This window comes from Camelus ferus, chromosome 7 (genome assembly GCF_009834535.1).
Source record: "Camelus ferus isolate YT-003-E chromosome 7, BCGSAC_Cfer_1.0, whole genome shotgun sequence".
Classification (NCBI taxonomy): domain Eukaryota; kingdom Metazoa; phylum Chordata; class Mammalia; order Artiodactyla; family Camelidae; genus Camelus; species Camelus ferus.
In genome coordinates this window covers 77,322,284-77,394,372 of record NC_045702.1, presented here as the reverse complement: position 1 = coordinate 77,394,372, position 72,089 = coordinate 77,322,284, and the positions used below count along the sequence as shown (strand labels likewise).

Here is a 72,089-nt window from a genome sequence, read left to right as displayed (position 1 = left end):
GTGACACAAGTGGCTGGTTTGGTGAATGTGTAGTGAGGTCAGAGGTGGGAATGACAGTGAGGGAATAAAGACGGTATTCATGATTTGGAAATGGTAGAATTCTGCACACAAGCAGAGCTTGAAAATACAGAACAGTTTATCCCAGGTAACTGTAGAAAAGTGGTAGCCTCTGTGAGAGTGGAGTTTCCTTCTACACAAGGACAGTAGAGGACACCAAAGCAGAGGACCTCTTTGGCTTGGTTAAGAATAATAAAAGGGTTTGTTTACCATCAAATGGGGAGTGACAACTGACAGTCAGTCTTAAGGAGGAGAATACTGGGAAATTGGGTTTGAGCAGCAGAATGGGGCAGGGATAGATGATTAGAGAGGTCTGCAATGTTGGTAATGTCCAAGGCTGGTAGTAGGATTGCTGGGCCTAGGATAAAAGTTGAGTTAACATTGGTGCCGCAGGCCTTGTCGTCCCCCCACCCCTACAGTGCCCTTAGCTGTTTGTCCTTCCGTGGGGCAGGAGTGAAGTCAATGGGGATGAGGATCTCTGGGAATTTTGTTTCTTCCCAAGGGAGTAATTTTCCACTCTAATCTAAAGAAGCAACTCTCTTTCTAATAGGAATATCCACCAAGAGGTATTAAGTGTTAATCTGAAATTTTAATACCATAATTATTTTAAACATTAAACATTTCTCAACTGTTTGTGTTTGCCACCCTCCGTAAACTGAGGTCAGATACAAATGTGCATCTGTGAAAATGGTTTTCTGAAGAGTGTTTATCAATTATAATTTAAATATATGTAGTATAACTTTTTTTTTTCTAAAATGATACATATTGTGGTTTTGTGACAAGGAGGAAGAATTCCATCAGTGTGAATATAGGGGCTATTTGTTCTAACTTGGCAAATCAGAAAAGAACATTCTTCCTTGCTAAAAGATTAGGAAAGACTTAAAATAGTTCTCAAAATTGTCAAATCAGGAACATTTTGGAGCACTATATGAAAGGTTCATTAGCCTACTGACCATGGTTTTGACATTGTCTTCTCCCTTTTTCATTCAGACCTACTCCTATATCACAAGGTGAAGAGGAGTCAAAAATTCTTTGGGGAAAACCCCAATTTCTCACAACACATAAGTAGTTACTCTCCAGGGAACCAGAGCTGAGGGTTCTTGAGCTAATAACTAAACCTGATTCCACTTCCAGTTTGTTAATTCTGACCCCTGGGGGTTGGTTTCTGCAAATGCATCTACAGGCTGGGACAGGATGCACATGACTATGCACTTTGACTGGTACTGCTTTTGTAAAGAACCTTCATTGAACAAGAGCGAGAATGTGGAGCCATTTATTGCCAAACTAAAGAGAAAGGGTATATTAAAAGGCACTTAAATGCAAAGTGAGCTCATTAAAAAAATAAAACAAAGCATTTTGGAATTTACTGGCAATTCTGACTACTCAGAAAAGGATGCATTATTTATTAGAGTGGTTAGGGAGGGGTCTATGATGAGGTGACTATTTCTCAGCTTTTCAAAATAGAAAGAAATGATAATCCAGTGGCCTGTAAGATGTTAGTTAATTGGCCTAAGATGTCGCCTGTCACTGTTTTCTTCAATACTTGACACCAAGTGCATTGAAATCATCTATTTGCTCTCTCGATGTGGTTGGAAGGCAGGCTGAGGGGGGTGAATATGTGTGAGACTTAGAGGAAGATTCCTGGAGAAGATAGGCTTTGAGCTGAGCTTTAGAGGATGAGTAAGTTTTTGATTGAAAGACAAGGAAAAGAATGGCATTCCAGGCTGAGGGAACTCCTTGAACAAAAGCCCAGCGGTACTGTAGTACTCGTGTGCTTATTTGCAGTAAAGTAGGATAGACTGTTCATTTTTTACTACTGTGGAAAGAAGAAAGAGTGCATCATATTCAGTCCAGAAAACACACAGCACTTTAGGTATTTCAAAAGGAGGAAATTTAATGCAGAGAATTGGTTACATGGCCAATGGAAGAGCTAAAAAGTCAAACAGAGGTGGTGAGGCAGCTCCAAATTGAGCAATAGCAGGAAGCTGCTACCTCTCCTCTAGCTGGAGGGACAAAGAGTGATGTTACCAGAGCCGGATTTGGGACTATATTGCAGGGGCAGCAATCCCAATAGACCTGCCTACAGGCACTAGGGCCATGAAAGAAGATGTCCCATGGGAGCCGGGGACACCACCAGAGGGTGATCGGAAACCGAGAGAGAGGGAGAAATACTTGGTCTTCTTCCCAGTTCTTACCTTCCAGTATTCTCCCCAGACTCCTACTGGCCAACTCAATCCAGAAGGGCAAGGGAGCTTGGGAAACGTAGTTTCCTGTGATACAGCGCAAAGGGAGAGAGGCAGGTGGTGGCTGTGAGAGCAGACAGGCAGACTATCACCAAGAGGGTAAAGAGAGCAAAGAGGAAGGGCAAGGCAGTTCTGTTTATAGCAGACGAGGCTGAAAGGGAGAGGTAGGTTAGAAACACATCATGGCAGCCTTTGATGGGCTAAGGAGTTTGGGCTTTATTTTTTGGCCATAAGAAGCCATAGCAGGATTTTAAAAATTAACTTTGAGTTTTTAAAATTATAAAAATAATATGGATTCACTATAAAAATATTCTAAAGCACTGAAATGTGTAATATAAGAGTAAAAAGTAAAGGTTCTTCTTGATTTCCTTCCTGACTGCCTTCCTTTCCATCCCACCTTCCCACTCCGCAGAGGCTAGCAGTTGGGAGTATACCCCACAGACCCTCTCGAAGTGTATACGAACACCACCATCACACACACTGCTGCAGCTGCTACTGCTTCTACTAGCATTACTACTAAATATGCAGAATACATCTCATTTATTATCTGTATATGCATAGTATGTCTCACTCGTGTATTTGAAAGTGTATGTATATTACGCAAATATGAGTATAGAAATGGAGTATATCATGCATATTTATATTCATATCAAAATGCATAAATGGGTTCACATTAATATTTTGTTTTTTTCCACTAAAAATACATCTTGGACATTTTCCATGTCAGTACACTGTAGTATATACATCTACCCTTGATTTTGTTAACGACTGTAAAATTTTCTAGTGTATGGACTGTGTTTAATCGGTGCTTATTAATGGTCATTTAGATAGTTTCCAGTATTTTGTTCTTAGGAACGATGTTGCAGTGAACATCTTTGCATTTTTGCATCTCTTGCCTTTTTGTGCAAGTATGTAGAAATAGAATTGCTGGATGATGGGGAATTTCTGATTGAAGTTATGTGATAAAATTACCCTAATAGCAGTGAATCAAGTAGTTTTTCCCACTTCCTGTATAGCACTGATTGTTATAAATGAAGTCTTAGCTAATCTGACAGTTTTACATTGATATTTAAGTTTTTTTTTTAAATTTGTACTTACTGAATTACAAAGAAATTAAATATTTTCTCTGTATTCATCATTTTTATGCCCTTTGTCCATTTTTCAATTGAAAGTTCAACTTCTTTCTTACTGATTTTTAAAAGCTCTTTGTGTTTGATGGAAATTAGTCCTTAGACTTTCTTTTGCATTGCAAGTATTTCTCTCTATTTGTTCTTTGTCTTTTGACTTCAGGATTTTCTCCCCCTGAAACATTTGCTTCTAACTTTTCCCCCAAACATTTGCTTTTAATTATAGGAATTTTTAATGCCTTCAGAATCTTGTTTCATCTTAGAACAATATCCCCCAATATTATAAAGATATTCATCCATATTTTCTTCCATTACTTCTATTTTTTTGCATTTAAATCTTTGACCCATCTAGAATTTATTTTGCTATAAGAATGAGTTAGAGATTATACCTTATGTTTTTCAAGTAGATGGTGAGTTGTTGTAAAAACACTTACTAATAATTTAATTTTTTCCACTACTTTGAAATATCACCTTTATCATACACTGAATTTCCACATATATTCGGGTCAGTTTTAGGAACAATTTATATCTGCTTTTTTCTACATGAATCCTGTATCATTTTATTTAAAGTGGCTTTATTTTTTATTTTCATATCTGGTAGGGCTAGTCATCCCTTATTCCTTTTATTTTTCAGCTTATTATACATATTATTACATATGCATTCTTATGGAAGGTTTTTGAGTAGAAGATAACTCCTCAAAATAATGATAATTATGCTGATGATGACAATGCATTTATTACATGGTTATTAAGTGCCAGATCTTGTTCTGAGTGCTTTACTATTATTGATTAATTTAATCTCTGCTGTGTTGTAAATACTTTTACTACCATTCCCATTATGAACATGAGAAACCGAGAGAGTGAAGTCCTTATGCCCTTATCTTCTCAGTATTTCTTAGTTAAAATTTTAAGACTAAGGATTCATCAACTTTCCATGCCAGGATACATCAGATGTCACTATACAAGCGGTTTGGCTCATGTTTGGCTGTATTCAGGCGAGGTCATGGTCTCTTGGAACAAAGAACAGCTCCCTAGCTTGGACTGTGGTGGGACAGGCGTCATGGCTGATATATTTGGTGAATCCTCTGAATTACATCATGTGGGCAGTGCTTTCTTTCTTTGTTTGCTTGCTTGTTTTATGTTCTGTTGTCTGCTCTTGGAGAAGCAACCTATGTCTATGTAGGGATTTTGAATATGAGCAGATAAACTTGAGTAAAACTTCTTGGGGGCAGAATCAACCTGCCATAAGAGACAGAGGTGAATTCATGCAGGATCAGGGGTTTTTGCCATATCAGTGCAACTAAGAAATATTTAACAGGTTCATAGACCTGCTGGGCAGTCAGAGTTATCAGTGAGCTTTAGCTGGTTGGTCTATCAAAGCCTAAACTTTCAGGCTTAACAGTGGATATGATATTAAGTTGCGGTATTAGTAGTTGAAGCATTAGAAGAAAATGAGAAAATATAACAGATATGACATATGCTGCAAATAGATGGCATTCACACCCAGAGGATTAAGAATCTTTATAACCATCTTCTAAAATAAAATGTTTTTCTGTAACGCTCCCAGAGAGAAACCTCACTGTTTGCTTTGAGAGAACACGCCATTAATTCCATGGTGTGGAAAGGGAGTTGGGAGTTTTACATTTGTGAGAGTGTCAAATATTTACACATAACATTAGCAGATTTTTAAGATGTTAGTATTACCTGTGTTTTGGTGAGAGCTAGCTAAAGAAAGATCCAACTGTTGAGGGAATCTAACAACACCTGGATCTTTTAAGATGATAGAGAATTAAATAGTTTTCTGCAGGAGTCTCTGGCTTATTTTTGAAAGCTTCCTCTGCTTTTCTGGCTTATCATGGTTCTTTCTTTTAGAGGATGCAAATCTCTCACTGAAAAGAGATCTAAGTGCTAGAACATACATTAGAGGGCTTGAGTGTTTTTTTTTAACAAGGACAGCAAACTGGAGAAAATGATACGTAACAGTGAGTAGAAGACCTCATACTGGGATGATTGTTTAATAGTTGAGTCTTATTCAAATTCTTAGGAGCTACTGGGAATTAAACGTGGAAGGGGAGCTTTAGGAAATCATCAACTAAATACCAAAGCTGGTGGCTGACACTTGTCTTGCTCTGCTGCATCTCAAAGCTATTTGTGCCCTTCATCCCCTCGTTAGACTTGAAGATCCTTGAGAGTTGTATCTGAGATACCTTCTTAATCCCCAGAGCGACATGGAGTATTCAGTAATCATTGGGCTGAAATGGAACTTAAAGACAAAAATGTCACAATTTTAAGGAAACTAGGATCCCATCAGCATACAAATCTGAAAATAAACACAAATTAAGCACAACATAATCTGGGGAAAAGGCTAGTTTAGTGTGGCAAGCTCTTATTGCATTAAAATAAGTTACAATTATTCTATGATCCTTAAAAGTCCATGAATGATGAATGCTGGAGAGGTTATGGAGAAAAGGGAACCCTCCCACACTGCTGGTGGGAATGTAGTTTAGTGCAGCTGTTATGGAAAACAGTATGGAGATTCCTCAAAAAACTAAAAATAGACTTACCCTATGATCCAGCAATCCCACTCCTGGGCATATATCTGGAGGGAACTCTAATTCAAAAAGATACATGCACCCCAGTGTTCATAGCAGCACTATATACAACAGCCAAGACATGGAAGCAACCTAAATGTCCATCAAGAGATGACTGGATAAAGAAGTTGTGATATATTTATACAAAGGAATACTGCTCAGCCATAAAAAATAATAAAATAATGTCATTTGCAACAACATGGATGGACCTAGAGATCATCATTCTAAGTATGGTGAGCCAGAAAGAGAAAGAAAAATACTATATGATATCACTTATATGTGGAATCTAAAAAAAAAAGAGACAAAAAAGGACACTATATGAACTCATCTGCAAAACAGAAAGACTTGCAGACATAGCAAAAACAATCTTATGGTTATGGGGGAATAGGGAGTGGGAAGGGATAAATTTGGGAGTTTGAGATTTACAAATGTTAGCCACTTTATATAAAAATAGATTAAAAAATAATTTCTGCTGTATAGCACAGGGAACTATGTTCAATATTTTATAATAACCTTTAATGAAAAAAAAAAGAAAACAAATATATGTATGTATATGCATGACTGGGACATTGTGCTGTACACCAGAATTGACATATTGTACCTGATGGTACTACAACAAAAAAGAAAAATTATTCCATGATCCTTTATAGAATGGTTCCAGGTGAGGAATACCTTAGCCAAATGCTGTAGGACAGGTTTGGAGATGATTAATGTAAAGGATAACCTTAGGGCAGGCTACCATCTAAATAAGCTGGGTAGAAGACAACTGATAGAACCCGAAATTAAAAGCCTCATGTTAATGTTTACCCACCATTCTTCTCATCCTCCTTTCTACCTTCTTAGAGAGCTCTCCTCCCCCAAGAGCTATCTTTTCAGCCCTTTTCGTCACAGTCTCCAGTCACTGGTTTCAGATTTTCTGAAGGCTGTGGTATCTTAAAATCTGCTGATACTAAAGCGCCCAAGGAAGGTATCAGGCCAAGAGTAGGCACTTCAATTAAGGCACTTAGAAGCACCCGTGGAAAGAAGAAAAGGATCTTTTGGGTTTGGCAAAGCTGTAAAATAGTCATTAATATCAAATCATTTTTAAAAACTATGCTATTGCTATTAGGTAATACTTTTACTTTTGTATGTGATTCATTTATCACACAGGATTGAGAGAGGTGAGGAGGCAGCTTACTGACCCTGGCTGATTAACAAGGGAAAGAAAATGCCAGGCTGTTGAAAAACAGGTTGTTCCCCTCATCCCAGAGCCAGCACTTTGATTCCAAGGATGTAGCCATACATCATGCCACAACTGCTGCGTTGATCCCAAGGACATACCCTGGTATCTCTTTCTTTCTTCTTTCTCCCACCAGAGTTTGTTTCACCACCTGAGTGAAGGTCATGATGGCAGAGCCGTCCAATAAAAGACCTTGTGGCCCGATTTGGGGCTGGAGCTGTCTTGACTGGCCACTGGGCTGATGGCTCCCCACTCTAGTGTCTTTATTTATTTATTTATTTTTTTGCTTTTTTCCTTCTCTCTGGGCAATAAAGCAACTCTTATTCCCCCCCCCCCACTTTGTCCTTCTGCCTCTACTGAGAATTCTTTACCAACAGGCAAGGACCCACCGTTTGGTGGGGCTTGACCACCTGTTTGGTACGCTTTCCAACTTGGGGTCTCTGTATCTGCTAACAGTATCCCATGAAATGGAAAGGATCAGATAATCTCATCTTAGGAATAACAACAGGGAGAAATGAAAGCAGGTTACTCATCTGTACGACATTACTCTTGTCTTCAATTTAGAGGTAAGACTTTTACTCAGTGTCTGCAATAAAGAACCAAGCCTGAGATAAGACCAACAGAGCAGAGGCATAATATATTGGTACCGGAGTCATAGTTCTAGAGTAGGAAGACAAACACCAGAAAAATAGGAAACATAGTAATTACTATATTAATCTTTCTCCCCAGGGGAGATTAATCTTAGTCTAAAATCTCTCATGAAGTTGGTCTTAGGGAAGACTGTTGATTCACAGAGTTGTTGTCAGAGCTGGGATAGTTTATTGAAGAACCTGATGAATGCTCCTTTTCTTAAGGGCCAGTGAACAGAACAGATTTTCATCTATTGTTATTACACAGAGGTCACACCTAAAAACAAGATAGGTAAGTTGACTTAATAAATTGTTGTTGACTCTTCTGATGTTAAAGTTCAAAGACAAGAACACTGATGTTTCCTGGTATTGTCTCTGATTTATTTATTTTTAATATAATAGTTTTACTGAGATTTTCACATACCATGCAATTTACCCATTTAAAGTGTATAACTTTAGTATATTAACAGAGTTGTGTAACCATCATCAGAGGCAATTTCAGTACATTTTCATCACCTTAGAAAGAAACCTCATGAAAATATACATATGTATGTATATGTATAACTGAGTCACTTTGCTGTACACCTGAAACTAACGTTGTAAATCAACTGTACGTCAATAAAAAGTAAGAGTTAAATTTTAAAAAATCACTTTAAAAAAAAAGAAACCCCATACCATGATTAATCACTCTCTGTTTCCTGCGTACCACTCCCCACCCCAGGCCTGGGTAACCACTAATCAACTTCCTGTCTCTATAGATTTGCCAAATCTGGACATTTAATACTAATGAAATCATTACACATGTGCCTTTTGTGACTAGTTTCTTTCACATAAACTTAGTATAATGTTTGCAAGGTTCCTCCATGCTGTATATAACAGTTCTTCATTCTTTTTATTGCTGAATAATATTCCTTTGTATACCACATTTAAATCCATTCATCAATTGGTGAATCTTGTATTGTTTCTAATTCTTGCTTATTATGAATAATGCTGCTATGAACATTTAGTACTAGTGTTTAATATAGGCAGGGTTTCTCTTGATTTATACCTAAGAGTGAAATTGCCAGGGCATATGGTAACTCTATGACTAATCTTTTGAGGAAGTGTCAGCCTGTTTTCCAAAGCAGCTGTGCCATTTTACATTCCCACCAGTAGTGTATGAGGGTTTCAATTTCCCTATATCCTTACCAACACTCATTATTCTCTTTTTGATTATAACCATCCTTGTGGGAAGGAAGTGGTATTTCATTGTGTGTTTGATTTACATTTCCTTGATGGCTAATGATGTTGAGCATTTTTTTCACATGCTTATTGACTATTTTATATTTTCTTTATTGAAAAGTCTATTCAGATCTTTTGCCCATTTTTAAATTGGACTCTTAATTCTAGTCCATTGATGTATATGTCTATTCTTATGCCAGCATCACATGGTCTTGATTACTGTACCTTTGTACTAAGTTTTGAAATTGAAAAATGCAAGTCCTCCAACCTGGTTTTTCTTTCTTGAAATTGTTTTAGTTATTCCGGATCCCTTGTATTTCCATGTTAGAATCAAGTTGTCAATTTCTACAACCAGAGTCAGCTGGGATTTTCATGAGGGTTGTGTTGATTTTGTAGATTAATTTGGGAAGTGTTGCCACCTTCACAGTGCTAATTTCTGTTCCATGGACGTGGATGCATCTCTGTTTATTTAGATGATCTTTAACAATGTTTTATAGTTTTCAGACTATAAGTTTTGCAGTTTTTTGTTAAATATATTCCTAAGTGTTTTATTCTTTTGGATGTCAAATTTTTTTCTTTATTTCATTTTCTGATTGTTTATTGCAAGTGTATAGAAATACAATTGAATTTTGTACATTTGATTTACTTTTGCTCTAAAGTAAACTTAACACTGGTAGCAGAAAACAGCTATAAGAAATACTGTTTGTTCTAAGTAGATTGTGCTAATGAAATATTATAACCCAAGCAGTGTCTTTGTTTTGTCCCAAGGACTGAAATTTCTCGTCAAAAAGCAGATGCATAATGCAAAGTCATTTAAACATACATAGTCATCCCATAGATGGCTTTTGATGCTTAAGTACCCCTGGGAAAGGTGAATAGCATTGTCTATTTCTATATGTACTTAATTTTCTCCACCAACAGCTAATAATTAACTAAGAGCTGGTACCCTAATTTTCTTCTTCAAGGCTTGACTCAGATGTTAATTCCCCAGAAGGCCTTTCCTGACCCATCTTTGCATGGTTGTCCTCCTGCATTTACTTGGTAATGTATTACCTAGTTTATCTCCTTAATCACATTGCAATCTGTAATTATCTCATTTGTTTACTGTCTGTCTGCACCATACAATGTAAGTCCATGAGAAAAGGGACTTTCCCTGTATTTGTTCACTACAGAATCTCCAGTGACTAACACATAGTAACTTTGGGGTGCACAAGTGAATAAATGGACTTTCCAACCATAAAAGCATAACATAGACAACTACTAAACATGCAAAGCAACAAAAAAGTGATACTGACATCACACCTGTGTATACTTTTGATCGACACCCAAAAGGATTGTGGAGATATGGGTATGATGGGTCAGAAAGACTCATTCATTAGCTAAATGCCTCAACTCTTTACTTGAGCCTCAAAGCTTGGGTTCAGGGTTGGTTTCCTTAAAAAAAAGGATCAGCTAATACACACCATGAACCTTGAGAGTTGCCCTTCAGTAGTTGAACTCCCAGGTCTGCAGGTATCCACTGTATATTTTGTGGTTGTCTCAGGAAAGTTCATGAGATTATTTTTTAAAATCTGAATGCATTTAGATCCTAGAAATTCTAGTTATTGCAAGATCAGTCATTTGATTATTTAGCCCAATTAATTAGACATTCTGGAATCTTTGATTCTGTTCTGCAGCTTAAAATATTCTCAAGTCAACTGACATACTTGGTGAAGACAAAATATTCCAAGAATTCAAAATATGCCCTACATATTTCACCAAGATAAATATAAAATTTTAAGAGCATTCCAGGAAATTTGAGGAAAGGGAATGTAGCTTTTAGTTATGAATCAATGGCATATTTTACTTGTGATTTGCAGAAACAGAGGATTTGAATTTAGAGGGTATAGCCACTAACAAAACGATGAGCCTTTGTTGGACTTTGCAGGTGAGCTGATGGTAGTTCTTGCTTACACAAATCCTATGTTAATTTGGTTTGCTGGCCCCATTTTCTTTCTAAGAAGAGCAAAGGCCAGGAAAGAACAATCATTCACCCACTAGTGATAAACATTAAAAGAATTTGAGCTCTGTGTTTTAGAAAATGTAAAAAGCCAAGTTTATTCAAGAAAGTTTTTCCTGAATACTAGTTTATCCAGATTAATTAGGCGAGATGATTTTTTTTCCTAAAAGTGAGCCAGGAAAAGATAGAGATAGGGGATTTAATTATTCTGTCTCTGAAGAAATTGTCTGTTGTTAATTCTGAATTCCAAACATTTCCCATGGTTCCTGGCACATAAATAATTAATAATCACATTGAAAGAGAAAGGACATTATCTTGAAAGCAAATCAGGTACTTTCAGCCTTGAACCTCATAGCATCCTAAGCATTGGGGATGACTTCAAGTGGAAATGGGATATGATTTTAGAGACCTTGTTTAGTAAGGGAGTCTGGAATAAGTGCTTTTCTGGCTAATACTTCTTTCTCCTGTCAATCCGAGACTAATCAGTGTTACAGTTATACTGCCTGTGCTGATCTATCAAATAGTTGTGCAGTCTCTTTCATGTCTTAGAATGACCCTCTTTTCCTTTGTGATTTGCTTGATTTTCATTTGTTCTTTTGATGTTGGACATGGGGGATGACCTTGAAACCAAGATATTGAGCTGATGCCTTAAAGTGTCAAGAATTCCCAAGGGAGAAATAACATGGACTTCCCAAGATAAGCATCCTTAAATTAGAGGCAAAGGTTAAAGAGGCAGGCTAATTTCCTCCTGATAACAACCCTTGTTGCAGAGATGGGAAGAGGAGGAAACAAGAAGAGGATTGTGAGATGTTGCAGTGGAAGGAGGAGTTACTTGTATAAGCCTCACGGTTCATAATATCCCTTTAAACCAAGTGGAAATCATTCTCGGCCTCACTCCCATGACACTCTGCGAATCAAGATGTCAATAATTTCCTAAAATTCTGCAAACCAGATAGGTTGATTTTGTGTGTGTGTAACCTTATCCAAGAAATCTCTTAAGATCACAGCTATTGAAAAATTCCTGATAATAAATATGCATAGCTCTTTTCTATTTTTTATTCTAATCTGAACATGAGTGCATTGAGAATTCAGGTTCAAATTACTGATAATAATCAGTGAGCCATCTCCACTTGTTCCCTGTGGAGGAATCTCCACCACCCATTCTGATATACACTGCAGGACTTCCTCCGCTTCCCTTTGGTAAGCCAGAACTTGCAAATGCTTCAAAAGATGCCAAAAGCTACCTGGGCAAATTTTTGTCTTAGAACCAGCTGATAAAGAAAGACATGACACTAAATAACCTTCAGCAAAATAAGCCCGTCACTGCTCCTAGAGCTACAACAGAGAAGCCCTGGACTTGACCCTTTACTAGATGGAAGAATTCCCAAGCTGCAGTAGCTGCTTCTTGAGAAGATGCCTGTGCAAGTTTCTTTAGAAAAGGTTTCCAGGGAAACAGTGTAACTTCTATTCTTTTTTCTTAAATGTATTAAGCACAAAACGTGCCTGCTAGTGCTTGGAGTTCTCATTTGAAGTCAGAAGCTGCCAAGAAGGGTGTTTGCATGAAACACACCCACATAGCCGAGATCATTTTTTATGTTCCCTGCAGTGAACGTCACCTACATACATGGCAGGAGAAAAGTAGATGACCTGGGTTCATTTGTGAAGTGAAAGATAGGGAAGATTAACTCTATTTGGTTGAATTGCTTTTCTTCTCTGTTACTGGGATGGGTACTAATGAATGATAGTGTTACTGACTGGAAAACCGTTCTGCTTACTAACCCAGTAAAATCTGGAGATGAAGTGTTGGGGCAGGGAATAGCGACTTTATTCAGAAAGCCAACAGACTGAGAAGATGGCAGACTTGTGTCCTGTAGAACCATCTTCCCCAAGTCAGAATTCAGGCTCCTTTTATACAAAAGGGCAGAGAGTACACTTAGTTGTTGCAAACTTCTTGGTATAGGAATTCTCTGTTCTTGGAATCCTTTGTTCTTGCAGCTGTTTACGTGTTTCAGATCATGGTGTCCCTATAAACCTCCAACAAAACAAACGTTCTCTTCTCTTCTGCAACTTGTCATCTTTATATGAATGGGAAAGTGTTAATTTCTTAAGGTTAGAGCCTTGAGAATAGGCTATCCTGTATACTTCAGGCTATAGGCAACATTCTTTTAGGAAACAGAGCACAGGGTTAAAGTCAAAGGAACAGAACTAATATGGAGTCAGATTTGTTCTTTTCTATTACAATAGTGATGTTTGGATTGGGCAGTTGTGTCCTACTGAAAAATTAGTCTATGTAGACAATGTGAATACAGTCGAATGTCTTTGGGTATATTTTGTAAGATACAAAAAATATTCAAGCAAGAGAACTTAGCCAAAATGTTTTTAAGATGCAAAAAAAAAAAAAAAAAATACTGAAGCAGAGAATTTGGCCAAAATGTTTCTATACCTACATTTCTCCATTCATGGGCGAAGACTTTCAGAATGTTAGCCTGTTATCTGGCCCTTGTTTCCAGTGTAGTAGGGGTAAATCCTGGCAGCCATGTTTTCACCATGTAACCCCACCTCCCTGATCATAATTGTGGCCTTGAAGTAGACACCTGACCAAAGCTGAGCCAATCATAGCCTTCAATCCAATTTAATTGGACCTCAAAGATGCCAGAGGTTTCAACTAGGCCATCAAACCAGAGGAGAGGTGAGAGGCAGCCCTCCTTCGTTACCTGCTCAACCAATAGGAGGAAAGCTGGTTTGCAGGGAGAGAGCGAGAGAGAAAGGTTTTTTGTTTTGTTTTGTTTTGTTTTTTATTGGCTCTAGAACGAACTACAGCAAATCTGTCCAGAAAGTGAGCCTTCCTAAATTATATATTATTAGGTAACATAGATAAATCTCACAAGCATTATGCTATGTGATAGAAGCCAGGTACAAAAGACCACAGATTGTATGTGTCCATTTATATAAAATTCTAGGAAAGACAGAACTATAGTTAGAGAAAGAATTTCAGTGGAGAGATGGGAGGGAATTGATTACAAAGAGGCTCAAGAGAACTTTTGAAGGATGGAGCTGTTCTTTGTTTTGATTATAGTGGTAGATACATGGGTACAGACATTTGTCAAAACTCATCAAATTGCACATTCAAATTGGTGAATCTTATTTTATGTGAATTAATCTTCAATAAAGCTGATGGAAAAAAAGTAAATAGGAGTTAGTAGCCTTGCCAGTTGATTCTAGTTTGTCTAACTTGCCTTAGGCCCAGAAGAACCCAAGGACTGATTTGCATTGATTAGAATAACTCATCAGAGAAAGATGCTATATAGATTTCCTTGGTATCTGATGTTGACATAGAATATAAATTATTTCTCCTCCTTTGAAGTCCTACTTGGAAGACACCATACTTAGAAAGTTGTTAAGATTTCCATCATTGAAAGTACTCCTAAGAGTCACACTTCAAGAATGATGCCATTAAACTTTTCATTTTGATTTCTCAAGATTCATCAGCCTTCCTTGAAAAGTAGCATAGAAATGACAGCTTTCGTTTATTGATAACAGTAATGTAGAGCCAGACATTTACTTACTGCTTCACTTTCATTATTTCATTTCATCTGCACAGTAATTCTGCAAATGAGGTACTGCTGTCCTCCCAAGTTATAGAGGAAAGGGCTGAAATTTAGAGACTAGACAATTTTTTCAGTTGATAGCCAGTGCTTGAATTTGGGATGGTTTAGTGCCAAAGCCAAAGCCACTTAACTACTCTCTTGACTGCGTCATCTGCTCCAAACTGCTCCTGTAGCATCTTGCTCAGACTCTCAAATAGATTATACCCAAGTTGCTGGCTTTCAGTCCACAGCACATCTACAGCTACACATGTGTACTCCGCATTTCCACTAGGATCTCTCAAGTCTCAGATTCCTTTAAATCTCTATAAATTAGAGGTGTCAAAACCATCTACCCAATGAAAACTGCAGACTGCTCTGCCATTATGAGCAATTATTGTCTAAGCAAGGAGGTGCTCCCAAAAGGAATAATTGTCTTTTCTGATTTCCAGAACCATAAGATAGAGAGAACAGAGCCTTGGAGAGGTCAGGGGTTTGGCAGTGGTTTGTGGCCTCGGGATTTCCCCAGCAGAAGCCCTCAGTAGTCACAGGGCCAGTTGTTTTGTAGCACAGGTGCTTGGTAATGATACAAAGGACAGCTGCTGGGTGGGAGGCCATCCTGGTCCCTAAGAGCTGGTGTTCTACATCTAGTGGTGGGAGATGCTGCTCAGCCAACAAACCTTGTATGTGGCTGGAAATGGTGGGGGTAATGGTAGGTACCTCTCTGCAGATAGTAGGGGCCCATTTTAACTCTTAAGTGTAATCAAAAGAATTCAGAGCTCAATGCTCTGAGTATAAAAGTTCTCAGATGACTGTCCATCTGCTGTGAGATACAGAGAAGTGCTGCAAGTGGATTTTATGTTCCTTGGTAGGTCCCTGTCCCCATTACATCTTCCAAGTTAGATTGATATGTGCATTATGAACCCAGACTCAGAGCCCAGCTCCCAGAAGAGAAAATTCTTACCAAAGCAGCAGGCAATGAGAACTAAGCTGTACTAATGAGTGAATGCTTAGGGGGAAAATCTGACATTCATGAGAAGTGAAAATGAAGCAGTTTGCACCTCCAAGGGGAGCCTTAACTGTGTGCTAGAGAGCTCAGCATGGCCACACGGGCTGCACAGGTTTGCAGAGCCGAGAACTGGGCCAGGCAAGGCATCCCATAGTGATTGAAGAGATAGCATCCCTGGAGGCCCTCCTGCTCCAAAAGCATTGTCATTTTAGGGGATGGATCCAGGCGCCTTAGTGTATCACAGTCACAATCAGGCAGTGTCATTAGATAAAACAGGAAGCTTTGACATTGTCATCTTTATGCCAAGAAGTTTCAACAACTACTTTCTTTGATGCCTGTGCTTGATAATTATTGACTTCACGTGATTATTTTCCCTTTGAGAAAATTTCTGAGCTTTTAGTGAGGCTTGATATAAGCTAAAGGATACGATTATCATGCAGATAGCACTTTTTCCCCCAAAATGAAAGACTTAATTTTTTCCTCTTGTCAAGAAATTCGGATAATAGAAGGTCAAATCCCCCAAAATCCAAGAGGGAAAATGAATGCAAAGGTTAAAAAAAAATCACTATTAATAGTTTGGTATGAGTATATCTCTCAGCCTTTAATGCATACACAAAGCTATATTTTAGCTGGAATATAACTGTAAAGTAATACTGTCCTGTAACCACCTTGTGTCTCCTCTTAGCAGTTATAAGTCTACTTGGTTGTCAACAGATTTTGATCTACCTTTTCAAGGGCTTCTCTGCAGTCCCTTGTATGGATGTGATTTAATTAATCAGGCTGCTACTGAGAGGGGCTTTTAGGTTGTTTCCAATTTTTGGTTGTTACAAAGAATGCTGGCAACTGTTTTTGCCCGTAAGTCTTTCTGCACTTGTGCAATAATTTCCGAAGGATGAATTCTTGGATTGGACTTGCTGGGCCAGAGAACAGATGCTGTCTTCAGTTTCTTAATTTTGACAAAATACCGTGCACGAATTTACCAACTTAATCTGTTTTCAACATTGTGATAGAGCGTTCTTTCCCTCAATTATCACCAACTCTGGGCAGTACCAGTATTTACTTATCTGATGGTGAAAAGGAGCTCACGTTTTACTTTGCATTTGTTTAATCAGTAGTGATTTGGAGTCTGCTGTCATATGCTTATTGACCACATGTATTTTGTGTCTGTGAATTCAACAGTTTCTAATGAAATATTTATATTTTTCTTACTGAATTGTTAGAGCTTTTTAATATATTAAGCATATTAGCGCTTTGTCATATATTTTGCTCACAATTCACTCTTTTTGGTAACAGCAGAAAATATCAAACAGGTTTACTTACCTAAATTCTGTAATCCCCTTAACCCACAAAAAAACCCCCGTAGTATTTTTGGTTATTGAGATTGTATAAGTTTTGTAGGGATACCATAAAAAAGTATCGCAAACTTGGTGGCTTAAAACAAGAGAGATGTGTTCTCTCCCGATTCTGGAGACTAGAAGTCTGAAACCAAGGTGTTGGTAGGGCCATGCTCCCTTGGAAGCTTCTAGGGAGGATCCTTCCTTTCCTATTCAAGCTTCTGGCAGCCCCAGGAGTTCCTTGGCTTATAGACACATCATTATAATCTCTTCCTCCACCACAGGGCATTCTTCCTTCTCTTAAGTATTCCATTCATAATGTATTAGAGTCCACTTCATCTAAACTTGATTACACATGCAGAACCTATTTTCACTCACAGATGCCAGGGGTTAAAGACTTCAGCATATCTTTTTGGGGACACAGTTCAACCCACAACAGCCCCCATGATGATGCATCTGCTATCACCAGCAAATTACAAACTCTTTAAGGACTGGGACTGGGTCAGTCTTGTTTCATATTCTAATCCCCACTACGTAGCACAGTTTCTAGTAGGTAGTGGGCACTCCATAAAGATTTCTTTAAAGAAAGAATTTGAGTTTTAGGAATATCTGGCCTTTTGGACATTAGAAAATGTGTGTGGAGAACACAAGATATCAGATTCTTTCTCTTCTTTAAATTTCATTTAACAATTTGCGACAAAAATACAAATACAAGTTGGGGGAGGACTGGACTGCCCACAAGAGGGAGGCGCCCAGTTCTCTGGGTGGTACTTAAGCAGAGGTGTGTGCTTTTATTCCCTAGTATCTATCCTGAAATGAGTCTTTGAGAAAATGCAGACAAGCACCAGACTAGAACCAGATTTCGTGACCAGAACTGTTAGATTGGATTAACCAGAAAATAACACTGCAGGAGCTTTAAAAATCAAAATTTCTTTAATTTTTTCTTTACATAGTAAAATATAATTTACAATTTATTTCATAGGGCAGAGAGAGCCTCACTTACCAAATGCCAGAATTTACTCCAGAAACTATTTTTCAGACTCATTTCAAAAAAATAATTAATTTCCATTTGTACAGCCTCCAAATTCTACTACAGAATTGCTACATCTAACCTTTGAAAAAAATTTGTCTCCTATAAATGATATATTTAATAAAGTTATTTTTTTTTTATCAAGAATTTGCTCAAGGAGCTGATATATTTTATGATACTATCTCCACTTACCCCTACTCTCACTGAAGCCAGTCAATGCAGTCATGTGGGACTGGGTCTAGAGAATCTGCTTTGCCTCACTTTAATGGCCATAGTTCCAGTCCCAAAGCAATAGGTCAGCGTTTTAGGACCTAACGTACAGCCATAGAGATGAGGTATTTCAATTTGAACAGAAGCAACATTTTGATCTGGCATGTTACCTGCACTCACACAGTTGTGGTCTAAATGTAAGCTGAGTACCAAAGCCATTGTTCAGATACACCCAGTGCCAGCTCCCTGGGCTTGTGAACTGTGCAGTGACTCATGTTCAGAAGGTTTTGTACTCCACTGTTGCCAGCTTGAATCTCTTAATCACTTGTGAACCACAGCCCTGGCATTTTCATTCTGTGCTGGGCTCTGCAAATGTAGCCAGTCCTAGATTCACATAAAAGCTGCTTTGACTTGAATAACCTGACTTGTGATCTCTGTTTTCATTTGGCATTGATGATGGGGTGTGGGTAGTTCCCAACTTCTCCTTCCAATAGGAAGATGTCCTGAGTTCTAGGACAGTTTCAAAGGTATACAAGTTGTGGGTCATGTGATTCATTGGAGACCATGAAGGAAGCACACAAAGGTGGTTTTTGTTTATGTATAAGTCTATAGAATTAAAATTATACCTTCATTGCAATATGGAAGAATCAAGCCCAGTGTAATATGTGTGTGTGTGTGTATATATATATATATATATATATATATATATATATAGTCAGCATAATGAAAGAACTTGTTCATTTGAAGAGCAAATTTGTACACACGTGCACTGATAAGCTAAATATGATACATTCTTCTGCAATTCTTCTATTATTAAGACAATTATTTCAGCAATTCAGACAAAAAGTGAAATCTGTACAAGGTCTGAGCTCGACCGTGCTTTATAAGAATAATGAAACATCCTCTTCTGAATTAGAAAGTACCATTCTTCCTGTTCTTCAAAAGAATGGTGGGGAATTGGTCCAAAAAAATGCTATAAAATGTCTCCTCTCCATTCACATAGAGGAATAAATATTTCATTACAGGCATGGTCCTCTGTATAGGGGTCAGAGCATGATTTTAAAAGGACAAGTTGTCAAGGAAGAGGAACTCTTTCTCAATACATTAGGAGCCGGGGAAAGGCTCAGTGGGCAAGGAAGCAGTGTTCCCTACAGTTTCAAAGGCCATCGGGGCTTCCAAACTCTTGCTGCATATTAGAATCACCTGGAAGACTTGGACAAACAGTGCGATCTAGGTCTCATCCCAGACTAATTCATTATAACCTGAGTGAGGTTGGGCACTCAGGCAGGGTACTTTTTAAAGTATCCTGGTGATTCTGATTTGCAGCCAGACATAAGAACCACTGGGCTTTTGTGTACTCAAAAATAAAGGTCTGGGCTACACCAAACAGGTGTCTCTTTAGAAAATTAAAAAATTAAATATATATTTATATCTGATTATACTTAAACAGACACCATGCACACAGTTATTTCTATGTAAATTATTAACCATTGGTAATTTAAAAATATTTTATAAATAATTTAATGATCTTTCTCTGTTAAGCAACACTTCCAATAAATAATAAAATACTTAAGAGATGAAAAGAGTTTTTAAAGAAGACATTTCAGTTATTTTTAGGAAATCTGAAGAATGCATTGAAGTGTAAAGTCTTTTCAACTGCAAGATGGAAGAGGACAGTGTTCTTCCTAACCGGGAGGACGTTTTAGATGTCAGATAGCTACTTCCATTAAAAAGAAAGGAAAAACCGCTCAGACCAACATCGAAAATTAAGGCATTTGGAAACGCATCCATATTTTCTAGAGTGTCTCCTTTAAAAATAAACTTAAAAAAAAAAGCCAAAAACCTCACCAAATGTCTTTACAAATAAGTACCTAAAATTACAGTAACTCTGGAGGAGAAATCCTTTTTCAACTAATTTTTGAGTTCTAGGGTAAAAGGTGTTCTTGAATATTTTAGAACTGTGTGTCAGGAGTTGTGGGAAGGTGGCAACTGAGGAAGAAGAGAAGCAGGGAAAAGGCGGGGGGATGTGTGTGTGGGGTGACTATAAAGGCCTCAAATGACTCCCTTTAGTCACTTCCTGTTTCTGTGCTAGAGACTTGATGGTTCACTCTGTGGGCAGAGTTGAGACAAATGTTACTGTTCATAACTTGGAACCAAGCCAGCAGAGAAGGGCCAGGGCACAAAGGTTACGACTTTCCATTTGTGTTTGTGAGTCTCAGTGGTAACAGAATCTAATGACACAAAAGACACTGAAAAGACCAGCTCGATTTCCTCACTTTTAGCACATCACTAACATCTGCAGACCTGGAGGGGATGTCTGGAAGCAGCATTTAAGGAGTGAGACAGAAGTTACAACGATCACATTTTTTCTGTGAAGAGTTTGAGAAACACGAGGGTAACCAAAATTGGGAGGAAACCCAGATGAAAATAGATGTTATTTTTCATTCAGTTATTCTCAAGAATTTCCAGAAGCACTCAATAATCTGATAGTCAAAACATCAGTCACGATGAGGACGTAATTAGGCTGCTGAAACTCAGAATGTTCTCCATACTCACCAAGACAAATGAGAAAAAACAAACCAGCAAATAAGCCTGAAAGTGAACATTACTTCAGATGTGCCAAGATTTTTCTTCATGAAGAGTTCAGCTAGGAAATAGCTATACTTCTCATGTACCAGCTTTCATAATGTCCTATGACTTTTTTTTTCTATGACATTTTAAATCACTTTCGATGACTGTCATGCTGATTTAAAGCCTTAGAACACTAACTCGTTTCTAATTCCAGCCCGAAGTATTAGGCGGAATGTTTCTCTCCTTGTTTGATGCCAAGAACAAGATGCAGGAACCAGTTAAACTGCACAGTCCATCCTTTGTCTCTGCAAACTTCAATCTGATCCAGAAAATACTTCTTAGCGTCCTCCTCACTTTTCCCCACTGTGAGGGCATCCCGAATGTAGTCAATGTCTTCTTTGCTGGTTAGCTGGGGCATCCCAGTCATCAGCATCATGGAGAACAGGATGATCAGCAGGTTTGTGTGATGACGAAGGGCTAGGTAAGCCTTAACGCAGACGTCCTGGGTAAAGGAAAAGGAGCCGGTATTAACTGTTGTTGTGGTGACTAAAGAGGCTAAAGACCAGTGAGCTTTTGAAATTTACATGGCATTATCCTGTCCCACAGAGGAAGTCATCACAAGCAAGGCAGGTCCCCTGCCTCAAATAAAAAACTTGAGAACATAAACGGCTTTTATCATCTCTTAAGCACTTCAGTGTGGTTGCATACATCCAGCGTGTGCACAAGGAAAACTAACTGATACAGTAAACTTCATCTTATTCTTTACTCTACCTTTTTACTTCGATTTCTTGCCTGGGAAATTGAGAGTGGAAATTTCTGTAGTCTCTGAAGAGGAAGGAGTCTGTTTTAAAACACCTTACTGGAATCAGTACACTTTTTGTCAGCGTAAATAATGTTTGCCAAGAGCTAATGGAATCCAAAAAAGAGAAAGAAAGGCAGCATTTGAGATTTAGCTAGTTTTCATCTTTAGCATTTGTCCTGTTCTAAGAAAACGGATGAATCAGTTTTTTCATTGTCTGACGCTCAGAACTGTTGAATGAGCTTTGAAATTTTTTTAGAAGAATAATATAATTAATTTTATTTCAGTTTATATTTAGACCACAGGTCTTGACATTTGTTGCGGGAACACATGGCAGCAGTGACATGCGGATTGGGAGAATTACCAGAGACGGAGAAAAGTTTAGGAAAGTTTAACAGGTACGCTGCTATAGGGAACAGTGGGCCACATAGATAAGAGGTGCCTTCCTGAGTTGACCTATGAAATTTTAATATAAATTCTGAATACTGAGTGAGAGAGAGCTTGAAACCGAGTAGCACTCTGTGGGGCCTTTAAGGGTCAGACGCCTCCCCCATATCCTCTGCTGTAGCTCCCTCTGGAACACCCAGATAATAGTATCTCATGTATATTTCCTGAGTTTCTCAGATGCTTAAAACCACCGCCAAAGGGGAGAAACTAACTACTTGATGATGGAGATCGTGTAGCCCCCAGACCTTCTGGTGCCTAGGGGTTGATAGTGTTGATTGCCCTGTTCCCTTGGCATCAACCGGAGAATTGTGTACGAGCTGATCATGTACCCTGCTACCCCCTTCCCTCATCTGGCCTTTATATAGGCTTTGCTGAAACCGTTTGAGGAGTTTGGGGTTTTCTTGGGCATGAGCCTCCTCATCCTCTTTGCTCGGCCCTACAATAAACCTTTCTCCACTCCAAACTCCGACCTTTTGGTTTGTTTGGCCTCATGGTGTGGCGGGCACACGAACATGCCATCGGTAACAGGCTTTATGCTATGCCATGGCCGGTGCCTCCTCTAAAAGCCCTGGCGTAGGTGATACAGGTGAGTTAAATCCACTTCATAAGCAAAAGGCATGCTCATGTCAATTAAATTGTTCCTGCATGGAGAAAAAGCTGCAAGGTTCCCAGTTTTACGACATGAGAATAGTCCAACTTTAATATTACAATTTCGCAAAGGTGGCGTGTTAAAGAAAACTGAAATTAATGATTACAGGTTTAAATATTTCAAATAAAATACTGAATGAAATGTTAAAAGAATAACACCCTTGCCAATGAGGGTTTATTACAAAATTGCAAGAGTAGTTCCTCCTAAGGTACTGGATTAAAATCTACTTTTGATTTTTCTAAAAGTAACATATAACTTAACATGTGACTAAAATGTAATGGTGTGAGGGATCACCTGAAATTACCACTCAGAATCATTCTGAATAGTGAGTACTGGAAAAAGAAATTGGATAAAGTCAGAAAAGTGAAGGTAAAATCATTAGTATTTACAAATAACTGTCTTCTTGGAACACTGAAGAGGGGAAAAAGCTAAAATGCTATTGTAACTAGTTTTTACTAAACTAGCTTTTTATAAGTTAATAAATATAATGCTATACATAGGGGCCACTAGTTAGAAAGTAAAATGAAAACACAGATGCTGTGAATAATGGTAACAAAAAACCCCATGATTCCTGAATGGCCATCATTCAAAAGTCCACAAATGACAAATGCTGGAGAGGCTGTGGAGAAAAGGGAACCCTCCTACACTGCTGGTGGGAATGCAGTTTGGTGCAGCCACTGTGGAAAACAGTATGGAGATTCCTCAAAAGACTAGAAATAGACTTACCATATGACCCAGGAATCCCACTCCTGGGCATATATCCGGAAGGAACCCTACTTCAGGATGACACCTGCACCCCAATGTTCATAGCAGCACTATTTACAATAGCCAAGACATGGAAACAGCCTAAATGTCCATCAACAGGTGACTGGATAAAGAAGTGGTATATTTATACAATGGAATACTGTTCAGCCATAAAAAAGACAACATAACGCCATTTGCAGCAACATGGATATCCCTAGAGAATGTCATTCTATGTGAAGTAAGCCAGAAAGAGAAAGAAAAACACCATATGAGATCACTCATATGTAGAATCTAAAAAAAAAAAGAACATAAATAGAAAACAGAAACAGACTCATAGACATAGAATACAAACTTGTGGTTGCCAAGGGGGAAGAGGGTGGGAAGGGATAGACTGGGAGTTCAAAATTTGTGATATTGACAGGCATATGTAGAATAGATAAACAAGATTATATTGTATAGCACAGGGAAATATATACAAGATCTTGTGGTAGCTCACAGTGAAAAATGTGACAATGAAAATGTGTATGTTTATTTATAACTGAAAAATTGTGCTCTACACTGGAATTTGACACATTGTAAAATGACTAACTCAATAAAAAAATGTTAAAACAAACAAAAAACCCCCCTATGATCCTTAGATAAACACCTACACAAAACAGGTAGAACCTGTTTTTTTAAAACCATAAAAATCTACTGAATTATGTAAAGAAAGCTTGAACACATAGGGTGACATAGCATGTTCCTCACTGATAAGACTGCTTATTATGAAGAAAATTTTTTCTCAGGTTAATCTATAAATATAATGAAATTTGAATAAAAATTCCGACTGGATGTTTAAACTCATGGTTTTAAGTTCATCTGGGATAATTAGGGCCTGGGAGAATGTTTTGAAAAAGTATAGTAGCAAAAAACAGCAATGCCTGCCATCCTAAATATCAAAATACATTATAAAACTACAATATTTAAAACTGTGAAATAGCATCTATTCTTTTCCAAAAAATATAAGAAATTTGGTGAAACAGAATAGAAAGTTCAGAAACATATTTAAGTATATATTAAATACATAATAAAGGTGACTCCTCAGATCTGTTGGGAAAAGACCTATTATTATTTGATATATGGGACTAGTACAGTTGGCTCATAATTTGGGGAGAAAATAAAGCTTACTCCATGTGATATCCCAAAATAGATTCCAGATGAATTAAACATTTAAATGTAAAAAGAGAAACTAAAGAATCGTGGCATGAGAAAGGAAGGACTTTATGAAGCAGACCTCCAAGGTGGACTCTATAAGGAAAAGATGAAGAGATTACAAAAACTTCAAATTTTGGAGGAAGAAAGCTATAAACAATGTTAAAAGAGGCAAATGCCAAGAGAAAACATATTTGCAACATGACAGATCACTTCTTCACCCCTAGACCCCTGTTAGCTCTTACAAATCAACAAGAAAGAGATGAATAGTTGGCTATAAAAACAGGCCAAGGATAGAGTATATCACACTATAAGACATAAAACCATAAAAAATACGCATATGAAAAAATATGCAACCTCATTAGCAATCAGATAAAGGTAACTTAAAATGAGATGGAAAAAATGCTCAATATCACTAATTGTCAGAGAAATGTGAATCAAAACTACAATGAGGTATCACTTCACACCAGTTGGAATGGCCTTCATTCAAAAGACCATGAATGATAAATGCTAGAGAGAGTGTGGAGAAAAGAGAACCCTCCTACATTGCTGGTAGGAATGCAGTTTGGTTCAGGCATTATGGAAAACAGTATGGAGATTCCTCAAAAAAACCAAAAATAGACCTATCATATGATCCAGCAATCCCACTTCTGGTATATCTGGAGGGAACTCTCATTGGAAAAGATACATGCACCCCAATGTTCATAGCAACACTATTTACAATAGCCAAGACATGGAACCAACCTACGTGTCCATTGACAGATGACTGGATAAAGAAGTTGTGGTATATTTATACAATGGAATACTACTCAACCATAAAAACAACAAAATAATGCCATTTGCAGCAACATGGATGGGACCTAGAGATCGTCATTCTAAGTGAAGCCAGAAAGAGAAGTAAAAATACCGTATGATATCACTCATACGTGGTATCTAAAAAAAAAAAGGACACTGAATTCATCTACAAAACAGAAACAGACTCAGACATAGTAAACAATCTTATGGTTACTGGGGGTAGAGGGCAGAAGGGGATAAATTTGGGAGTTTGATATTTATAAATGTTAGTCACTATATATAAAAATAGATTTAAAAAATTTCTTTTGTATAGCACAGGGAACTATGCTCAATATCTTGTAATAACCTTTAATGGAAAAAATATGAAAACTAATATATGTATGTATATGCAAGAATGGGACATTGTGCCGTACACCAGAGATTGACACATTGTAATTGACTGTACTTCAATTTAAAAAAATGAAAAAAAAATAAAATGAGATGGAAACATTTATCTACCAAATTGGAGACTCTTAAAAAAATCTTTTTAAGGATAATATCCAATTAACCTTTCGTAATATCCGAATAACCGTCCATAGGCTGATGGCAGACGGGGATAGGTATAATTTTACTAGCAGACAACTTGATAACATGTATCAAAAGCTTTAAAATACTTATAACTGTTATATAACTTAATTGTGGCAGTGGTTACATAAGTGATGCATTTGTCAAAATTCAAAGAATGGTACACCTAGAAAAGCCAAATCCTCCTTTATGTGAATTATGTCTCAATAAAGTTGACTTTTAAAATGTCTGTATGTCCTTTCACCCAGCAATTTCCATACTAGAAGTTTACCCTTAAAAATTCTGGATGATTTTGCAGTGATTTATCTCCAAGAGTGTTCATTAGAACATTGTTTAAAATTGTGGAAACTTGAAAGCAACCTAAAGCCCATACAGCTGGAGATTGTAGATACTTCTGCAAACCCTTTTTAGCAATTGCGTGCTCTGTAACTACCAGAATGACACTGTAGAAGAAAAGTTAAGAAGCATGTAAAAGTGTTTGCATTAAAAAGCAGGTATTAAACAACACATGTAGCGTGATCCCATTTTGGTAAATGATCACAGAATATTTATACAGAAAAAAGAACATAAGTCACAGGCCAAAATGTTAATAGTGATTTTCATTTTGCTTTTAGGTGATCTCGTCTGTGTCACCTGCATGTGGCAGGGTGACTGCAGTGATGATGGTGGTCGGGCCTGTGTCAGTCTGTGGCTCGAGGCTGGACTGTGCGCATCACCCTGTCCAGGTACAAAAACCCACAGACTCTTCTGGCATTTTTTAAGTGAGACAGTGAATATAGACTGCCTGGCACAGAGGCTGACATGTAAGAAGGATTCAATAAATGTTAGTGCTCTCCCTTCCCTACCCAGAGGGCAGATCAACGCTGCCTCTTCTTTCTGCTTGCTCACCACGAAGCAGGAGACTCAACAGACCCCAGGGACCATTTGGGCTGTTTCTGCCGCAGCCTGGGCACCACTTGTCCCCTGGAAGCGGGCTCAGTGCTTTAGCACTCTTACATTCTTCTTCTTTTTTCAATTTCTTTTTTTGAGGGGTAGGTAACTAGGTGTATATATATGGAGAGAGAGAGAGAGAGGGGGGGGGGTACTGGGGATTGAACCCAGGACCTCATGCATGCTAAGCACACACTCTAGCACTGAGCTATATCCTCCCCTCCTTGCTCTTGCATTCTTAATGAGTCCACTGAAGTACGGAAATCACTTTCTTTTCTTCATCCATAGGACCCACTAAGGTCTCTGATTTCTTGGTGATTAACTGGCCAGGGGCAGACGTCTCCACAAGCAACAGTCTCATTAATTTGCCAACTCGCACCGTTTTCACAAGGGCCTAGATGGGGATGCCTTTTGATTTTGAATTAGAGTACATTCTGATTTTTAATTATTTTCTATCCTTCTGTTCACTGGGGGCTCCGGGCAAACCCCCTACTGTCTGAGCTCAATGTGTGGCTAAACTTTTTAATAGGAAGTTTTTGAGGAGGAAAATGAATCTAGGGCCAAGGTATTGTAACACCAATCCACAGGTACTCTTTAAATATTTAAGTGGCAGTGCACCGATTCACCAATCGCTGTAACCACAGAGAGACACATTAGAGGGAGGAACTGACCTATTGCTCTCCCAGGATATCTCACCTATGTAAGGAATTTCTCCCGGCTTGAGTTTAATTAATTCTAATTTTTACACTCAAGGGTCACTGCTATGAGAAAGAAATTTCATCCCCAAATTTAACCACTTGCCCCATACTGGTCAGACACAATGTCTAAATTCTGACTGGCTGTGCAGACTTAGAGACTTGGTACAGATTTAATTATCTTCTGCTTAGAGATGTGTAGAGCAGTGGTTCTAAGCACAGAGTCACACCTCACTACCTGGATTCAAATCTTGGCTCTATTACCAACAAGCTGTTATCAGAGAAGTTACCTAACCTCTCTGGACCTGTTTCCTCATCTTAGAACAAGAGCAGTAATGACAATACCCCTGTCATGTGGTTGTGGTGAGACTCAAGTGCTGTGTAAGCAGTGGCTATTGTTACTGACAGCATGAGAAGTTGCATTTTGAGCACACACTCCTCAATGCTGAGGAGGTCACCTTGTCTTCTAGACCACCTGTCCAAGAAGTCTTCTCAGACAGCAGAGACCGAGGGGTGGGGGTGGGGGGCTGGGTGGGGAGATGAGCCCCACTCCAACTGGTATTGATGGAGGGGTGTCCTGGCGAAGGCCCCGGGCTGGGCTGGAAGATGAACGCATCTGGCAGACTGGCTACTCCGCAGGTGGTGCTCTTGCTACGAGGGGCCCAGCTGAGCACTTATTTGCCCACTAAAGCCCCATAAGTTTCATTTCTGCCCTGACACTCAGCGCCCTGACCACGCTGCCCCAGCGCAGAGGCCTGTGGTTTGAGGGACTGTGAGGATGTGGCTTGGGGAGCGCGGGGGAAGCACAGAACACAGAAGTTACTGGCTGCAGCAACAGAACTCTCCCTTCTGCCAGGGCCGCCTGGCATGGACCTCACCATCATCACCCTGCCTTCTCAGCTGCCTGTTAAAGGCTGTAGACGACTGAGCAGAGAAGAAGGGGCAGGGGAGAACCCAAGATTGGGGACTTGGTGTAACGTACTTGTTAACCAGGGTGAACGTGGGGAGCAGTGGAGTATTGTTAATGCCATTGGCTCCCCAGTAGACGGAGCCAACACGGCACATGTGCTCTTTACCATAGTTGATCCAAACGCCTTAATTGAAGCATCGGGCAGCAAAGGAGAGGATTGCTTTTCCAAAGCTACCACTCGCCTAAATCTGAGAAACAAAGGAATTCATTACAATTTTAGGGTCAGATCTTTGACTTGATTTGTTAACTGGCCTAACTTACCAGTTCACTAAACCAGAAAACAAGCTACTTTCTATACACAATCTGTTAATTCTTTAACCATCAATGAGCTGTGGCTGCCTTAGACTGTCCAAGGTCACGTGAAAGACGCCTGAAAACCAAATGCCTCCATTCTCATCTAGAAACAAAGTGGAAGTGAAATATGACTGTACGTAGCCACAAAAATGAGGAAGTAATGTCAGGACCATACAACTGAAACTCCAGAAAAAGAATTGAGGGCTGAGAGGACAGAGAGAAGAAACACTCACAAATATTCATCAATGAGAAGCACTGTTCTCACCCACCTCCTTTTCCTAAATAGCAAGGTGGCTTCTGTCTGCCAGAGGAAGGAGACAGGGGAGAAAAAAATCATATTTTAGTCAAAGAGGGGTTTGTTTGTTTGTTTGTTTGTTTGTTTGTTTATTTATTTATTTATTTATTTATTTATTAATAAAAATCAATGAATTGGCTAGGCAATGCCTTTAGAAATTATTTTGGCAAAATAGAGAAGGTCACTGATTAGCAGACCTAGTAATGCAGGAAGAAGCGCCTTCTGGTAAATCTGAAAGACTGTGCCTGACACTTGACCATGCCCTGGTGGAGACTGAATGAGGACTGTCATCTTTAAGGACTTGAAAATGATTCTCAGACTAGCTCTGTCGACCACGGAAAGGGCTGTACTGCTATCTTTTCAAATATTCAGCTAGAAGCTCATGAGAAACCTAAAGGTTCCAATTAAACTGTTCTAAATAGACTGGATGTAGGTGTATGTGTGTGTATTTGCCTTTTAGCCTTGTTCCAAAAAGTGCTGAGATGGATTATTTGGATACACAAGTCACAATAACATTAATTAGACGTGGGTAGAAAAAGCAACAGGAATAACACAGGAAACGAACCACCATGGGTTTGGAAAAGAGACTAAGTTAAAACTATCCATCCCAAATCCTCAATACTTGCCGAGGGCGGTCTTCAAAGACATCTGCAGCCAAAAGGAAGATGGAATCTGTTACTTCATCCAATGTTCAGAAGATTTTAAAGAACTATTCTTTTGGGAGAAACACAGCTTTTCTAGAGACTAAGACCTGATAGAAATTTTGCAAGAGGACCTTTATAGAGAATACACTTTGTAACACGGTGAGTAATGTCCTGCATAATATTCTTATGGTAGACAAAACAATTCTCTAAGAGAAACTAAACACTCAGAGAAGGATGCCAGTTGGAAGGTTATTTTCAGTAAATTTTTAGCAGTAACAGGGTCTTGTATCTTAGGCACCAAATGACACTGCATGCTGGTGGATCAACATACAAATTCAATCCAAGGCCATCTTTCCAGTCTTGTATTCATAGCCTTTCCAGAAAAGTGATAAAATTTGGCAAGCTTATCCAAGTCCTAACAATTCTACAAACCCATGCAAGTCTGCTTCTGGTGGAGATATCATGCCAACATATTCAAGCCCCGACCAATGGCTGATGTGGATCATTCTCTGAGAGTATCTTCTGATGGGATAGCGTGGAGAGAGTGAACTCCTGAGGTGTTCACATCTGGATGGAGGGGGCTGAGCTCAACCTTGTTCATTGGCCAGGGTGCCAATCCCAAGAGGGAATCCTTTATCAACTCAGTATATTCTGGGCAGTTCAACTCATCATCTCCCTGCTGACTTACAATAGGTCTTTATTACAGTAATTTGTGATTAATTGAGCTCCAAGTGACTTCTCTGCTTTGCTCTTTACTCCCCTAATCCAGCCCACGCACTGCTTCAAGTTGGACCCCCATTTCCTTTCTTGACTCAAATTCCACTACACATTCCCATGTATACCTAAGTTCCATCCATACCGGACAACTGCACTTTTGGTCCCTAAATACTGATGCTAAATACTAACTTCATGCCCTTGTTCATGTTCTTTCTGTCTGGCTGTTCCTTCCCCTCTCTGCATCTTCTTGGTAAAATAAAAACAAATTCAGACCTTAAGTCTCCGATAAAAAATGCTCCCTTGACTCCACAGCCTTTTTCTATTGCCCGGGACAGGATTCATTGCTCCCTCTGCAAACCAGTGTTGAAATCCTTACTACACGGCTGTGTCTGCATCTTTTCTGCTGTGTGCTGGGACCATGTCTCTGCCTGTGTCACCTATGCCCAGCCGTGTGTCTGACACACTGGCGATCATCTGCAAATGGATGATGAAGAAATGCTTCACACGCAAAAGCCAAGTTCAGTTTGGGGCAAGAGTCATTGCTTTAAATCAGGGTGGATGATGGAACAGTCATATCTGAAGGGAACTAAGCTGTAAATATGTGAGCCTTCTCTGGGCTCGGCCCAGTACCTGAAAGGTTGTGGTGTGTTGAATGAGTGTGTTCTCTTGGATGGGGAAAAACAGGGCCTGGTGACTACAACAGGATGGAGCAGGAGGCTGAGGAAGCCCAGCCCGGCAGGTGACAGGTGGAGATGGTTAGAGGTGTAGACAAGTGTCACCACATGAGGAAGGGGAGTCAGAGGCTAGGAATGGGGAGTAATGGTGATGTGGCCGCAGTACTCAGAAGGGTGTCAGTGGGGAAGGTCTCTGGGGTCCCTGTGGCTGGGATTAGAGTCTCCGGCAAGAGCCCCCGTCCTAGAGGCAGGTTAATAGGCAGGGTTAGGAGGCAGACGAGCTGAGGCAGAAGCGGCCACAACAGCCTGGGATCTGAGATGAGAGCGAGACAGCAACAGAGATGGACTCTGAATGAAGGGTAAGAACCCCAGTCAGGACTCCACGTACAGATGGGTGCGGGGCCGACAGTGCAGGTTGAGGGACTTGGGTGTGCCCTGGCGTGGGGACAGCACTGCCCGGAGCGGCGACCTGGTGGGGCCTGATGGCTAAAGTGACACAAGGAATGGGCTCCAGACATCTCTCATACAAAACGCTTCTTAAGAGTGACATCTAGGGGCAGGTGGCCTTTAAGGATGCTCATCAAACTGCCTGCTTTGTAGGGCTGTGTGTGTAAGAGAGATTATTGGTTCCTCTGATTTCTTCAGCTTTATCTGCCTTGCATTTGCCTACTGTGTGCAATGCACATCTTCAAGATGCTGGTTTCTACATATTTCACACTCCTTGAAAACTATCCTATATTGAAACCGCATGTCCTGTTGGCATGACTACTGCTCTGATTGGGAGAAAATACGTGACGTTTATGTCAGTAAGGAGATCTCTACAAAAATGTGATTAGGCACCAGATGACACTTACATATCTGTATGAATTACTAAAACATAAGATCTCATTTATTTCCTTCCTCTCTGATGTTTGGGTATTTAACCCGCATCTTGGAGGTTTATTAACTAACATCTGTGTGGTGCCCGAGTTACCACTGCATAAACTCACGGAATCTGTTGTATTGTGGGGAAGGAAGGTTTTAAGATCTTTTTTTCTCATGGAGGTACTAGGGACTGAACCCAGGACCTTGTGCATGCTGGCCATGCTCTCTACCACTGAGCTGTACTCTCCTCTTAGAAAGGAAGGAACCTGAGAGGTTATCTCGTCTCATCCAACTCCTAACCGGTTCAGGAACTGCTCCTCTGCCATCATGCCTTCACTCAGCAGATCTGTACTGAGTCCTTCCTAGTCTTAGGCCCCACGTGGGATCCAGGGCAGATGTGGCCCTGCTGCCCAGAGCTGCCTCTGGGAAGGGAGAGACAGGCAGCAGGAGGTGCAGAGACCTGTGTGCTTTGAGAGATGCTCTGAAAGCAACGGGCAGGGGGCTGTGACCCACGAGGGACCTAGTCTAGACACCGGCTCTGAGGGATGACATTTGGGCTGAGGGCAGTGATGGGCGTTCTGGGGTGGATGCCCGTACAGGGACAGCGGGACCAGGGGAAGACACGGACGAAGGCCACCCTGACCCAGTGAGCAAAGGCAAGCGAGTACCATGGGGTGAGGCTGGCAGGGGCAGGGGCTCCCGGGCTCAGGGCCTTGTAAGGCAAGCACAGATGTTCAGGTGTTATTCAAAGTGAAGTGAGAAGGCACTGAACAGGTTAAAGAAAGGGAATAACATTATATCTGCTTCTTAAGTTCAGTTTTTAACCAAATTCTGATTAATTCACCACCTTCTAAAAGACCAAATACTTAATAGAATGAAGGAAAACCACTGAAATGTTGACAGTATTCTTTTTAGAAGGTGGGAGAGTGGGTCTTTTATATCCTAATATTTTAAATATTTAGCTCGCTTTTTTTTTTTAAAAGGAAGCATTTAAAATTTAGAAAAAGCCCCCGCATTCTTACATAAAAGTATATGGGAAGCCAGATTTCATTAGCCAGTGATATCAATGTATTTGCATGTGAGTATGGTCTATAATTGTTCAATGAAATTTGAAACAAAGGTGGTTCTAAAATACATTACCAGCAGGTAAAACATTGTTTTCTTCTATGTGTTTTTAGTCAGGGAGAGATTTGTTTTTTTTTAAGGAGAGTTTTATTTATCAAAATTGTCATCATTGCAGTACATCTGTTTACACCTGTGTACAGGATGCTGCTCCAAAGGCTGACAGATAGTCTTGTGTTCAAACAGCAGGCCCTGGTTTTGTGTCTTTTTGTAGTTACAGCTTGTTCCTGAACCCTCCCCTAGTTTAGAAATAACTCATGAATATGGCTCTGCTCCACCAGCGACCTTGGAAAGAAGAGGGAGGTGGGATAAAGCAGCGTCTACCTCTTTCTGTTCCCCTGACTCCCATCCTCCCGCCACTGGCGGAGGTACATTTCTAAGTCTCTGTGGGGAAGGTTCACCTCACCCTTGACAGAAGGGCTTTCCTCCACCCTTCCTAACAGGTTCTTCAAATGTGCTGCCTGCATTAATTAACCTTATCAATTCGAAATTAGTGATTCGCTGGAAATGAGGACAGCTTTAATTCCAAGTGTAAATAGCTACCGCATTTCCCAGCCTACCTCAAAATGGCAGCTTTATTATGCAAGATCCGGGGAGGCTATTTAGAGAGTTTAGACACGTGCTCCCTGATCTTGAAGGACTTCATCTCAAAAAGGGAGCAGGTGACTGAGACAGAAAAATCTTCTGGAAGGCTTAGCAGTATATAAAAAAAAATGTCAGCAGGTCTGAGTCAAACGATGAAAAAACTCCCTGATCATCGCTACTTTCTCATGTTTTATGTATTTCATTTCTGCTAGAGATCTCATTTCAAACAGGGCTTCTCAGTTGAGAAGTTTTCAAAGTTTGAAGACCCACTGTGATGTAGGTAACAATGGAGGCTCCATTTATTGAGTTCCTGCTGTGGTCTAGGCACTGGGCTAAGCATTCTATGTATTTCACGTAAATAAAGTCTAAAAAAAAAAAAAAAAACCCACGAGGTGGGTCTTAGAATTCCCATTGTACAGATGAGGAGACTGAGGTTCTGAAAGGATAAGTCATTTGCATCACATGCATAGCTATTCAGTAGCAGGGCCAGGATTCAAACTCAAGTTGGTCTGCTCCAAAGCACATCCTTTCAACTACAGTGCCACGCTAATCTGGGTTTAAGGCTCAAGTGTAGACATTTACAGGCACTTAAAAGAGTATGCTAATACTGCAAACACAGACATAGAAAAGCACAATAAAACTTATGGAGGTGTGATTTTGGTGGTACACACACTGCCTAGATGTTGATTTATTTTTAAAATTTTAATTAAAAAATTAAAAAAAATTTGGGGGGGAGGTAATTAGATTGATTTTTTAAAAATAGAGGCACTAGGGATTGAACCCAGGACCTTGTGCATGCTGAGCAAACGCTCTACCACTGAGCTATACCTTCTCCCCTTTTAGATATTTCTTTAATGAAAGGGGTTCTAATGGCTCAAGAAACAAGCTTTGGTCACAAAGGATGGAGAAATGCTCCTGGACGAGGAGGACAGACTGCCAAGGCTCAGAGTTCTTGCTTTGTGCAGAAGCTGCCTGGAGGGGGAGGCAACCTCTCTGTGTCCTCCCCAAGCCCCCAATCTTTTCATTAAAGAATAGTCTGAAACTTCAAATGACAACAAAGAAGATAAAGGGGAAGTCTAGCTGGGATTTTAGGGGTGACATGGGCACTATGGGGTCTATGGGAATGTCGTCAAAAACAGGACAGATGGACAGTCATTCTGGGGAAAACCACTGGGAAAAAGGAAGAGAACATAAACACAGAGACAAGGAGAGACTGTGGGTGAGGTCAGATTCCTTGTGTCTGTTTGACCCTTTAAATGGCACTACTGCTGCTGTATTTGTGCAAAGCTTGTCAGCTGCATGCTTCCAGGAGAGGAGAACGGAATATCTTCCTCCCTTTAAAGGGAAAAACTCTTCCAGGTGCTTTTTTTGTTTTGTTTTGTTTTGTTTGTGGAACCATTTTTCTCTTCCAGGAAGTTGTCAAAACATGGGATTTTTAACTTTAAAGAAAAACAGGACTGAAATGTGTCAAATCCCTGGAAACAGTCTTTAACCCAGTTGAGTTTACACAGAAAAACACACACTAAAAATCCTAAGACCATCTGGCCACGGAGATTTCAGTTTCTCTGACAACACCCCTGGAACTACGGGAGGGGAAGTCCGGTAACCACCACAGCAAACGTCAGCCAGGAGAACAAACAAGAACGGACTGGTTTCAAAACAATACATCTTAGTTCCTGTTCCACCAAACGTTAAGGCCCCTGTCCTCTCCCAAGGTTAACGTGGGACAGCACAAGTCCTGAGTGCAAATCAAATCATATTTAAGAGGCACGAGAGGAGGGGGCTATTTAAAGCAAACCTGAGATAAACGTGCATATAAAGTAATCACTCTGCTTCTGCTCATTGGTTTAGTGTTTGTATGGCGATAAAATAATAAAAAGGTTTACACCTTTTCTGAGTTACGTTCATTCATGGTTACTACTACATTTGCAAGAGTGAAAATTTTACTCCTCAGGTATTTGAAATCTGCTGTGATGGTCAAAAGTGGAGGTGGGTAGGAAGGAATGAAAGAGAAAGCAGAATGAGAAGACTCCCAAGGAGATGGAAAGACCCAGGGCAGGGCGGGTGTCACGGTGAGAGGGACAAGCCAGAGCTCTCAGACCAACCTGGAGTTGAGCTGACAAGATTTCAAATGAGAAGGGACTAATCTTTACAAAAGGAGACAAGCAAGAATCCTTTGTGTTGGTAACTGATAAACCTATGCCAGTAGCTAAAATCAAGCGAAACTCACAATCATTTGCAAGTCCTGAAAAGTACATGTAAAATTTAGATCTTCTAGGCAATGTCTTGATTAGGTAGATATTTAAAGGCTAAACCTGTTTGTCCGGTGCTTTTCCTGAAAGCACTCTTTTCAGGACCGCATCATCCTGGTGGGTTTTATTTGCCCATCCCACTGATTATGGAATACTTTTATTTGCTGTTTGGTTTTTGGGGGAGGATTACTGAGAAGCGTCATTTTGCACTTGGGGAAGGAACAGAGGAAATGGGGCAAAGGGTCATGCCAGAAGAAAGTGGGCAGAGGCGAGAGGAGCTCAAAGGGGAGCGAGAGGTGAGGGTGGTGGGCACCATCTGGTTGGTGTTTCCGGAAGGTGATCAAGAGGGAGGTCAGTTACCTGAAATTTCTGGAAGTGTAGGCTTGTCTTCTTTCCGGAAGTCCCCATCACAAACAGGAAGTCTGGGGTCAGCACAAAGGGTACTCTTTCTTTATTAATGCCCAGGAAACTTTTGTAATTCCCAAGAATGTGCCCGAAGTCAATGTGAAATAGATTTCCTTGAGGGAAGAAAATGTCTGACATCATTACCCTGGCATAAGCAGTTGCAAAGAACACCCTGATTTGTTTATCTCTTGACATTTTTAAGTTGCCTGAAAATGAGCTATCTTGGGTGAGAGTGCTATTTTTACTCTGTTTTATTAGCAGGTGTGTGTAGTAGTAGCCACAAAGCACCCTTTGAACCAAGAGTAGTTTTGATACCCTTCTGGTGTTCTTTAAATGACAGCCAGATGCCATTAAAAAAAATTCTTGTCTCAGAATTACTTTTAGAAATATAAATCAAAACTCTCTGGCTTATATGTCATCATTACACCCAAGACTCTTTTATGCCCTTTAAGTAACTCAGGAGAGACTGATGTTTCACTCTGCCAGGGTGGGGTTCATCTTTTACTTTTGAGTTGCATGATAGAAATAAATCATTTTTGAATTTCGTTTGGGTCAATTTCTTTTTTTTTTTTTAAACTTTCTTTATTGAAGTATAGTTGATTTTTTTGCACTTTTTTTGGTTGTTTTGGTGAAGAGGTAATTAGATTTGCTTACTTCTTTTTTTTCTTAATGGAGGTACTGGGGATTGAACCCAGGACCTCGTGCATGCTAAGCACGCACTCTGCCGCTAAGCTATACCCTCCCTCCATAGGTCAATTTCTACCACTACAGTTCCCATCACCTCTTCTCATTAGTATAGCCCTCTATATACGTATGATGCATACGTATATATACCTCTATATACTTAGATGCATTATCTCTTAATTCCCACAGAGAGTTAGTGATTTACCCCAATATGGTGCTGTTTCTAGACTCTACTCTTAAATTGGTCCAAATTTTTTGGAGAAAAATTTCATGGTGTGTAGCCAGTACTGACCACTGTCAGAGTGGACAGTGAACCAGTGAAGGGGGTAGGTTAGGAAGGCACAGCATTTCAGATTAAAGGATATCTGTGACTACTTTGTTGCTTCTCTGCACCATCGGACACTGCTGATAACACCCACTTGCATTAGCTTCTGAGATAGGACTGCCTTCTAGCTTCTGACTGGCTTGTCCTTCTGAAGTCCCATGTCCTGCATCTTCTTCCATTACTCACCCCTGGGTCCTTTCTAGAATGATCACAGCCTCTGTGTCCCTACACAATAATGACTTCTAGACATGTGCTCCAACCTTGACCTCCATTTAAAAATGTCTCTGTGCTGGGGGAGGGGGAATGGGGGGATTCGTGTTCAGTGGGCACAGAGTTCCCATGGGGCAAGGCGAAAAAGTTCTAGAGGTGGATGGTGGGGATGGTTGCACAACCAGGTGAGTGCAGTTAAGTATGCACTTAACACTGGTCAAAATGGTAGATTTTATATTATGTGTATTTTATTCCAGTTTTAAAAATTGATCTACAATACATAAACTCACCTGTCTCTGAGATCATAATATTGTCATTGTGTCTGTCGCCTATTCCAAGAACAAAGGTTGCCACACAGTAGCCAGCGCAGGAATAAACAAATCTCTCCACCGCTGCCTGAAACTAATTAAAATATGTCTGAACATTAGTTGTGTTTTAACTACAAAGAGCAGCATGAAGCTATTACAAAGGACTCCCCAAAACACGGTCTTCTGGGGATCATTTTCCAAGAGCAAGTCAGTTGTGCCTGGTTTCATTAGGGTTCTCTGGATTAAGTGCCAACTTTCTCACTGCTCTGCTTAATATTTTAGGTGAAGATACGATGAATCACAGTAGCCCAGGGAGGAAGCAAAGAGTCAAAGGACAACAGTAATTTAATCAGAGTGCCTCTCCATGCATGACTTGCCAGCAACAATACAGAACCCATAATGATTCCGCCTTCATTTGTGAACATATGTTTTGCTTGTGACCACTTAAAGCATGCATGGGTTCACAAATGCACATGTATAACAGACTAATAAATGCTACTAATTATATTTCCTCCCCCAAAGGCTGCTAACCATGCAAATGAGAAGTGCTAATCCTGTACAGCAGAACTTTAACCAGCAGCCAAACAGCTTAACCGCACAGTCTGTGAAGGACTCAGCAGATGTACTTCTGAGGAATGGGACTGACATTCTCAGCATCCATAATTTACCATTGGGGTTAGGGTGCGATGGTGGTAAATTATAAATTACTTTAAAAGATCTGTTTCCCAGGTCGGAAAGAGTTTATACACGGTAAATAAATTTTTCTGCTGAACAATAGGCGATCATCAAAAGTGGTAACAAGTTAGTTCCCAGAACCAAATTTTATGCAAAGCAGGCCTCCTAATCATAGGAGAAGCAAATGCTCAGGGAGTTCTGAGCCGAGCACCTCTGTGGTACACAGATCCGCTGTGTCACCATGGGAAAGCACTTAAAGCCCCAGGAGCTCAGGAATAAGGGGCTTCCCCAGTGTGTCAGGGTGCGTGGCCCTGGCAGACCCCTTGGAACCGTGAAACCTCTACTGCTGTGTCATGACAACGTGTCAGGAGCCTTCAGGGTGGGGAAAAGCAGGAGCCCACCTTTTCGTCAATGGGGCATTTTTCCTTGAGCCAGTGATTCAGGACTTCATCTTTAAAGGCGCCCGTGTTGCCCACCGTGCTTTGCTGAATTTTGGCGATCGTTGTGGCGTCTTTCACGATCTCGATCATTCCTATGGGAAGACACACAGAGTCTGATGCCAACCGGGGCTGAGTAACCTGACCCAGGGAGGAACGGCTGTGTCTCTGTTGGAGGGCGGAGAGCTTTCTCAACCAGGGGGATATTTTCCAGATTCATGCTGTTGGTTTTCTTAGGAGGAAGAGAAAGAAAAGGAGGAGGATTCGGGACTGTGTAGGACCTGCTTTCAATATCCCTGAATGAAAAGAGGAAAGGGCTAGTTTTTTAATAAGCAAAAGCACGAAGGTGTTGGATGCATCTTTCCTCACTTGGCAACCTGGGTCTTTCCCTTTTCTAAATTACAGAGTCTAATGTAAATGGTTTTCTACACTACTCAAGTTGGAAACTCAATTAAAAACCTGTTTGATTGAAATTAAGATGTGAAATGTCTGTAAAAGCACCTAAGAGCATGTAATAGCTTTGATAATGTGAATTCTGGGATAGCAAAACAAGTGACAGATCTTTCCATCTATTTTTAAATGCTATTTGTGAGAGAGAAGTTTAATGTGCAGTGAAACGTGTGAGTTCAGAGGTGGAGAAGTAGAGAGGAGGGAACAAGCTCTCACTATGGTCATTTCCTCATCAAGTCACAAGGAGTTCAATGGTGCATTCATGTATTCTCAGCATGTCTGCATTAAACCGAGAGTTACATTCGCCAGCATTGGAACATTTTCTTCCTTTTTCTATGGATTATGATTGTCATTTGGCAGTTATTAAATGCCTACACTAAAGGAATTATCCTTTAAAACGAGCTGAGTGGTCTGTTCACCCCGAGGTAACCACACACCTATTTTGTCACCAGTTGAGATGCATCCATACGGCAGGAGGCACAGATCCAAAGACTCAGTCTCCCAAATGGACTCCATGATTCGTAGAATCTGGGCATCAAAAGACAAAAACATCTCCATTATCAGTGTATATTTTTCTTCTCTGTTAAAAACAACAACAGCAACAGTCTTCTCTGGTAACACAAGGTATTTAAGTGACCATAAAATATGTAAGCAACAAATGTGCTCTTATTTATCGACCTGGTACTCTCAAGTTTCCCTTTCTTGGAAGCCTGTCAGTTTTGGTCCCTGAGAGGTACCTTGGGAAAGAGGATAGTTGGATTTGTTTTGGGGGAGGTTTTAGCCATGATTCATCTATTATTCAAATATTCCAAGTTATGTGTATTTTACCACAATGAAAAAGGTTCCACTAACACATTTTTATCCATAAGGCACTCACTCTTGGGCTACAACCGATGCAACAATAGCAGTAACAGTGGTGATGACTGACATTCACTGAGTGCTGATTTACGTTGATCCTTTGCACTAACCCCTAGCATGGACTGGATAATTATTCCCATTATGCAGGTGAAGAGATTAAGGCTTAGACGGCTTAAATAACCTGCCCTTACCTGCCAAACTGCCTCAAAGATGGGGGGAGAAAAAGCACTTAAACGACAAGTGCAAACTTCCCCTCAAAATGAGAGGAACAACACAGCTATGTTTTGTGATTTTGAAGTGCCCATGTTCAAATAATTCAAGATTCTGCAGATTTACTGGAGATTTAATAAACTCTCAAAAGCTTTGAAGGATTTCTTTTCTTTTTTCTTTTTTTTTTTTAGTAACTACTTCCAGGATAATACTCATACCGTTCTTTTTTTTCAATTGAAGTATGGTTGATTTACAATCGTGTTAGTTTCAGGTGTACAGCATAGTGATTCAGTTATATATATATATTTATATATACATATATATATTCTTTTTCATTATAGGTTATTTTAAGATATTGAATATATTCCCTGTGCTGTACTGTAGGTCCTTGTCACATACTATTCTTGAAAAGAGAGCAAAAGGTATTATTGTTATATCAAAAATAAACAAAAACAAGAACATAGAGATGAAAGCATGATCTCTTAAATAGGCTACATTTATGGGGAGAGTATAGCTCAAGTGGTAGAATGAGCACATGCCTAGCATGCACAAGATCCTTGGTTCAATCCCCAGTACCTCCTCTAAAAATAAATATATAAACCTAATTACAAAAAAAAGAATAGGTTACATTTAAATCAGTGTGGTTTGCCTATTTTCATTAAATCATACTAAATGTTAGTGTTACCTCTACAGTATTAAACCGTTAGGGTATGGAGAATATTACTTTACACATTTGCAAAGCTAAAGTTTATGTTAGAAAATATGAAAATGGTCAACATTGATACCTTCCCCGTTCACCTTCTGTTCTAGTATCTGTTTACTCTTGTTACTGAACTGCATGAATTCTCCAGTCGCCTGCCTGTTCATCTTCTCCCTGCTTCCTATTAATCATTTACTTGAGTTTGTGTACATGGATATGAATCAAAGGTGATGGCTCCGAGGAGAGCACCTGTGGGTGCGTAGCTATGTCTGTGGAGATGAATACGGCGCACACTAGGGGGTCAGTGTGTCTCTACCCTGTGTCCCACACTGGGAGTGGGGCATGCAGCAAAGAGGCAGGGTGAGGGAAGTGCAGCTGGCTGTTTGGGAGTGCGGACATGCACCTCCTCGGAATGGACAGAGCTGCGAGGCTCACTAGACTGCATATCCATGGGCCAGTGGAAACTGTTCATCAGGTAAAATAGGGGAACAGCAATACAGTCAATAGAAGGCATTTTTAAAGATCTAACAAAGAATTCTCTTCTCAGGTAATTGAAAAAAAAAATTCCTTAACAGTGGCCCACCTGTAAAATCAGCATGTCTTGGCGCAGATCATCACCGTGTTTAAAGATAATTCCAATTGTTTCGTTTGATAGAGCTGTAGGGTCAGCACATTTAAACTCAAGCCACAAGGGCTTTTTCTTGGAGGCCATCACTTTACATTTTTCAATCTGTAAGAAAACAGCCATAAGCTTCCTACACACAATTGAACACATATTGTGGAGACACACATCTTCTTGCAAAGCATCACTGTAAACAACTAGGACCCAGTCCCACTTGGAAAATGATTTTCAGTGATTTGGGTAAAAATGCCAAAGGCATTTTCATCAAATAAAAAAAAAAGCTAGTGAGAGGAATGCACACTGCTTCAACCAGTGGTTCTCAAAGTGTGTTCCAAGGAACCCTAAGCATCCGTGGCGGTGCCTGAGATGCGTGGCATCTCTCATCCTCTGCACACCCCACTCCCATAGGACTCCTGCACGTCTGTGTCCCCTCTAATGCAGAGCAACTTGGCTGTTATTTGTATATATATTTGGCCTCCCCCTAAGATTTGCGTTGAAAAAGAGTTCTGTTGTTACCATACTGTCTAAAAACTGTTGTTGCAGAATCAACTGCAATATAATTCTAGGCCAAATCTAACAGGATGAAATTTAACAGCCATCAATGGAAACCTAGCGCAGGTACAATGCCTATCTCCTGTCCCAATCCCCCATACATGTAGATAAATTCAAGGTGTGGGAAATGTGGCTTAGCAGCCACTCACTCCAAAAAAAAAAAATAATAAAAAATAAAAATCTTAGGAGTTTTAGCCAAAAGTGAATTGACCATGGATCAATAATATGATGTGCTCTTTAAGAAAAGCAAACATAATTTGAAGTTGTATTAATATATCATTATTCCTGTTAGCCTCTAACTTCATGCTGACAGTGGATAGTGTGTGCTTTTGCTATAGAGCCAGTTTACTGCTAAGAGGATGTAATATTAAAACATGGATCAAAGACTTAAATGCAGGAATTAAAACTACAAAACTTTTAGGAAAAAACATTTGTCACATTGAATTGGGCAGTGTTTCTCAACTTCGGCACTACTGACACTTTGGGCTGGATAATTTTTTTGTCATTGGGGGTGGGGACTGTCCTGTACATTGCAGAATATTTGGCAGCATCTCTGGTCTGTACCCACAGGTTGCTGGTAGCATTCTCCTGGTTGTAGCAATCAAAAATGTCCCAGACATTACCAAATGTCTCTTGATTAAGCAAACACTTGTTAGGACACGAAATGCATGAACCGTAAAAGAAAAAGTGATAAGCTGGACTTAAAGTGAAAACCTTCTGCTCTTTGAAATACACTACTAAGAAAATGAAAAGATAAGTCACAGACTGGGAGAAAATATTTGTAGACTATATCTGATAAAGGATTTGAATCTAGAATACAGGAATAACATAAATAATAAGAAGGCGGCAACCCAAATTAAAAATGAATGGAAAATGTGAAAAGAAACTTCCCAAAAGAAGATGGCAAATAAGCATGTGAGAAGATGCTCAACATCGTTAGGGAAATACAAATAAAAACAACAGTGAGATACCACTTCACAGCCATTGAATGGCTATAATTAAAAAGACTGATGTTAAGTGTTCGTTAGGATGTGGAACAATGAGAACTTGCATAAACTGACAACTGTGTCATAAAATAGCACAGTGCTCATTATAAAATGGAAAGACAGTTTGGCAGTATCTTATAAACACACACTTCCCGTATGACCTAACTATCTCACTGCTAAATATTTACTCAAAAGGTGAATAGAAAACAAATTGTGGTATTGCCGTGCAAGGGAATAGGACTCAGTCATAAAAAGGAACAGACTGCTGAGACACACAGCAACATGGATGGATCTTAAAAGCATTATGCCAAGTAAAAGAATCCAGATATAAAAACTACATACTGCAAGATTCTACTTCATGACATTCTAGAAAAGGCAAAATTTCACAACAGAAAGCAGATCTCTTATCTGGGACTGGGTGTGGAAGAAGGAAAGGACTAGTTACAAAGGGATCTGAAAGAATTTTTTCTCAAACATTTCAATGGAAATGTTTTGCATCCTAATTGTGGTGACAGTTATATGGTTGTATATATTTGTCAAAACTCATTGAACTTAAAATGGGTAAATTTTATTGTATACAAATGGTTCCTCAAGAAAGCTGATTGAAAACAAACTGGATGGGAGATTGTCTGGGGGTTGAGGTTTATAGTATCTAGTGTTTAGAGAAGGGTTTGACAAAAGCCCATTGGGGACTTTCCAGCTTCCCTGTCTCTGTATAGACATCGGCTTTAATCCACGGGACCCTGAAAAGTATGTGGAGCCACTGTCAGGACACGGTGACAACGTGAGGACATTAAGGCGATACCTACCACCAGTGCTCCTGCTTTCAGTCCAGGATCATATGGAACTCGGAAGCTCTGGGGGAGATTCAAATTCTGGAGGTTTTCAAGCTTTTGCTTAAGTTGGGAAATAACTGTAATTGTCAAAAGGACACAAGAGTTATGTTGAGTTCAAGAAATTAGCCATGTCATCTATCACCCTTCCTGAGGCCATGTGCATTCACAACATTCTATGTATTTGGTCTGGTGTGGAGCAGGAGGAAAGGGGGTAGGTTTCTGTCTTTGAGGAACTAACCATTCAGGGTGGCAGGATACATCAGGCTCACTAGGGGCTCACCGGGAGCGATATAACCACGTACATACACTACAGCAGGGGTAGGAATAGCTGAGTATATAAGGAATCTCGAGACGGTCAGGTGGAGGAGGATGTTTTAAGGATGGTGATAGGGAATTGATACTGTAGTTTCCTTTCCAACAACAAACTTTAAACTGCCATCTGATTTGGGGAACAGACATTTGAAGGCCGTTTATTAAATGGAATTCGGTTAGGGTTTGGTAAATTCTTTTCAAAAGAGGAAGTTAGATTGTGTGGAGATGATATGACAGCTTCATAATTCTAAAGGCAAAATACATACAAATTACTGCCTGGATAACAGACAGACTGGAGGCCAGTACAAATATTTCCCTGTCTTGCTTACAATAAAAATAAAAGTAAGATTATTACTACCATTATTATTTTTAGGAGAGAGCATTATGGGTGTATTGGAAAAGAATCAAAGGAAAAAATGGAAAATCAGAATATTCAGATGTGTAAAATACTGGCTGAGTATGTTACTGAGTGCCCCTTAAGAACCACAGTGCTGGATCTAGATATTACAAACATGAATAAGAGATATTTCCTAGCTTCAAGGCTCATGTAGTCTAACAGACCAGAAAGATGTGTTAATGACCATAATTTAATGTAGTATCCACCAAAACCTATAGGAATACAGATAGAGAGTGATTACTTTTCCTCCTTAGGAAAGAAATCCTGGAAACGGCTTCAGAGAGACGGTGATATATATATATATATATATAGGAAGTACTCTGATTATATATACACACACACATATATATAGCTATATATGATGTATATGTCTATATATATACACAAAAATTTAAAATAGTTTCTCAATTCATTATTTTAAAAGACTGAAGATTTGAAAATTATATGCATATATTGAAAGATGGGGAGAAAAGGATAAATATTTGGAAATAACTAATCTTCTGTGTGTGCATGACTATTCTTTAAAAAATACATCTTACATCTTCATTGTGCTGTTTTAATTTTTCAAAGCGTTTGCTATCTGTTATCATAAATTCATCATTAGAACGTGTATATGGTTTTTAAATATATTAACTTGTAAAGGGAGAACTTTACATTTGCTTCCTTCATGAAGACAGAAGAACAAAAAATCAGTTCTTGGCTACCTTTTGGAAGTTGGGACTTGGCTTCTAGGAGGAGGAAGAATCACAGGGGCGATGGCATTGGAGACCAAGGCATTTGGAAAGAGGACCAAGAAAATACAGCCACCGTACCTTGGGAACTGACGTCATACTTTTCTGCAGAGAGTGATTTAATATCAATGGTGACTTTCTGTAACATGTCAATTACTTGGACTTGTTGGGTGAAGTCGTGCAGCATGGCCGTGCCACAGCCCCTTAGATAGGCTTCCAGAATCACTGCAAACCTCTGCTGATAGTGCCTGGACTGGGCGATCTCACTTCTCAAGAACCAAAACAAGAAGTGACCAATTCTTTTGTTCTGAGAGTGGAAACAAGAAGATTGAAATCCTTATGACTCATGCTCGAGATCTCGGCCAATTCTGAACAACTTTTTAAATGTCACGACGCTTTTAGCAAAATAGAAGTACTTACTCTTAAGCCACGCTTCAGCAGAAACCTGGCCAGGGCGCTGTCATGGTATGGTTCAAATTTCACAGCCTAAGGGAAGAACACATTGGCATTTGTAGGACTGCCTTCTCTGTTGGTTAATCAAGAAACAGGAAATGGAGAAAAACTGATGGTCTGCCTTGGAGGGTTTCTATGGATAGGGTGATGAGAATCTCACCAGGCACAAGTTCAATCCTTTCTTTTCAAGGGCACTTTGGGCCAGAGTGAACCACTTGCTTAAGGACCAGGATTAGAAGCCAGAACTCTTGACTCACAATCATGAGCTTTTGATAACGGCAAAGACAAAGAGGGGAGGGCTTCTGTTCCCATTAAGGGCTTACCTGATTTATTGGAAGGATAGAAGGGAAAGATGGAGATGGCTATAACAAATCTATAAAAGTGGAAGGTACGAAAGGTTGTTGGAAAGAAAACAGACAGTGGGAATACTGTACATGTAGGGAGGAAAAAATATTTGTTGGATGTGAAGATCCTGAAAATCCCATTGCTTCTCTTTTATTCAAGATGTGTGTTTGGCGTCAGACTGCAAGTCACTGAGCTGCTCCCTGGTTCTCACTGCAACAGAGTGATCATTATTCCCTACCATGATGCAGCGTATACAGAGCTTTTTGCCCGAAAAATCTCTTGTTTTATATGATTCCTCAGGCTTAGTAGTTTTTAGTAGTTGTCATATCACTTGGCTAATACAGAGATATTCACGTAGGTGACAACGCTGAGACTGAAGGAAAAAAACAAAGTAAAAATTAGGGGTTGGACCAAGAACAGGGCTGGGGCAGGGGGCTGCCCTTCACTCCCCTCGCTGTGGCCTGGCCAGTTAAAAAAAAAAAAAAGTGAAAAATAATTAAATTATGGTGGGTGCATGGATATTAGTTACATCATATTTTGTACTTTTCTGCAAGTCTGCAATAGTTCGTAATTTTAAAGGCAGCAAGACTAACAAATATTGTTTGACTATTAGAGGTGCATATATAGAGTTAAAGGGTAGATGTCATGTACAAGCATTAATAGAGGTTTAAAATTAAATCTCTCAGAGTATTTCCTTTATAAATAGACATAGTCTGTCCAATTTTCCTAAGGAATAGGAGAAATGCCCATTCTACTCTGTGTATTAGGGACCCAGGGCTTTTTGGTATGATTTATAATACTAACGCTGGTTTTCCAGTTTGGAAATGATCAGAGCAGTAGTGACCTGATAATATTTCAGTTATCTCCATGTTTTTGAAGATGTGGTATGCTCAAATAGGTGCCACTGTAGCTGTAGCTAAGATCTTAATTCTGAGAATGTGGTTATTTCGCCACTGGTACTCACTTAAGAAATGTTATTGAGTTTCTAACCCAAACGTGAGTCTTTCTGACCCTCTTTATGTTTCACTTCTGTAAAGACAATGCATATCTCAACTAGGAGATTATTTTAATCAGGAATCAATGAGTCATTTGGCCATACCTGAAAATGTCTCAAATAGTGTTATAAATGACTACTCTTCTTCAAATTTATGACCACAGATTCAAGATTACTATTACTTAGTGACCTCTTTCATTTAAGCATTTCCAAGAAGAGCACGAATCATTCTCCAATTCTGCAGCGTTTACTAGTGAAAACGGCAACGTAAAACAATTCACGGCAGCCTTGGGACTTGGAAGAGATCACATGCAAATTTGTTTTATGTTTTTTATTAGGGAGAACTAGACAACTAAGGATACCTGGATTATTCTAAAATTTCATTAGCGTTTACGGCAACATCTGAACTCATGGGCAGAGAGAAATGTTGGACATATTTGGTCGATGAGGCTAAGGCCAAATATATTGTTTCACGTTTCTGCCTGATGGGAAGATTCAGAGTTAAAGTTGAGAGTATCCAAAATTCACATCAGAAAACTCCAGAAACTTCCTTTAAATGGTTAGACAGTTTGGTATCCAACATATAGGCTGGCTAATCCTAAGAATCTCAGGTCAAATATCACCTCCTCAGAACTGTCCCTGGCTTCCTCAGTCTAATCAGGTGTCCCCAGGCCCCTTGACTATTTTCTCAAAACACTCTGTAGCTTTCCCCCGAAGCATTTGTCACAACTTGTTATGAAATATCTGCTTGTATGTGTACTCCTTTAATGTTGGTCTTCATGCACCACAAGCTACACTAGGACAGTCAGGCTCTGTTTTGATCACAGCTCTGTCCCCAGCAGCTAGAACAGGGGAAGCACTCGGTACATGTTGTTGAATTAATGAATGAACACATCTCCACTCTAAAATAGCATTTCTCTCCCTGTTCCTTTTCTTCCTCTTCCTTGTAAAGCAGCATGGTGTAATTTGAGAATGGCTGTAGTCAGACAGATCTGTTCCTCCTTTCTTTAACTTCCTAAGAAAATCTTAGGCAAATGATTTCGTCTCTCTGGACCCCAGGGAAAGGCCTGTGAAGGGGAGTGGAAACACAGTACCAGTCCTGTCTAAAGAGAGGGGAAAGAGAGGGGCTTTCAAGGTCCCATCCGGATATGAAATGTCACTCTATGAATTGTGGTAAACATGATCAGGGAGTATGACCTTTTTTCTCTAGGACATGCTATCCTGTCACTGGATTGATGCAAGAAATTGGGAGGCAGTGAAAAGACCAGAGCCTGGAGTCAGACCTCCTGGGTTTGAACTTGTCTTTCAATGTCTATGACCTTGAGCACAGTACTTAGCCTCTCTGTGCCTTGGTTTCCTATATATAAACTACAAATATTAACTTGACCTCCATCAGAGTTGTTGGGAAAGTTAAATGTGATAACACAGAAAAGGCATGTAAATCACTTAGAGCCTTGGCATAAGGGAGCATTCAATAAGTCAAATCTATCATTAATATAATAAATGAGTACAAAGTATTCCCATGGGGCCAGTTCTCCTAAAAAGCGGAAATGTTAATGTCATCAAAATGCTGGTCAGCAAGCCCTCAAAGGCAATAAAAAAAGTACATGGAAGAGTTTACTGCTTTTTGAGGTAGTTTGGTCAGATCTACTTTGACTGATCATGTCTCTCTGGACAAAGGGCATTTGAAGACAGATGAATGGGGTGCCTGTGCACATGCAAACGAATTCCTGGAGACGAGTGCTCCACTGACAATGCCAGCATCCCCTACCTGGACCAGCTGAAGCAGGTAATGTAGAACGTCGTCGTCCTCTAAGCTCTCCAGTTTCTGAACTGCAATGGCTCTTACATTTTCATCTGAAAAGTTGCAGTCCAGGAGTTGCATGGTTAATCCAACATCCAAAGCACTTTGATCCCAGACCTCCCTTCTGGCTAACAGTTGGTATGTTTTGGCTACAATTTCTTGCTGTCCCCATTTCACGGAGCTAAAGAGCTTAGGATATGCTTTGGGGTCCTTAAGGCTTTCATATCTGAAATGCCAGAGCAATTCTTTGTCTTCTGCCGTGAGAGGGTTAAGTGGATCAGTGGCTATGATTGCCTCCAGTTGTTTCCGAAGCTGATTGGGCATTTCGGCTCGCACCCGATCCCCTTCCGGGTCAGGGGTGGGCCGATGTTTAGGCAAGGCTATGGGGTGACAGTAATTGTCTAGAAGAATGGAGATGGACATTGAGTTCTCCTTGTCCGGGTTGGTTGCCGACGTGAGCTTGTCAGCATTGAAGCTTCCATGGTCTTCCCCCTTCCCCGAGAGCTGCCACATGTGGAGCACGTACTCCCCATGGCGCAGGAGGAAGCGGTGGTCTATTAGCAGCAGGTTCACATAGTAGAGAAGCTGAGCTTTGCCTTTGGACTCAGGACTGGGGGTCTCCGCAGAGGCCTTACCAGACAGTGCTGGAGCTTTGCCGCAGTAGATTTGGAGGTTCAGCAGGGCGCCTTTGGGTAAGTCTTTGATCTTGATACTGAACTCAAGCCACACGTTCCAGAGCACCTCCTCCGTGAAGGGTTTGGGGCTAGTTCTTCTTTGGCAAAGGACTTGCTGCCCATACTGGATGTTTGCCTCCACATAAACGGTGAGGTCAGCATTCCGGGGCAGGATGGGGATGTCAATGCCTCTGATCTTGACCCTGAACTTGCGGTCGCAGTCCCACAGGGACACGGTGAACACGCTCTCGTGGTCCTTCCCATGAATGGTCAGCTGCTCATGGTAGCCGGTGACTCCTGTGCAGTCATCCACCAGTGGCCACTCTTCCTTACGCACCTGGTCCAGGTCTGGGTTCGGAGGCGTGTCCAGCACCAGGTGAATCTCTTCCCCGTTCTTCAGGCACTGCCTCACCCACTGGAAGTTTTTGATGGGCGTCTCACCTACCAGGTACTCATCCCGGCCACAGACGCGCAACACAAAGTCTTGTTCATTCTGGCTTTCGGGGATATCCATCAGAGACTTCTTCTTGGCCATCTTGGTAAAGAAGCTATGGAGGATGGTGCCTGGGGTGTCATCCGCCGAGACCTTGATGGTCTGGCTAGTGGTACTGCGATGAATGATGATGAAGATGCAGTTGTTGGTGATCTTCTTCAACAGGTACTCCGGGAGGGGCTTGGATGTCACCCAGGGGTGCATGGCGTAGAGCTTGGGGTCCCGGCCGGCCACCTCGGCCATGCGTGGGGTGACCAGGCGGCGGCGCGTGAACTCCAGCTCGTCGTCGTGCACGTTGCTGACGTCGGTGACATCGTAGCCGATCAGGGCGTTGAGCTGGCGCTGGAAAGCCAGCGTCTCCTCTGAGGGCGTGCTCCGCTGCACGAGATGGATCTGCCCAGGGCTGCGGTGCAGCACCTTCCAGTAGCGCAGGCAGTCCAGGGTCTGCACCACCTGATACTTGTCATAGATCTCGTACCACTGTCCCTTCTTCTGGTAGAGCAGGAGGAAGTGATCGGGGCCGAGGCGGTGGTAGAAGTCGGCGGCCACGCTGGTCTCCAGCGCGCGCAGCCACACCTGGGCCTTCATCTGCTCCACATTGCCGTGGCTGGCCACGTGCAGCAGCGCCGTTTCGGGGGTCTTGGTGTTGCGCTGGCTGGTGGGCAGCACGAACTCGATGGGGATGAGCTCCATGGAGGACAGGCTGGCCGCCGTGCTGCGCTGCTTCATCCTCCGGCGCCTGCGGCAGTTGTCCTCTCTCAGCACCACGGGCGGTTCATAGTTCTCCAGCTCCATGCCCTGTGCAACCTGGCAGCGGAGAAACACAGGGCTCTGTCACAGGGAAGGCACTTACCCTTTATATTCTTACATGAGCTGGCAGAAGGAGACGGTGTAAAAGAATGACCAAGAGGCGCGCATGAAGATACAGGGGCTTTGGGGTCGCGGCCCAGGGATCCTGGCCCCTACGACTTAGACTCTGCGGGACGAACTCTTTAAATAATTTCTGAGCCTGTTTCCCATCTGTCAAATGGAGTTAGCAGTACCTCAAGCGGGTAGAGGGGAGAATTAAATTAGGGGACATACATGATGATTATGGGCTGTGGATAGATGGGGGTTCATTAATTATTCATTCTACTTATGTTTGAAAATTTAATTTAAAAAAGAGAGGTAAAGCACTCATCTAGCACAGTGTCTGATGCACTATAAGGGCTCAAGCAGTAATTGTTAGGCATACTGAAATGCTTGGTTGAGTCAAATAATCCAGTTAAAGGATTAAGTCCGGTGCTGTGGGAGATGCTGACTTTCCCCTGCCCCCCTTTGGAAACAAGCCTTTGACTTGTTTGCTGTCTGTTCCGTCTCACATTTCCTGGGGGACCCAGACACCTTACTCAGCTTGCCTCACAGTCTCTTTTCAAGCTGTCTGGATCAGGTATCTGCTCCCTAGTCAACTTCCTGTCCTTTTTTTCTTTCCTTTTTTTAAAATTTTTTTTAAATCTTTCTAGTTAGAAGAAGTAGTCATTGTCACTGATAAAACTCAAAAAGATCAGAATTGGTGAAGTGGCACTGAAGAACATTTGCAGATATTTAAAATTGTGAATCACAAAGTATGTTAGCATCTTGGCTGTCATTGCTCCATTAAGGCAGTATCTTAGGGGAGTCCCCAAGGCTGTAGTCTCTGAGTATGAACAGTCAGGTAATTTTAACTTTGTACCAATTCATTCCATCTACCTTTGGAGAAGCCACAGGATGGAACGTAGGACCAGCCATTTGGGCCCCAATCAATGACTTAACTTCTTTTTTTGCTATAATATTTCATTTCTATGATGGGAATTCACCAGTTTATTCTCATCAACTTATCTACTCTTTCCACAAATATTTATAAGGACTTACCTTCACAGAGCATTTAATTATAAATATGACTTACTGCAGTAAGAAACTCTTCAAATAATGATCAAAATGTTAAACATATTAAAGTTGAAATATGAATAAGGTATTTTGATTTTAATATTTCGCATCACTATATTGTAAGGTATATTCTAATAAGAATCAACTATTGAAACAAAAGTTGTTTCAGAAAATAATATTTACTTCTTAAAGGACTCATGTTAGTGAGGCTCAAAACTACCTATTTCCTTATGAAATAGTGGAGCACTTTTATATACCGAAAAAGAGAGTTTGATTATAAGATAAGAAAGATAAGTTTTATTAGAGCCAAACTTCTTTTCAAATCTTGGCTTAATCTTACTTTTAAGTTCAATATTCCCTCTCTTAAAATATTATGAAGTAGCAGGGAGAGTATAGCTGAAGCAGTAGAGCACATGCTTAGCATGTATGAGGTCCTGGGTTCAAGCCCCAGTATCTCCTATAAAAATAAATAAATAAACCTAATTACCTCCCCCCACCAAAAAAAAATTATGAAATGACACTTAGTAAACACATGAAACCAACTACCCCAAAGGACTGTCTCTTGCAGCTTAAAACTGTCACTGATCTTTGGCTACATTACAGAATAACAAGAGAACTGTAAGATACGTTAATATTGGCACTGACCTGAAATGAAATAGGTCCAAATTTAGGCAACATGCAAATACTCAGCGATCACTTCTGCCTCAGTGACATCAGTCTTACAGGGTATGAGATGCAGAAGAAAACGGGCTGACTAAATACTCACTGCTTTCCTTCATGGTTGAGGCCACGGCGCGCTCTCCTTTTACAAGAAGATGTTAGAAACACTGGTTAAGTGCAGTAATCTCGAAGTGTGCACTTGTGAGAACATGAAAGCTGGCTGTCACAGGCCCCCGTGCCCTCACTCTTCCTCCCAAACAAAAACAAAAAAGGGCTGATGCACCTGCAAAGCTACTGCCGGAATCCTGTGGATAGCCACACACATAGGTCGGACTAGACAATGAAACAGAGACATTCAGTGGCAGTCCCATCCTAAGGACGACAACAGTTCCAGATAAAAATATTCTAGCTGAGGCGGAAGTGTTACTATTCCGAGTCAGACCCAACAAAGGGCAGAAAATAGTAGGAAGTAATACCTGATGAAGCAGCGGAGGCGATGATGCTGAAGGATCATTTGTTTAATTTCTGAAAGCAAAACAAATTCAAACCTACCCAGTCTGCTTCTCAACTCTTCCGCTTTTCTGGGTCTCCCTTCATATCCAGATGCAGAGGAAGTGCTGCAGTTACCAGGAAGGAAGTTTTAACCAAGTTGATTATATGTGTGATTGCTCATTTAAAAAGTGTCAGAAATGCACTTCCTGTTAGGGCACACACAGCAGAGCACAAAGTTGAGCAATGTTGCCTATATATATATTTTTTTACTCTTTAATTTTTAAATTTTTTAAAAAAATTGTGAGAGAGCAGAAACAAATTAAAATCACATAGATCCAAACAAAAAACACATTCGTGAGCCATAAACACATGAAATGTTTTTCTAGCTAGTTCTCAGTGAAAGAAAAGGCCTCCCAGCCATAGTATTAGAGAAACAGCCAGGTGGGATAATTTTAAAGACCCAAATTAAACCCATTAGTCCTGCAAAGCCCATTCAATTAATTTTCCCTGATGGGAATTCAAATGACCCCTTGTTCACACCCTGTAACTGAGGGAGTGGGGAAGAGAAACCTAGTGATCCAGGGGACTGAGTTATCCAGCCGAGCATTTTCAAAGACAAAGTCTGCAAGTTCACTTCCTTAGCTTGGCGAGACAGTTCTCTATTTTTCCAAAGCATTCAGCCTCTGAAATATCACTGGCTCAAACTGAAAGTTCAGTGTGTGTGTGTGTGTGTGTGTGTGTGTGTGTGTGTGTGTGTGTGTGTGTGTGTGTGTGTGTGTGTGTGTGTGTGTGTGTGTCTGTAAGTGCCGGGGGTGGAGACTTACTGTGAGCAATGATTGCAGACAGAATAGGTTTCTTGGTGTCATGGGGACGGGGGAGCTGAGCACGGCCACACTGTAAGGTAGAGGTGGGAGATGGCTCCTGATTCCCAGGAGAGTGGAGACACCATAGAAAAGCCATCCTAAATCGTCTTTACAGCAGCTCTGTATCTTCCAGGTGACCTCAGTTCGTTCTACATCCTGAACCAGTGCCCCCTCCCCTCCATCCCAGGGTTTCCTATACCAGAGTTCATCCTCCAGCCTAGGCTCTCGTGGACTCCAGCTGAGCCCCGGGACGACAAGTAGAAGGTTTCTTGGAGATAGATAATTAAGAGTTTCTTTCAATGCTCTGACATCAGGCTAAATGATTGTTTCATCTGATCTATCTCCTTTCACGTCGGCTCCTTGGGTCTCAGCTTTCCACAAATAGTGCTGTGATAGTTGACATTAGCAGGGAAACGATTTAACTTAAAGGATGCCTCCCAGATATTTAGAGGGTTCTTATCAGCTTCCCAGAGTATATTCCTGTATAAGAATACTCCCTTAGGAGGCTGGTGGCTTTAGAAGCCTCAGAGCTGCCTGTCTGGGTTGGTTTGGGGGAGAAGGCGAGGAGCCACACTGTAGGAGCACCCCACGCTGTCACCCAGCATGTGTGGAGGAGCAGGTGGGCTGGGTGGGGGGTTGGGGTTGGTAGGGCTGACCACAGAGGGATCATGAGCTTGGCCAGCTCTGTTCTGCAGACCATGCCACAGATTCCTTCCTTGCCCTGGCTCAGTCACACCCAGGAGGCCAAGTCCCAGCCTGACACCACACACACACACACACACACACACACACACACACACACACACACACTACTTATTTCAGAAATTCTAGACTCCAGCTCTTGGGTCTCCTTTGTCTCTATAGAAACTACTCAGTTAAATCCAATCACACAAAGGTTGTGTGTTCTATGACTAAACTTGCAAATACTTCAGGCTTTTTTGGTGGTTTGAGATTAAAAGTACCCTGCTCTTCCCCAAATCCTAATATAGCCACTAAAATTTGACTGTATGTCGTCAGTGTTTCAGGGGAGAAGTAATGGCCAGTGTCTCCCTCCTGGATTTGGATACTTCCTCTATACGAGGAATTCTTTACTAGTTGGGGCCTCTTGTATCCTCAGATTTTTCAGGTTCAAAGACCTGTAGATCTCATCATTATTCTGTTTTATTAATATGTTTCTCTCTTTGCCTCTTTTTTCCCCTTCTGTGAATCTTGTGAATCTCATACACCTGGTACCATGCTTTACGTAGACATACACTACATTTTGACTGAAAAAATACAATCAAGTAGTCTTAATCTTCTTTGTACATCCAGCCATCACAGGCATATTAGAACAGATTAGAAAATAAGAACACTGTTGGATGTGTTAGTGGTCAATAAACAGGTTAAGAATAAATTATTTGCTCTGAGGAAGCCTTTTCATGATAGTCTTCAGATAAATTACTTGTGGCCTAGTTGGAGAGACAAGACATGCAGATTAAAAAAAAGTCATGTGCAATATGATAGTATGTGTAGACCAAGTGGTTTAAATATATTATGTAACATTCCTTACATAATACAGTAGTTTACTGGAGGAGGTCACTTTGGGTGGAATTAAAAATTTTTTAAATATGCAGGGAGAGGTTCAGGATTTAAGGTAAGAGGAATCAGAAGGGAAAGTCTTCAAGCCAAAACGTATTTGAGGGACCAAGTGCTGATCAGTTCCCTGAACTGGAGAGTTTGTGAAAGACAATAATGGTGGGAGATGGTGGGAGATCTGGGAAGACATGAGAAGACTGGCCTGTGGTTCCTAAACTTATTTCGTGTCTTGGCACACGTAAAGAGTAACAATACTTGTGTGATGCGCTGGCTGCAGTGGACTAAATGTTTGCTCCCATTTTGTATATTTAAATCCTAATGCCCAGTAGAATTAGGAAGTGGGGCCTTTGGGAGAGAATTAGGTCATGAGGGTGGAGCACTCATGAATGGGATTCATGCCCTCATTCGTGCCCTCGCCCTGTTTCTGCCCTGTGAAGACACAATGAGAACGCAGCAGTCGGCAGCCCAGAAGAGGACCCCCACTAGAACCTGACCATGCTGGTACCCTCATCTCAGATTTTAGCTCTCAGAACCATGAGAAATGAATGTGTTGTGTGTAGTACTGTGTTATAGCAGTCGGATCTGACTGTGACACGGGAATAAAGTGAAGAGGTTCCCCAGAGCATGAGACAGTGCCTGTGTCCCCAAGGGCCCGGGATGCCTTTGGAGCGCACTGGTTGGGGAGCTGTCATTGGTTACTGTTCCTGGGTAGGGTAGCTAAGTGACTCAGACATCTGAGTATCTCTCAGCTTGACAAAGCACTAGAATCCATCTTTTCATAGCTTCTAGTTCAGCCTCCGATGGCTTATACAATGATAAAATAGACTTAAAGGCATTTTAATCTAATCTCACAATTTGCTTCGCCTTCATACCTCTCTTGGTTGTCTAGGCACACACGCCAATCTCTATGATGCTTTTTGGTCTGTGTCTGGTAAGATGAAAAAGGAGCATCCTGGTAATGGAGAAGCACCAGCAATCACAAGACCTGGGTTTATTCCTGCTTTTCCCCTAGGCCTAATCTATGCTAATGCATCTCTCTCAGTTTCCTAATCTATGGAAGAGATAACAGCCACCGTACTTACCCCATAGGAGGTTGTTATAAATGTTCAATTTTCAATAGCACATAAAGCTATGTAACTATACTATACTGTTGGATGCCACAGAGGACAGACAAGTCTAGGTGTCACACACTAATACTACAGACAGAGGAAGAAGAGGCATGCCAGCTTGTGTGTTTCCTTTCCAGAGAGAGGAAAACTCTCCCGGAAGCCTCCTGGGTTCCCTCCTGTCTCTGGCCAGACTTGGGGCAAGTGTCTGTCTCTCCCTCAGCCAATCCCTAGGAAAGGGGCTAGAATTACATGAGTGGTTTGAGCTAATCAGGGTTATCTCTCTGCTGAGTGCCTGGCTGGCAGAGAAGGGTGGCCCCCAGAACAAAACGAGGGCTCTGACAGGACAGTGTGGGGATGGGGAGGACAGCAGGAGAGTCTGTCACAGCCTGAATGCCATTTGGGGGATAGGCTATTATCACGCCAGGGTAGGGGGGAGCCACGCCAGGTTCAGAGAAAAGAAGCTGTGGGAAATAAGTCACAGTCAACACAGCCCCAAGGAGTTACAGCCAGACCCAGTGCCTGTGGGACATTCTATTTTTATGAATAGAAATAGGGCACTTTTGTCAGTTTCTTTATTCAGCTCAACTTTGCCAATATAGCTCAGTAAGCACTTCACACATTTCTAGGAAAGATTTTTCTGTAAACTGATTTTTTAAAAAATTGAAGAAATTACAATGTTGTGTTAATTTCTGGTGTACAGCATAGTGATTCAGTCATATATATATATATAGTTTTTCATTATAGTTATTACAAGGTATTGAGTAGAGTTCCCTGTGCTGTACCGTAGGACCTTGTTGTTTATCTATTTTATATATAGTAGCGTGTATCTGCGAATCCCAGACTCCTAATTTATCCCTCCTTACCTTTCCCCTTTGGTATCCTTAGGTTTGTTTTCTATGTCTGTGAATTTGTTTCTGTTTTGTAAATAAGTTCATTTGTCTCATTTTTTAAGATTCCACATATAAGTGATACTATGTGCTATTTGTCTGTAAATTGATTTTTAAAAGTCCAGACTCCTTAGCATGCTACATCGGACCCTTTATGATCTATCTCTTATGGTCTGTAGACTTCACCACACCATTGTCTATAAGGAACTTGAGCATCTGTGGATTTTGATATCTGCTGGGGTCCTGGAACCAGTCCCTCCCCTGTGGTTACTGACAGACGATGCTATGCAGTTTGCATAACCTCCTCTGGGAGAGCTTTCTAGTTTAGGAAAGCTTTCCTCCGTTAGTAATCACCACAACAGCAACAGCAGTATTACCACCGCCAAAAACAAACTCTTCCCATAGCACTTCCCATGCGTCTTACATTGTTTTGAGCACTTTCATGTATTAATTTGTTGAATCCTCACAACATCCCAAGGAGAGGGGCATTGCCATTACCCCCACTTACAGATGATGAAAGTTGGGCACAGAGAAGTTCAGTAGCTCCCCCAGGTCCCACAGCTGTGAGAGGTCATTGCCATAGCACCTCTCCTGGGGGCTGAGAGCTATTTGCTAGGCTGCCTCCTGCATGAGACTGTGAGTTCTTGGGGACAGTGAGCGCTGTGTTCATCAGTGAATTCCCCAGAGCCTGACACAGTGGTTGGCATCTACAAAGTGAGGGCCTCAGTAAATATTTGTGGAATGCATGATTTGTATAGAGTATCTCTTTTCTGAAAGTCAGTGAATTCCCTCGCATTTACAGGAAGCAACCGGGATATTGAATGAGACTCCTGCAGCCTCCCAGATCAGACAAAACCCAGGCATCCCCTCCGTCCCATGGAACCCAAAGCCCAGCCATCTACCTCCTCTTAAAACCTCAGAAGAGAAACCTTGGGAGGAAAATGGCGTGTAGTATGTGGAACTTCGGAAGGACCCTAGTTTAACTAACATTATCAGAACTACAATGCCTGAGAAATAGCCCCTTTATTAATTTATTAATTATCCTGATCTATTATATTAGTTGTCTTTGTTTTTCCCATATCAATTTTGACAGAAATATAAGACTGAAAACTGCCGGTACCACATCCTTGTGAGCAAGAAATCCTCCCATATAGTGGATACCAGACCCATCCCTGGGACCTTCAGACTGTCAAGTATTTTTATCTGTCTAGCTACACACCTGTCCAATCACTGGCCTTTCTCTATCTGCCTCTTACACACATACCCTGATCCTGACAGAGACAAAACTGCTGCAATCAATAGGGAGTGAGGTTTCCAAGCCAAAGATGGCTCCTTCATTCATGGGGTTGTTCCTGTTCAGGGGCACAGCAGAGGATCACAGGAGAGAGGAAGACTTAGTAGACCGTCTTGGGTGGAGCCTGCTCTCAAAGCCCTGGTCCTGAAGCCCCAGGGGATGACAATTTAATAGAAGCTGCTTCTCTGGCCATTATATGAGACGCTGTTCCTTCCAAAGCCCTGGATTCTGCCTGAGAGCCTGGCAGGAGTCACATCCCCCTGGAAGCAAGCTCAGAGGCTGCCCTTCCTCTCCGGGTTCAGCAGTAGGGCGCAGGAGCCAGGGCTGGGGGTGGGGCGGGGTGCAGGGGTGCGGGGCCTGACCCGCCTTTCCCCGCTGGGGACACAGCGAGGCCAGAGCCTCGCAGGGACCCACCTGCCCGCCTAGCGCACGCATTCCTTGTTCTGTACCTGGGAGGACTCTCTCCTCCAAAGCTCGGCCAGCCTTTGCTGCAGTCACCCATGTCGTGGGTCTGTTTAATCCCACGAACATTTTCAGCAGATCAGAAGCCCTGATGGGTGTGTCTCAGTGAAGTTGTGAGCCGCCCTCGCCCCCCTCCTCCCCGTGCCCTCCTGCCCTCAGCGTTTCTCCTTTTTTTTTTTTTAAAGTGGATGCCTGGGCACCCCTCCCTTCTCTCCTTCCTTCCTTTTCTTTTAAAATAGAATTTACTGACTCGAGGAGGGGGAGGGGCTTCTGCGTTGCTTTTAATGGTCTGTTTCTTGAAGAGGTGCTAGCTGCAGTGTGACCGATTTGTGGACTTTAATCAAGCTGTACACTCGAGGGTCGCTTTTCCGTGTGTTATCCATCAATAAAAGTTCAAAAACACAGTGTTTATCTAAAATAATTTTTACTTAAAAATGTCTGAAATTTAACCTACTTCCCCAGTTTTCTTAATTAAGTGGGGTTTTCCCCCCCTTCTTTCCACATCCTTGGCGGACTGTTCTCTCCATCTGAATCTTGGTGTTTCAGGAGGAGGCTGGGGCTGGACCAGCATGTCTGCCTCTCACAAGCAGTGACCTCTGTCCAGACCCTCTGTCTTATGTAGCAGAGGCCATCAGGCTGGGCAGAATGTCGTAAAGGAAATATGATCCCATTTGGACTCATTTGAAGGAAAAGGGGTCTCTGAGCCCAGCTGCTGTTGTGGAATTCCGATTAATTGTTTATTGACTGATGCATTCATTACCATTTGTTCATAAGTTCATTAAACATTTATTATTGAATATTATCTGCGACCTGGCACATGGATCCCCTGTCTGCAGGGAGCTTGCAACTTAGCAGGCAGAGAGGATGGGTACCTGCCATCATCGCGGAGTGGGGAATGAGAGATGGACCCTCAGAGCTGCACAAGGGGGAGGAGGAGTTCAGAGTGGGATGCTGTCCTTTCCAGGTGAGCCCACCCAGAAAGCAGGCAGAACAGGTGGGACTGGACGGGCAGAGGTGGAGGGGAAGAGCATTCCAGCAGAAGGAATAGTATACAGCAGGCAAAGCAGAGAAGAGTGAAATTTCCTCAAATAGCCCAGAATGGAAGAAGTTTCAGAGGGCAGTTGGGCTGCATGGCCAAGTCATGGCATTTCTGCTGGGGCCATGGCAAGAGGCATTCTATAGGAGCTGTCAAACAAGTGAGAAGTGCCAAACTGAACAGGGTGTGTTGGGAGTAAGGGCAAGGTTAGAGGACATCTCTAGGGCCCCCTGGACTTTCTTCCTTTGATTAACAGCTTTATTGACATGTACTTTACACACTATCCCTTTCGGTTTTAATCCTTCCCATGGTTCTCTGAGGCAAATGCCACAGTGCTGATGTGTTCATTAGGGTATGCTAACTGTGCTAACGGCTGTACCAAGAATCTCAGTGGTGCATTTCTTTCTCACATCATAGTCCCAAATTGGTTGGTTGGGGAAGGTGCTGTTCATTCAGGACCCAGCTCCTTCCAACTAGAGGCTCTGCTTTCCCTTTCGGCCTTGAGTCCTTCATTGGGTCTGAAATGGGTCGTGGCTCTTGTGCCCACACCCCATTGGCCAGAGCTGTGTCATGTGACCCACCTAGTGCCAAGGGTGGCTGGGAAATACAACCTATCTGTCTGCCCAGGGGGAAAGAAAATAGGTTTGGCAAAACCATAGTGTTGTGTTTGCCACCACATGTTAGAGATGATAGGGCTTTGATGAGCATGACAAAATTTAAGTGCTGTTAGATATCTAATTTCATGCATTATGAATTATTTCTATCCTGAGACACTTAGAAGATGGCCCATCAGCCTTAGACAGTCATTGATGTGATTTTATCTTGTTTCTACGTTGAATGTTCAGTGATAACTAAAGGCTTTTACCAAACTAGAAACTGGCAGTCTTCCCTCTTGCCTTCTCCAAACTCCTCTACAATAACACCGTTCTTTCTTCACTTGCTGGGAAATTCTCTTCTAATTAGGCAATGCAGTACTTCAGAGGATACCCATAAGAGAACGGAGAGGGACTACTAGATAGCTAAGGAATTACGTTAGCTGACTTTGTCGTTTCAAGGCCAACCCAAATATTTTTAAAAATTCACCTCTTGGGAGTGTTTTGTGCATTTATTTTACTACTCCATCATTATTAAAGTTTACTTATTTTAATAAGAGTTTACTTTTATAAACTTAAAAAAAACAATTTTTTAATGAAAAGTTTATTTGTATCATCAGCAGGGTAGGGATTGGTGGAAGGTCTGGCTCATGTCATCATTTGGAGACCAGGCTGATGGGGACCCTGCTATGGGGCCCCAACATGGGGCTTTCCAGGTAACCTCCAGAAGATGAGAGTGGCAGGCGGTTTTTATGGAGATTTTTATGGGCTGGACCTGAAAGTGGTAAATATTTCCATCCACATTTCATTGGCCAGAAGCCAGTCATGTAACCACAGGGACTGCAAGGGTCTGAGAAATACAACCCCTGGTGCAACTCAGCAACAGCTCTACTCGATGTGGTGGAGAAGAGGTCATCAGCCTTTGGGGAACAGCTGGTCATCTCTGCCACAGCGAGGCTGCCAACTTCTCTTTTCTTTAAACTTACGTACAGCACTCCGGCTCTGCCAAAAGTAGAGGTACTAGGGAGGCTGGTTTTAAGAAAAAAAGGAGATCTTGCTTGAATACGATGGTTCTGAAAGAATGAAATGCTTGGTCATTGTTGAATTGATAATGTAGATCTGTTGAATTGGTAAATTTGTTGGATTGATAACATGAATCCCAAAAAGGAGGATAGTGTGAATGGTTGTATGGTGCAAAGGTCCAAAGGAGAAAAAAAAAAAAAAAAAAGCAGATGCGATGGTCAAGAGGGCTAGTGACAAACTCGCCAGTTCTCCTCCCAGAAGGTGGGCGCTAAGATGACATTCCTTACCTGCTTTGAAGTTAGGATGATCACTGATTTGCTTTGACCAATGAAGTGTGGGCAGAAATGTGTCACAGGGTGCCATATTTCCTTCCCTCTGCTGTGGAGAACCTGAAAGCACACACTGAGATGGTACCTTGTCAACCCGGCCCCTGAAAGACTGGAATCAGCAGAACTCCCCAGTTCACTCACCATGAGATGAGTGTGTTTGTGGGCAAGAAATTCACTTTTGGTGGGCAAGCTGCTGAAATCTTGGAGCTGCTTGTAACTGCAGTCTAACCTAGTAAGTTCTGACTACTGCATCAGGTAAAGGTTCTCCTTGAAAAAGACAAGCTGACATAATATTTTGCATCAGATTTTAAAGGGTTAACTTTTACTCTATGGGATTTGAAATCTAAAGTTGCTTTGGGTGGAACTCTGTTGCTATCAACTTTAAGTGGCATAAATCAATCCCATTCATTCATTAAAATATAATATTTAATTTAAAAATGCTTCAAAAGTCATGCTACAAACTACTATATAAAATATCAGAGAAGGAGCTAAGATTTGATCTAATGTTGAAGGTACACAGTTATAGACAATAGATAATGTCTTTTTCCATCTGTTCCTAAAGAAGATACAATTTTCAGAGTTTTAGATGTAGATTTTAGTAAAAGTAAATTATATGTAGTTCTTTTTGTCTTGCTTCATGATACTGTTCCTCTTTCCCCTCAAGGATTTTGTGTGGCTTTTCTTAGAATCTCCTCCTCCTTAATGATATTGAAATAACTGGAATCAGTGCCAGGGGATCTTTTTCTTCTTTTGTTTCCTCAGTTCTGCTTTAAAAATTCTATGATTCCCATGTTCTAATTGCAGTATCAGTCTATTTGCCACCAGTGCCAAGAATCACATGAATCCCTTACGTCCTCTGCCCCGGAATGCCTCATGATGAATAAGGATGATGGCAGTTCTAAACCACATACACACACCTCCATGGGAGACAGTAGGTTTTGAGTCTTTCCCATTTCACAGAACAACAGAAACCTCAAAGCTTGGTCGGAAACAGGAGGGGCCATGCTAGTGTTTCCCCCATTGTTACTGAGCACAAGTTCTTTTGTGTGCCTGAGGCACAGTGAAGCCAGACAATACCTAAACATCAGAGTTTGGAGCAGAGAAAGGTTTGTCGCAAGTCTGAGCAAGGAGAATGGGTGGCTTGTGCCTCCCCAACTCCAAACCCTCTGAAGGGTTTTGGGAAAGCATTTTCAAAGGCCAGGTGAGGGAGGGGAGTCACAGGGTATGTGAACAGCTCATGCACAGTTCGCTGATTGGTTGATGTTGATATAACAGGGCGGTCAACACTCTCAATCCTTAGGCGCCAGAAGATCTGGGGGCTGTGTGCTTGTGACCAAGTAGTTAATTTCCTCCATTTGGTGGTGGCTTTTAGCATCTGAATAACTCAGGAAATCTGTATGAGGTACTATCATCTGGGTCCTTCAGAGGGGAGCTACAGCAGAGGATATGGGCGAGGGGTGTGTCCTGGGAAGGTTCCATAGGGTCTTGCTTGGTTACAAAATGTCAGGCTTTGGCCTGGCATCAGAACCCTCTGGGAGACTTGTTCAAAACGTGTGTTCTTAGTTTCACTCCAGTCTCCCTGCATCAAGACATCCAAAGGAAGGACCTGGGAATCTGCTCCTATTGGCAAAAAGTTACCTCTTGTTCTGGGGTTATGTTACCAGCTGGAACTGCCTGTTTTGACCCCGACGTGATCAGTAGTAGCATGTGACATGCTTTTAAAGGCTTGTCTCACAAACACTCATTCTAGACACATCTGTTTATCTTGCTTTGCAGGAAACAAATGATGCTCAAAAAAATCTGACCTATAAGTGATTTAAAGACTATAGGATGAAGCGTAGACAGGACATTTAATGACCAAGCCAGTCCTTTTGAAGAGAATTCGTCACTAGTGACAAGTGTGATGGTCTCAGTCAAATCTAGTTCATCCGCTTAGACAACATGATAGGCCATCGTGATAATGAAACTGAAACGAGATGAAAAGTCGATTCATTTTAATAAACATTTAATGAGTCCTTATTGTGGCTTATGATAAAGAACACACTGAAGATGATTTTAGAATCATAGAGTTTTAGAACTGCTGGGAATTATGCAATATGTATTTTGAGTCTGTTTTGTGAATGGGATTGACATGGATTTAGGAACCAGACTCCTTGGGTCTAAATCCCTGTTCCATGATTTGCAGGCCTGCCTTGGACAGATCACCTCTTTCTTACTTCTTTGTCTTAGTTTATTCTATATAATTGTACCTACGTCATAAAATGTTAAGGATTATGTGAATTATATATGTAAAGCTTATAGAACAGTACCTGGCACATGGTAAGCAATAAGTACATTTAGCCATTAAGTAGCTCCATCCTATTTTACAGACGAAGAAAGTTCAGCCCAGAGATGCTCAACAACCTTCCCAAGCTAATGCCCTTAACTCGTGGCAGAGTTGAGCCTGGAACCCACGTCTTCTCAGTGATTTGTTTTCAGTACGAGTTGCAGAATGATGGCAGACACTCTCTCAAGGTGAGGTCTTTTTCATCATTATTTGAAAAATAAGGTGGAGAACATTTTGAGAGCAATTTTAAAAATTATAAATATAGCATAACATAGTACATCCTATCAGTGAACATTACATGTAGAAGGAATTAAAAGTAATGCATGGAGATCATCATGGCATCAAATTGTTATAGAAGCTTCTGGAAAGAGAAGACCCTTGAGCCTACTGCCTTCATGAAGCATTGGATTTGGCTGGGAAGAAAGGCTTTCCTGGTGGGGAAAAGGGCACAGTGGTCGCAACAACCAGGTGTGTGTGAAGCAGTGGTTCTGGAGAAGACAGGCTGGATCACAGGGAACTGAGTTGTATACTGGTGGTTTGCAAGTAGGGGTTAGGCATGTGTTTTGTTTGGCCTATGAAGTTTCACAAAAGTTTGAGTTGGCTGCTTTATCTGTCAGGATTCTTCAGAGAAACAGAACCAAGAAAGTGTATACATGTATTTGTATGCATGTGTGTGTACCTGTGTGTGTGTGTCTAAAGAGAGACTGATTGACTGGTGTTAGGGAACTGCGATTGTGGGGGCTGGTATCTGAGACCTGTAGGCCGGCCGGCTGACTGCGAATTCAGATGGGATTTCTGTGTTCCATTTTTGAGGCAGAATTATTCATTCTTTCTTCTCCAGGGAACTGTAGTTTTTTGCTCTTAAGGCCTTTAACTTATTGGATGAGGCCTTCCCACATTATTGAAAGTAATCACCTTTGCTTAAAGTCAACTGATTGTAAATGCTAACCACATCTACAAAATACCTTTGCATCAATGCCTACACTAGTATTTGACTAAACAATGGGGCACTGTAGCCTAGCCAAGTTGACACATAAATTAACCACAATAGCTACCAACACTAGAAAATCTCTAGATTTTAAAAGGAAGAGCCAGGCTTCTCGCTTCTATGGAAAAACGGAAATATCTGGTGACTTTGGACCTGTAAATTCATTGGATGAGGGATGGACTTCTGGATTGCTTCAATCTCTACCCTCTCCATGAGCGTCTGAGCTGGTGTCCTAAAGCCAGAGGTGGATGGAGAGACCTGAGTTTGGTAAAGGAAGACAGGACCATGTGATGGAGGACAATGGACCTACGTCAGAAGAAAATCTTAGATCACTACAACAGCAGGGAAGGAACTTAGAGATCTTCCAGATCAGTGAGTTATCTGTGGAGGCTGCTGGAAGGGGCAGTGGGGGTGGTAGGATCCGGTTCCTTTGTGTGTTTTAATCTGAGCAGTCTACTTTAATCAGGTTTGGGACTGCTCAAAAGTTTGAAAACCACTCCTTAAGACCAGCGTGGCCATATTACAGTTGAAGAAACTGAAGCCTGGATTCTCAGTTTGGTTTTCATATGACAAGCAATAGAAAGCCTTTGATTATTTTTTTCCTTTCTTTTTTAAATTGCCAGATGGTTGATTTAAAATGTTGTGTTAGTTTCAGGTGTACAGCAAAATGATTCAGTTACACACACACACACACACACGTGTGTGTGTGTGTGTGTGTGTGTGTGTGTATACATACATATATATATTCTTTTTCAGCTTCTTTTCCATTATAAGTTATTATAAGATATTGAATATAGTTCCCTGGGCTGTACAGTAGTTTTCTTGTTGTTTATCTATTATGTATATAGTAGTTTGTATCTAATCCCAAATGCCTAATTTATCCTCCTCTTCCCTTCCCCTTTGGTAACTGTAAGTTTGTTTTCTATGTCTGTGAGTCTATTTATGTTTTATAAATAAGTTCATTTGTACCTATTTAAAAATATTCCACATTTAGGTGATATCACGTATTTGTCTTTCTCTGACTGCCTTCGCTTTAGTATGATAATCTTTAGGTCCATCTGTGTTGCTGCAGATGACATTATTTCATTCCTTTTTTATAATGGCTGAGTAATATCCCATTGTATACATACAGACCACATCTTCTTTATCCATTCATCTATTGATGGACATTCAGGTTGCTTCCATGTCCGGGCTATTGTAAACAGTGCTGCTATGAACACTGGGGTGCATGTATCTTTCCCAATTAGTTTTCATCTTTTCTAAATATATGTCCAGGAGTGGGATTGCTGGATTATATGGTAAGAAAGCCTTTGACTACTCTTAAACTTGAGGAGTCATGCGATCATATGAAAGAATCATCAGACAAGAAATAACTGAAGCAGTCAAGAGTTGGGAGCAGGAGGACCACAGAGAAGCCATTTCATGCTCCATGTTGAAGTACTCACAGCCTAGACCAGGTAGTGGCTCTGAAAATAAAGAAGGAGCAGGAGTGATCATTGGAGACAGGCCAGAGATAAGTCACCAAGGGGTGGGCAGAGGCAAAGGAGTCTCTGAGATGTCAAGTCTGTTGACCAAGAAAATAATGATACTTTTGGCAGAAATTAGAAAACTGGAAAATGAATCCATTTAAAGGGCCAACTTCTTTAACATAACTTACTGTGTTTGGACTTCAAGTTTATTTTTCAGTGGGCTTGACCGACTTCACACCTTCCTTTAACAAATGAATGTGTTATTCTGCCTCTAAGGATTTGTTAACAGCAGGTGCCAGGATAAACCTAGTATTTGATAGGAATGATGGAAAATTTGGTAATATTATCAATGTATATTGTATATTTATACTTGAGATTCTAAAAGATTTATTTAAAGACTTTAGACCCTTAAAGCCTGCAGACAAATGATAAACTTTAAATATGTAGCAAAATAAGCATATGTCATGTTAAATTAACTTCATATTAAGGAAAACTTGTGAAATAAATAATGAACTTTTAACCTGTGATGAATTCCATTGTGGAAATAGCTTAATTAGCTTCAGTGTGACTGCCTGTTAAATACATGTCAGCTAGCACCTAGCACAGTGCCCCCAAATTAGCAATTTAATTTTAATGTTAACATAATTACTTTTAATATAATTATAATAGAATATAAGTGTTTTCTTAATTGAACTAGTCCTCAGTCTGAATTAAACTGTGCCCAATCTCATCATTAGATAATCCTCAGATAGTCTGTCTCAAAATACTTTGTTTATATATATCCTAGGTCAGAATATACTCTTTAATTCCAATATAAAGGGATTCTCTAAACTGATCAGTGACTTAAATGGGCAGCATCCTCACCAATGTTGTCTATAATATATTGTATATAGCTGCATATGCTAAAGTTCTGTATAGCAACATCATTCAAAGAATATATGCACGACAAGACCAGTTAGAAAACTGTAAGAGAAGAGAGAAACAGGAGACTAGGATGAGTGCAGGAGGACTGAAGAATGAAGACTGGATTGTAGGAGACAACTACAGTTAGGGACGGAAGAAGAGAAATCCAGCCATTCAAAGAAATAAAGAAGAAATATATAGAGAGAAGAACCAGGAGAACCTGTTATCACAGAAACCAAAGGAGAAGAGCTTTCTAAGAGAGAGGGAAGGTGGTTGGTGGCCAACCAGGTAAGAAGCAGCAGATGAAAATGTTGAACAGATCATTGAATTCGATCAGGAAGTGTTTGGTCCTGATGTAGAGAAAACAGTTTCAAGGGGTGATAGATGTTCTATCAAGATGACTGTGTATTTGAGAGGATGGAGGAGAGGAAATAAAAACATTGGCTGACAAGATACAGAAACAACCTAAATGTCCATTGACAGATGACTGGATAAAGAAGTTGTGGTATATTTATACAATGGAATACGACTCAGCCATAAAAAAAGAATAAAATAATGCTGCTTGCAGCAACATGACAACATGGACCTAGAGATTGTCATTCTAAGTGAAGTAAACCAGAAAGAGAAAGAAAAATACCATATGATATCACTCATATGTGGAATCCAAAAAAATAAAAAATAAAAAGAAAAAAAAGGACACTATGAATTCATCTACAAAACAAAAACAGACTTGCAGACATAGTAAACAATCTTATGGTTACCGAGGAAAGGGGGTAGGAAGGGATAAATTTGGGAATTTGAGATTTACAAATGTTAGCCACTATATATAAAAACAGATTTTTAAAATTGGCTGAAATTCATAGAAAATTTTAAGCACCTTTAGCCAAGAGTTCACTTCTGGTTCCCTTGAAATGCCTCATTTACTTCAATTAATGACAAGTAAATCTATTAGTGTCAGTAATTCATGCTCAAAATAAAGACTCCCTATTTGTTGTTGTTGTTGTTGTTGTTGTTGTTGTTAATTACCCAGGACAGGAGTTCATTAGCCAGTGAGTGCACACCCTAATGATCAGCCTAGGTAATTGTGGTATTATTAAAATAGCTTAATGGCTTGGATTAATATCCCCTTTATCATGGATTTATCTGTTTGTAGAGACAACAGAGGCTGACAACTATAGAAATAGAATTTTAGTCTCTAGATCTAATTACTCTAAGGCTGGCAGAAAATAAGGAAACAAGTTGTAGAAATTGCAGCAAATTCTCTGAATTGTAAACAGTGCTAAACAGTACAAGTCACCATGAGAACATCTTTGAGATGTGTTGGGGGATCCCCTCACTAGCCCTACTCTCACAGCCTTCTGCTGTATCAAAACTGGTCAGCCATTCTCTGTCTCGAAAATATCCTCCCTTGTTTCACCTGACATCAGCTCTTTGGTTCCCTTCTTCTGTGACTGTCCCCTAGGTTTCCTTAATTCCTTTCCTCTGCCAGCCCTTTAAAGGGTGCTTTCTCCTCCCAGATACAGTCACCAGCTCTCTTCTTTCTTGATGCCTTTTCTTGGAAGATCTCCTATCCTCCAACAGCATCACCTATCTCCTATGGTCAGGTGATCTCAAATCTACATCCCTCTTCCTTTCTCCTGAACTTCATTTTTATGTTCCCAGCTGCCTATGGAACAGACCCTCTGAGAGGGTTTGTAGGAACCTTGAGCTCTATTTGTCTACAACCAAACTTGCAGTTTCTTCACCCAGGGCCTCGTTCCCCACCAAACCTGTTCTTCTCCCTCGGGTGACGGCTGCAGCATCTACCCAGCCACCTGAGCTGGAAACCTGAGAGTGATCCTTGGTGCTCTCCCCTGCTCACCTCCCATATCCAGTTTGTGTCTGAACTGTGGCCGGTCTGCTCTTTGACACTATTTGTTCATTCATCAAATGAGTCTGTTTATTGTGTGCCAGGTACTGGGGTCATGACAACAAATGAAACAGGTGAAGTCCAAACTCTGGAACTTAAATCTAATTGGGAGACATAGGCAGTGGAGAAATAAATATATAGTGGTAGCTGGCATTAACTGCTAGGAAGAAAAATGAAGCAGGGTAAGGGGCAAAGAGTCATAGAACGGAGTTGCCATTTTAGATATATTGATTACAGAAGACATCTCTGATGCAGTCACAGATGAAAAGACGTCTGAGTAAGTGAGGAGTTGATCCCTGTGAGTGTCTGGACATAACCCCGCTTTTGCCTTCTTATCAGCCCTGCCTGGGTCCAGTCTTCATCACTGCTCCCCTGAGAGTTTTTGGGCTCCATGCTTCAAATTTCATGTTGTAGCTGAGTAGGACCCTGTTGTCATCATCGGTGACCATCTGATATCTGTAATGGTGTTTGCAACTGCTTAACTGTATAACAGTTTAAAGGGTTGTTCTCATGCTCTAGCTGACCAGGGTTGGGCTGGAGAGGAGGGAGGCTTGGGTGGTCTGCCCAACCCCCTTATGGTACTGGTGCTGAGTGCAGGGATCATGCTCAGTGCCCTGCCCTTGACCCCAGTGCCCTCCTCTTGACCCTTGTGGTTTCTTTGTATCTTGTTGTTTGAGCTGCAGGCCTCAGCCTGCTTAAAAGGCTGAAAACATTTATCAACCTGGCCAGAGGTGAACTTCATACCCAGCAGAGGGAAAGGGAACACTGTATCTGCAAAAAACAAGAACAGTTTGGCAGCAGTTTGTAACCCTGTATGTGATCTCTGCGGAAACTAGCTCTGCCTCTTGAACTCTTGAACTGTTACTTTAAAACCCCTTGCCTTCTCTCCCCAGCAGACTCACAGTCTTAGAGGCATTAGCCCACTGTGACCTTGTTTGCCTGGCAAAGAAATAAAGCTGCCTTTTCTACTTCATCCAAAACTCTGCCCTTGAGTCTCAATTTAGTAAGCAGGATACAGAGGCTGTGTTTTGGCAACAGTATTTTCTTGGTCTCATGTGACCTCTCATTCCTTCCCTGCCCTGGAATGTCCACCACCTGGTCCTGTACGTGGAGCTCTTTCTAGTTCTCTGCACATACCACTCTTTTCACTTCCTTAGACTTGTTTTGGTGTTCTTCCTTTTGCCTGGATTCCCCCTTCCCAACACCTCTACTCTCCTTTCCATATGCTTGTAAAAGGCCTTAAATCTGTCCTCAAGCAAGACAAATAGGAAGAAATCACTGAATAAAAATCAGTTTAAATTTTATCTTTTTTCATGACATTGCCTTTGAAATTCACACAAAAGTTTAACTTTCCTGTGCTCAATACTGCCAAAGCATTTTGCACTAGAATCTACTGCAAGGGTTAGCACTTTATTTTTCTCTAAAGGACCAGAAAGTAAATATTTTAGGCTTTTCAGGCCACATGGCATCTGTCCCACTGACTCAGTATGCCACTGTAGTATGGGAGTGGCTGTAGACATTCCATAAATGAATAAGCATGGCGTGTGCCAATAAAAGTTACGTATGAAAAGAGGCAGGGAGCTGCAGTTTGCTGACCCCCGATCTATAGTCATCTTGTATCATATTAGAATTATTAGTTGACTTTTCTGCTTCCACAACTAAATTGTGAGTTCTTTGAGAATGAGGACCCAGTGACTGTATATGACCCATTTTTGTGTCCTAGGTTGTTATAGGTTCTTTTTTTCCAAAG

General features: G+C 40.9%; 1 protein-coding gene across 4 annotated transcripts; it reads right to left on the bottom strand.

Annotated features, from left to right (window-relative positions):
• Positions 1-17,927: 17,927 nt before the first annotated feature.
• PIK3CG (phosphatidylinositol-4,5-bisphosphate 3-kinase catalytic subunit gamma) lies at positions 17,928-53,694 on the bottom strand. 4 transcript variants are annotated; one of them, XM_006185320.2, is made up of 11 exons: positions 53,634-53,694; positions 49,317-51,323; positions 46,174-46,239; positions 45,835-46,060; positions 44,287-44,390; positions 41,901-42,047; positions 39,987-40,077; positions 39,064-39,194; positions 37,970-38,081; positions 36,416-36,573; positions 17,928-21,326 (listed from the first exon to the last, which is right to left on the bottom strand). In XM_006185320.2, the coding sequence occupies exons 2-11, from the start codon at positions 51,309-51,311 to the stop codon at positions 21,048-21,050; spliced, it is 3,309 nt and encodes a 1,102-aa protein (XP_006185382.1). In that variant the 5' UTR covers positions 51,312-51,323; positions 53,634-53,694; the 3' UTR covers positions 17,928-21,047. The 4 variants fall into 4 exon arrangements, with proteins under 4 accessions (XP_006185382.1, XP_006185381.1, XP_014415316.1 ...); XM_006185319.2 differs by having other exon boundaries at positions 53,558-53,684; XM_014559830.2 differs by lacking the exon at positions 53,634-53,694 and adding an exon at positions 53,188-53,518.
• Between the last annotated feature and the right edge of the window lie 18,395 nt (positions 53,695-72,089).

What these genes read in the sequence shown, in the direction of transcription:
- PIK3CG (XM_014559829.2), bottom strand. Translation starts at nt 53,099, where the DNA reads ATGTTGCCTAAATTTGGACCTATTTCATTTCAG. An exon ending in TGCTGAAGCGTGGCTTAAGA is followed by an intron (nt 46,061 to 46,173) that starts GTAAGTACTTCT and finishes TTCCACTCTCAG; the next exon opens with AACAAAAGAATTGGTCACTT. An exon ending in AATGCCCCATTGACGAAAAG is followed by an intron (nt 38,082 to 39,063) that starts GTGGGCTCCTGC and finishes TATTTTAATTAG; the next exon opens with TTTCAGGCAGCGGTGGAGAG.